Source organism: Sabethes cyaneus, chromosome 1 (assembly GCF_943734655.1).
Source record: "Sabethes cyaneus chromosome 1, idSabCyanKW18_F2, whole genome shotgun sequence".
Classification (NCBI taxonomy): Eukaryota; Metazoa; Arthropoda; class Insecta; order Diptera; family Culicidae; genus Sabethes; species Sabethes cyaneus.
The window spans coordinates 51,435,368-51,507,456 of NC_071353.1; the positions used below are offsets into that span (position 1 = coordinate 51,435,368).

Sequence of the window (72,089 nt, forward strand, 5' to 3'; positions counted from 1 at the left end):
CCATCTATGAGCACTGAAGCAAAAGAGGAACATTTTCAATATACTAAGTACTTGAGTCTATGGTGGATTATTCGTGACTGCCTACCGATATCAAGATTCGGCGAGTTGGGCCTAGTAGCTGAGACCCAAAGCAACTCAGAAAATACTTAGTTGCTCGGCCTAAACGCCATCTACGAGCACTGAAGCAAAAGAGGAACATTTTCCATGCACTAAGTACTTGAGTCACTCTATGGTGGATTACTCGTGACTGCCTACCGATATCAAGATTCGGCGAATTGGGTGTAGTAGCTGAGATCTCAAGCGACTCAGAAAATACTTAGTTGCTCGGCCTAAACGCCATCTATGAGCACTGAAGCAAAAGAGGAACATTTTCCATGCACTAAGTACTTGAGTCACTCTATGGTGGATTACTCGTGACTGCCTACCGATATCAAGATTCGGCGAATTGGGTGTAGTAGCTGAGATCTCAAGCGACTCAGAAAATACTTAGTTGCTCGGCCTAAACGCCATCTATGAGCACTGAAGCAAAAGAGGAACATTTTCCATGCACTAAGTACTTGAGTCACTCTATGGTGGATTACTCGTGACTGCCTACCGATATCAAGATTCGGCGAATTGGGTGTAGTAGCTGAGATCTCAAGCGACTCAGAAAATACTTAGTTGCTCGGCCTAAACGCCATCTATGAGCACTGAAGCAAAAGAGGAACATTTTCCATGCACTAAGTACTTGAGTCACTCTATGGTGGATTACTCGTGACTGCCTACCGATATCAAGATTCGGCGAATTGGGTGTAGTAGCTGAGATCTCAAGCGACTCAGAAAATACTTAGTTGCTCGGCCTAAACGCCATCTATGAGCACTGAAGCAAAAGAGGAACATTTTCAATATACTAAGTACTTGAGTCTATGGTGGATTACTCGTGACTGCCTACCGATATCAAGATTCGGCGAATTGGGTGTAGTAGCTGAGATCTCAAGCGACTCAGAAAATACTTAGTTGCTCGGCCTAAACGCCATCTATGAGCACTGAAGCAAAAGAGGAACATTTTCAATATACTAAGTACTTGAGTCTATGGTGGATTACTCGTGACTGCCTACCGATATCAAGATTCGGCGAGTTGGGCCTAGTAGCTGAGACCCAAAGCAACTCAGAAAATACTTAGTTGCTCGGCCTAAACGCCATCTACGAGCACTGAAGCAAAAGAGGAACATTTTCCATGCACTAAGTACTTGAGTCACTCTATGGTGGATTACTCGTGACTGCCTACCGATATCAAGATTCGGCGAATTGGGTGTAGTAGCTGAGATCTCAAGCGACTCAGAAAATACTTAGTTGCTCGGCCTAAACGCCATCTATGAGCACTGAAGCAAAAGAGGAACATTTTCAATATACTAAGTACTTGAGTCTATGGTGGATTACTCGTGACTGCCTACCGATATCAAGATTCGGCGAGTTGGGCCTAGTAGCTGAGACCCAAAGCAACTCAGAAAATACTTAGTTGCTCGGCCTAAACGCCATCTACGAGCACTGAAGCAAAAGAGGAACATTTTCCATGCACTAAGTACTTGAGTCACTCTATGGTGGATTACTCGTGACTGCCTACCGATATCAAGATTCGGCGAATTGGGTGTAGTAGCTGAGATCTCAAGCGACTCAGAAAATACTTAGTTGCTCGGCCTAAACGCCATCTATGAGCACTGAAGCAAAAGAGGAACATTTTCAATATACTAAGTACTTGAGTCTATGGTGGATTACTCGTGACTGCCTACCGATATCAAGATTCGGCGAGTTGGGCCTAGTAGCTGAGACCCAAAGCAACTCAGAAAATACTTAGTTGCTCGGCCTAAACGCCATCTATGAGCACTGAAGCAAAAGAGGAACATTTTCAATGCACTAAGTCCTTAAGTCACACTATGGTGGATTACTCGTGACTGCCTACCGATATCAAGATTCGGTGAATTGGGCCTAGTAGCTGAGACCTCAAGCGACTCAGAAAATACTTAGTTGCTCGGCCTAAACGCCATCTATGAGCACTGAAGCAAAAGAGGAACATTTTCAATATACTAAGTACTTGAGTCTATGGTGGATTACTCGTGACTGCCTACCGATATCAAGATTCGGCGAGTTGGGCCTAGTAGCTGAGACCCAAAGCAACTCAGAAAATACTTAGTTGCTCGGCCTAAACGCCATCTACGAGCACTGAAGCAAAAGAGGAACATTTTCCATGCACTAAGTACTTGAGTCACTCTATGGTGGATTACTCGTGACTGCCTACCGATATCAAGATTCGGCGAGTTGGGCCTAGTAGCTGAGACCCAAAGCAACTCAGAAAATACTTAGTTGCTCGGCCTAAACGCCATCTACGAGCACTGAAGCAAAAGAGGAACATTTTCCATGCACTAAGTACTTGAGTCACTCTATGGTGGATTACTCGTGACTGCCTACCGATATCAAGATTCGGCGAGTTGGGCCTAGTAGCTGAGACCCAAAGCAACTCAGAAAATACTTAGTTGCTCGGCCTAAACGCCATCTACGAGCACTGAAGCAAAAGAGGAACATTTTCCATGCACTAAGTACTTGAGTCACTCTATGGTGGATTACTCGTGACTGCCTACCGATATCAAGATTCGGCGAATTGGGTGTAGTAGCTGAGATCTCAAGCGACTCAGAAAATACTTAGTTGCTCGGCCTAAACGCCATCTATGAGCACTGAAGCAAAAGAGGAACATTTTCAATATACTAAGTACTTGAGTCTATGGTGGATTACTCGTGACTGCCTACCGATATCAAGATTCGGCGAGTTGGGCCTAGTAGCTGAGACCCAAAGCAACTCAGAAAATACTTAGTTGCTCGGCCTAAACGCCATCTACGAGCACTGAAGCAAAAGAGGAACATTTTCCATGCACTAAGTACTTGAGTCACTCTATGGTGGATTACTCGTGACTGCCTACCGATATCAAGATTCGGCGAGTTGGGCCTAGTAGCTGAGACCCAAAGCAACTCAGAAAATACTTAGTTGCTCGGCCTAAACGCCATCTATAAGCACTGAAGCAAAAGAGGAACATTTTCAATGCACTAAGTCCTTAAGTCACACTATGGTGGATTACTCGTGACTGCCTACCGATATCAAGATTCGGTGAATTGGGCCTAGTAGCTGAGACCTCAAGCGACTCAGAAAATACTTAGTTGCTCGGCCTAAACGCCATCTACGAGCACTGAAGCAAAAGAGGAACATTTTCCATGCACTAAGTACTTGAGTCACTCTATGGTGGATTACTCGTGACTGCCTACCGATATCAAGATTCGGCGAATTGGGTGTAGTAGCTGAGATCTCAAGCGACTCAGAAAATAATTAGTTGCTCGGCCTAAACGCCATCTATGAGCACTGAAGCAAAAGAGAAACATTTTCAATATACTAAATATTTGAGTCACACTATGGTAGATTGCTCGTGACTGCCTACCGATATCAAGAATCGGCAAATTGAGTATAGTAGCTGAGACCCAAAGCGACTCAGAAAATACTTAGTTGCTCGGCCTAAACGCCATCTATGAGCACTGAAGCAAAAGAGGAACATTTTCAATGCACTAAGTACTTGAGTCACTCTATGGTGGATTACTCGTGACTGCCTACCGATATCAAGATTCGGCGAATTGGGTGTAGTAGCTGAGATCTCAAGCGACTCAGAAAATAATTAGTTGCTCGGCCTAAACGCCATCTATGAGCACTGAAGCAAAAGAGGAAAATTTTCAATATACTAAGTGTTTGAGTCACACTATGGTGGATTGCTCCTGACTGCCTACCGATATCAAGATTCGGTGAATTGGGCCTAGTAGCTGAGACCTCAAGCGACTCAGAAAATACTTAGTTGCTCGGCCTAAACGCCATCTATGAGCACTGAAGCAAAAGAGGAACATTTTCCATGCACTAAGTACTTGAGTCACTCTATGGTGGATTACTCGTGACTGCCTACCGATATCAAGATTCGGCGAATTGGGCCTAGTAGCTGAGACCTCAAACGACTCAGAAAATACTTAGTTGCTCGGCCTAAACGCCATCTATGAGCACTGAAGCAAAAGAGGAACATTTTCCATGCACTAAGTACTTGAGTCACTCTATGGTGGATTACTCGTGACTGCCTACCGATATCAAGATTCGGTGAATTGGGCCTAGTAGCTGAGACCTCAAGCGACTCAGAAAATAATTAGTTGCTCGGCCTAAACGCCATCTATGAGCACTGAAGCAAAAGAGGAACATTTTCAATATACTAAGTACTTGAGTCACTCTATGGTGGATTACTCGTGACTGCCTACCGATATCAAGATTCGGCGAATTGGGTGTAGTAGCTGAGATCTCAAGCGACTCAGAAAATAATTAGTTGCTCGGCCTAAACGCCATCTATGAGCACTGAAGCAAAAGAGGAACATTTTCCATGCACTAAGTACTTGAGTCACTCTATGGTGGATTACTCGTGACTGCCTACCGATATCAAGATTCGGCGAATTGGGTGTAGTAGCTGAGATCTCAAGCGACTCAGAAAATAATTAGTTGCTCGGCCTAAACGCCATCTATGAGCACTGAAGCAAAAGAGGAACATTTTCAATATACTAAGTGTTTGAGTCACACTATGGTGGATTGCTCCTGACTGCCTACCGATATCAAGATTCGGTGAATTGGGCCTAGTAGCTGAGACCTCAAGCGACTCATAAAATACTTAGTTGCTCGGCCTAAACGCCATCTATGAGCACTGAAGCAAAAGAGGAACATTTTTCATGCACTAAGTACTTGAGTCACTCTATAGTGGATTACTCGTGACTGCCTACCGATATCAAGATTCGGTGAATTGGGTATAGTAGCTGAAACCTCAAGCGACTCAGAAAATACTTAGTTGCTCGGCCTAAACGCCATCTATGAGCACTGAAGCAAAAGAGGAACATTTTCAATGTACTAAGTGTTTGAGTCACTCTATGGTGGATTACTCGTGACTGCCTACCGATATCAAGATTCGGTGAATTGGGCCTAGTAGCTGAGACCTCAAGCGACTCAGAAAATACTTAGTTGCTCGGCCTAAACGCCATCTACGAGCACTGAAGCAAAAGAGGAACATTTTTCATGCACTAAGTACTTGAGTCACTCTATAGTGGATTACTCGTGACTGCCTACCGATATCAAGATTCGGTGAATTGGGTATAGTAGCTGAAACCTCAAGCGACTCAGAAAATACTTAGTTGCTCGGCCTAAACGCCATCTATGAGCACTGAAGCAAAAGAGGAACATTTTCAATATACTAAGTGTTTGAGTCACACTATGGTGGATTGCTCCTGACTGCCTACCGATATCAAGATTCGGTGAATTGGGCCTAGTAGCTGAGACCTCAAGCGACTCAGAAAATACTTAGTTGCTCGGCCTAAACGCCATCTACGAGCACTGAAGCAAAAGAGGAACATTTTCCATGCACTAAGTACTTGAGTCACTCTATGGTGGATTACTCGTGACTGCCTACCGATATCAAGATTCGGCGAATTGGGTGTAGTAGCTGAGATCTCAAGCGACTCAGAAAATAATTAGTTGCTCGGCCTAAACGCCATCTATGAGCACTGAAGCAAAAGAGGAACATTTTTCATGCACTAAGTACTTGAGTCACTCTATAGTGGATTACTCGTGACTGCGTACCGATATCAAGATTCGGTGAATTGGGTATAGTAGCTGAAACCTCAAGCGACTCAGAAAATACTTAGTTGCTCGGCCTAAACGCCATCTATGAGCACTGAAGCAAAAGAGGAACATTTTCAATATACTAAGTACTAGAGTCACTCTATGGTGGATTACTCGTGACTGCCTACCGATATCAAGATTCGGCGAATTGGGCCTAGTAGCTGAGATCTCAGGCAACTCAGAAAATACTTAGTTGCTCGGCCTAAACGCCATCTATGAGCACTGAAGCAAAAGAGGAACATTTTCAATACACTAAGTACTAGAGTCACTCTATGGTGGATTACTCGTGACTGCCTACCGATATCAAGATTCGGTGAATTGGGCCTAGTAGCTGAGACCTCAAGCGACTCAGAAAATACTTAGTTGCTCGGCCTAAACGCCATCTATGAGCACTGAAGCAAAAGAGGAACATTTTCAATATACTAAGTACTAGAGTCACTCTATGGTGGATTACTCGTGACTGCCTACCGATATCAAGATTCGGCGAATTGGGCCTAGTAGCTGAGATCTCAGGCAACTCAGAAAATACTTAGTTGCTCGGCCTAAACGCCATCTATGAGCACTGAAGCAAAAGAGGAACATTTTCAATACACTAAGTACTAGAGTCACTCTATGGTGGATTACTCGTGACTGCCTACCGATATCAAGATTCGGTGAATTGGGCCTAGTAGCTGAGACCTCAAGCGACTCAGAAAATACTTAGTTGCTCGGCCTAAACGCCATCTACGAGCACTGAAGCAAAAGAGGAACATTTTCAATATACTAAGTGTTTGAGTCACACTATGGTGGATTGCTCCTGACTGCCTACCGATATCAAGATTCGGTGAATTGGGCCTAGTAGCTGAGACCTCAAGCGACTCAGAAAATACTTAGTTGCTCGGCCTAAACGCCATCTACGAGCACTGAAGCAAAAGAGGAACATTTTCCATGCACTAAGTACTTGAGTCACTCTATAGTGGATTACTCGTGACTGCCTACCGATATCAAGATTCGGTGAATTGGGTATAGTAGCTGAAACCTCAAGCGACTCAGAAAATACTTAGTTGCTCGGCCTAAACGCCATCTATGAGCACTGAAGCAAAAGAGGAACATTTTCAATATACTAAGTGTTTGAGTCACACTATGGTGGATTGCTCCTGACTGCCTACCGATATCAAGATTCGGTGAATTGGGCCTAGTAGCTGAGACCTCAAGCGACTCAGAAAATACTTAGTTGCTCGGCCTAAACGCCATCTACGAGCACTGAAGCAAAAGAGGAACATTTTCCATGCACTAAGTACTTGAGTCACTCTATGGTGGATTACTCGTGACTGCCTACCGATATCAAGATTCGGCGAATTGGGTGTAGTAGCTGAGATCTCAAGCGACTCAGAAAATAATTAGTTGCTCGGCCTAAACGCCATCTATGAGCACTGAAGCAAAAGAGGAACATTTTTCATGCACTAAGTACTTGAGTCACTCTATAGTGGATTACTCGTGACTGCCTACCGATATCAAGATTCGGTGAATTGGGTATAGTAGCTGAAACCTCAAGCGACTCAGAAAATACTTAGTTGCTCGGCCTAAACGCCATCTATGAGCACTGAAGCAAAAGAGGAACATTTTCAATATACTAAGTGTTTGAGTCACACTATGGTGGATTACTCGTGACTGCCTACCGATATCAAGATTCGGTGAATTGGGCCTAGTAGCTGAGACCTCAAGCGACTCAGAAAATACTTAGTTGCTCGGCCTAAACGCCATCTATGAGCACTGAAGCAAAAGAGGAACATTTTCAATGCACTAAGTCCTTAAGTCACACTATGGTGGATTACTCGTGACTGCCTACCGATATCAAGATTCGGTGAATTGGGCCTAGTAGCTGAGACCTCAAGCGACTCAGAAAATACTTAGTTGCTCGGCCTAAACGCCATCTACGAGCACTGAAGCAAAAGAGGAACATTTTTCATGCACTAAGTACTTGAGTCACTCTATAGTGGATTACTCGTGACTGCCTACCGATATCAAGATTCGGTGAATTGGGTATAGTAGCTGAAACCTCAAGCGACTCAGAAAATACTTAGTTGCTCGGCCTAAACGCCATCTATGAGCACTGAAGCAAAAGAGGAACATTTTTCATGCACTAAGTACTTGAGTCACTCTATAGTGGATTACTCGTGACTGCCTACCGATATCAAGATTCGGTGAATTGGGTATAGTAGCTGAGACCTCAAGCGACTCAGAAAATACTTAGTTGCTCGGTCTAAACGCCATCTATGAGCACTGAAGCAAAAGAGAAACATTTTCAATATACTAAATATTTGAGTCACACTATGGTAGATTGCTCGTGACTGCCTACCGATATCAAGAATCGGCAAATTGAGTATAGTAGCTGAGACCCAAAGCGACTCAGAAAATACTTAGTTGCTCGGCCTAAACGCCATCTATGAGTACTGAAGCAAAAGAGGAACATTTTCAATATACTAAGTGTTTGAGTCACACTATGGTGGATTGCTCCTGACTGCCTACCGATATCAAGTTTCGGTGAATTGGGCCTAGTAGCTGAGACCTCAAGCGACTCATAAAATACTTAGTTGCTCGGCCTAAACGCCATCTATGAGCACTGAAGCAAAAGAGGAACATTTTTCATGCACTAAGTCCTTAAGTCACACTATGGTGGATTACTCGTGACTGCCTACCGATATCAAGAATCGGCAAATTGAGTATAGTAGCTGAGACCCAAAGCGACTCAGAAAATACTTAGTTGCTCGGCCTAAACGCCATCTATGGGCACTGACCAAGGTGGGTCAGCATCTCGACTGAAATGCAGTCTATCGCTGGCGCTTAATTGTATTTCATACTTTTTACTGCTACTTCAATTAAGTCGATTAATACAACAAACTATGGGCGCTGCTGGTCTCCTGATTTTTGAAACTTGAAAATGTGCTGTCAACGAAAAAAGGCAGCCGGCAGCGAAAAAATACGAGAGGCGTCCTGAATGATACACGTATTAGCTTAGCTTAGGTAGATTGCCCGTAGTTGCACTCCGTGATTGGGCGCGTCCAGAATGATACACGGCCTTAGGAATTAGGAAGCAAAAAGCTAAATTTCTCACAGAAAAAATTCGCAATGCTCGATAAAAATCGACTTAAAAAAATTGAACATTGTTTTCTTTGCACAAATTCTTAAAAACAGGGAAAAATAAATAAAAGTAAAATATTTTTCTTATCTTTCGCGATTAAAAAACCGGGAAAATCAAACAAATTATATCGAAAAAACCGAGAAAAAAGCGGAAAATTAAAAAGTTATTTTGAGTTGCCAGCTAACATTTTCGTACGTATATCAAAGTGAAAAATGGGAAATATGTACCGATATTTATATTGAATCACATTTGTGTGTGTGTGTGTGTTTTTTTTTTTACGGGAGGAAACTCACGTAAAATGCCAGGCACACTAATGATATATTGCTACACCACGTGGCACAGTGTGGGACTCTAACCTACTAAAAACCTCACGGGCGTCCGACCTTAACCCCCCCCGGAACTACCGTTAAGTATTACTTCGGGGGGAGGCTGTGTCTATACACCCCGATCCGAAGATGACCGTTATAACGTCCACTCCTTCACATTCACCCTCGCAGGATTTTGCCATTCTTGTTGCTACTACATTCTCCTTCACCGTCCACTTTCCTTGCACCTGTCGAGACGTGTACCGATTCAAAGATGGCGACCGTCATGACTTCCATGTCCTCACGGCCACCCTCGCAGGGTTTCTTGTTAGGCTAAGCACTGCTCCGTCGAGTTCGCCACCACACTACCACTTCATCTATCAAGATGCGAACCGATCCAGGGATAGCGACCAAAATAACATTTATCCTCTCACGGCCGCCCTCGTAGTGTTTCTGTCCAAGCTTGGTTTGCTCCGTCACGCTCGTCACTCCACCGATGCGTCTGTCAAGATTGTCTGCTAATCGAGATTTCGCTAGTTCGCTGGTCGTTTCTCCACTGTCGTTGCAGTTGCAACATAATCTGTGCTACAACGCCGGTGACGGCATTCCACACGCTCTCCTCCCGACACATTTCGCCTACTATGTTCTCCACCGTCAGGGGCGGCATCTCCCTTCGTATCGCGGCAAATCGAGGACATTCAAAAACCACATGCTGTGGTGTTTCTACCGTCTCTCTGCATTCCGGGCAGAATGGGGTCGCAGCGTGCCCGAACCGGTGCAGGTATTGCCTGAAGCAACCGTGACCCGAGAGAAACTGCGTCAAGTGGAACCCGACATCTCCATGTTTCCTGTTCAACCAGGTTGACAGAACCGGTATGAGTCGGTACGTCCATCTACCATTCTCGGCCCTATCCCACTCTTGCTGCTATTTGCTCAGCGACTCTTCTCTCGCCAGCTTCCGGCCTCCTCTGATGTTTCTTCGTCCGTAGCAGCCGTTATCTTCCACGAGCATGATGCTGATGGGGATCATTCCAGCGATAACACATACTGTCACCGACGATATTGTTCTATATGCACTGACAACTCTTACAGCCATGAGTCGGAAGGTACTATTCAGCTTCTCGCGATTCCGCTTCGATTGTAGTGCTGCGATCCAGGCTGGACGTCCATACCGCAATATCGGTGATATCAAGATACTAGCCAGCAGTCTCCGCTTACTACTACTCGGCCCGTATCAATTGGGCATGATTCTGGCTATCGCATTGATAGCCTTCGCCGCCTTCTCGCAAGCGTAGTCGACGTGGCAGTTGAAGTTCAACCGGTCGTCTATCATTACTCCCAGATGCTTGACCGCGCGCGTTGAAGTAATAATTTGCTCTCCGACAGTGACGACTGCATGTTGCACAGCCTTACAGTTGCTAACCAGCAGAACCTCCGTTTGTGGTGAATGGCTATAACAGTGTAACCTGACCACTTTCAGTTATAGCAACTCTTATCCCTACTTCCTCGTGGTGTCAGCTGGTAATACAACCAAGTCCCGGGAAAAACCAGAAACTCCCCTCTGGTTGGACCCGTGGTTGTAAACAGACAGGGAGAGAGGGACACCTAGACCTTAAACTTCTGGTCTACCAGGTGTCTGAACGGTCCGTTGGGACCCATTGGGGCCGATGCCAGTAAAGTTTCAACTTCGGTAAACTGGCGGCTATGTTATTGGACATGATTCGGACACGATATACAACACGACTTAGGGCAGGCATTTGCGACGAGCTCCCCTGGTAAAGTCACGTGATAGCGACCTGAAACGGCGAGGTGGCAAACGGTGCATGTGTCTCCGTCCCGTAAAACCTGGCAGGCTTTCAAGTACGTTCCAAATCTATCGACCGGCGACCACCGGGCGGGAGTAGGTTCAGATGCTTTTTCCTGATTTACGCCGATCTGGCTCTGAGGTGCAGTTGCCCATAAGGCGCTGCCCCAACCCTCGCATGGTTCTCCCTGTTCCATAGATCGCCATGGGATCATTAAAGCGACTACTTCAAATGGGTTTGGATAGCGGCTTGAAGGGGGACCCTTTAGAATCAGAATGAGTCTTTTAAACAAATTTACAGCAAGTGCAGATACGGTGGAAAACCCGTTCGCGATGGGAGGCATCCAGCGTTCTCCACCAAGGGTGGAGAAGGATGCAGCCCGAAGTGCTAGTGTGGGTGGCAAGGGCAGCGGTACGCCTGCCACGCCAGACACAGCGATGAACGGGCCATCGCTAATCAAGGCGATGGGAAAGAATAGAGAGGAACTACCCAAAGTGGTAGCCGCGTCACAGCAGCTCGATTTAATTATCGAGTTCACGTCAGGTCGCGGCAATTTCTCCAAGGACTTGAAGCAGAGCTTGCTCATGCTTCGGAGAACCTTGTGTGCTGCGATCAAAGTGCACAACGACCTCGTGGCGCATGTAGGAGAGGTGAAGACCGTGAAGGCGTCGAAGTCGGTACAAACAGATGCCTGCTCGTTGACGGCGTGTCGCAACGTGGCCCTGGAAGCCACGGAGAGCGCTACCAACAGCGGTAAGGCATCTGCTAGGCGTCTGAGACAGTCCCCGGGGGATGGCACCCCTGGTGGACCAAAAAAACGCCTGATCGGTAAAAGCCCTCAGGCTAGCGAGTTGGTGGAGCCAACCGACCAAGCAGCGGGAAACACCAAGACGGGTGGCCCGTGGATCGAGGTCACGGCCAAGCGGAAGAAAAGAGGAAGCTCCACCAAAAAGAAAGCTTCACCTAAACCGACAAGGAAGCGAGCGAAGAAGGGCGACGCTCTTATCCTGAAAACCGACGGGTCGAAATACTCGGAGGTTCTGAAGGCCATGAGAGGAGATGCCCTACTCAAGGACCTGGGCGCGGACGTGCGGAGCATCCGCCGCTCACGCACGGGCGAAATGATCCTTGAGTTGAAGAAGGACGCCACCAAGAAGAGTTCCGCATACAAGTCGATAGCGGAAGGAGTGCTCGGGGAGGGAGTGCAGGTACGTGCTCTCACACCAGAAATGACTTTCCAGCTTAAAAACCTGGATGAGATCACCGATGTGTGTGAGGTCGTACAGGCCCTCAAAGAGCAAAGTGGAGTGGTGGTGGCAACCGAGGCTGTTCGCCTGCGTAAGGGTCCTGTCGGGACCCAGGTAGCCACCATACGACTTCCGCTGGCGGACGGAAACGAAGCCCTGAAAGCTGCTAGGCTAAAAGTGGGGTGGTCGGTATGCCCACTAAGCGTGCTGAAGCAATCGGAGGCTTGCTTCCGATGCTTCGAGCACGGACATAAGGCCTGGAACTGCAAAGGGCCAGATAGGAGCCAATTGAGCAGATGTGGCAGTGCTGGCCATAAAGCAAGGGACTGCGCGGAGCCTCCCCAGTGCTTGATCCGTACCGGTAAAAGGGACGCAAAGCACGTAACGGGAGGTCCAAGGTGCCCGGCTGGTGTGCCGGCGACCAACCCACGATCATAGTGCAAGTGACACAACTCAACCTGAACCACTGCAGCACGGCTCAGCAGCTGTTACACCAAGCAGTTTTCGAGTCGGCAACGGACGTTGCCATCATCTCGGACCCATATCGCGTCCCTGCCGGAAACGGCAACTGGGTGTCGGATTGGTCCGGGACGGCGGCTATATGGACGACAAGCAGGTTTTCGGTTCAAGAGGTTGTGTCAACCGCAGACGAGGGATTTGCGGTTGCCAAAGTGGGTGGAGTGTTCTACTGCAGCTGTTATGCTCCGCCGAGATGGTCTATCGAGCAGTTTACGCGGATGGTAGACCGAGTATCAGTTGTGCTGACTGGTATAAGGCCGGTGGTTGTGGCGGGAGGACGCACGAACCATAGGGGCCGGATTCTGCTTGAGGCTCTGGCAAAGCTCAACGTAGATTTGGCCAACGTCGGCACCACAAGTACCTTCAGTAGGAACGGTGCGGAGTCTTTCATCGATGTGACTTTCGGCACACAGTGGGACCAGTCTGGAAAAAGGCGGTCAAAAGTTTTTTCTCGCTTTTCCTGACGTTTTCGAGCTTAGGTGTCTTAGGAGAAGTTTCATAAAAAAGTATTCTGCATCTAATGACATTTTCATATAATTATATATTAAGGGGATAACAAATTTGAAAAAATTAATTTTTTATAGAAACTAGATAGCATGGTCATGTGTTCGGCAAAGTTGTAGAACTTTGAATTTCATTAAACTTTGCCGAAGATACTATGTATCTGCATCATATGGTTTGCGAGATATAATTGACTTTCTGTCGTGACCCCCTTAAAATCAGTTTTTTAAACTTCTTGTACACAAAACCTCATCTAACAGGTTCGACATGTTCTACAAACTTTTAGATACTATCAAAATAAGTAACTTTTTAGAAGGTATATATATCATATATTGCTTTATTTGCTTTAAAAATGGATTTGAAGCATAAATTTTACCGTTTTTACAACTAATTTTTTCCGTAAATAGGCAGCTACTGGCAGCTAAAGTTAGCATCGCTTGAACCGCCATAGAATGTAGTATAAGTGTGCCAAAAAATTTTGGCCGGGTCTGGCCGGGCATTTTGGTTATTTCAATGATGAATTACATACATATATGCTGGTTTTAGTAAGTTATCAGGGTTTTTGACGTGGGACTACGTCTTACGGCTAGTTTCGAGATAGGGTGTCATTCCAAAAAATCGAAAAATGCGAGCGTCACGAAAAATGAAAGATTTTGAGCGCTAATAGATCAGCAGTTTTCCGATCGATTTTCAATATTCTTACACCAATCGATCGGAAAATCTTCTAAGAATTGACCCAAAGGAAGAAAAGTATGGATTCTTGATGTTGAACTATTGAAAAATTGAAAATAATGAACCTATGTTTTACCAGAATTCTCGCTTCGTGATTGGTTGGAAGATTCTTTACGATGATCTAAACCTATACCAATTTGATATCTGTGCTTGGGAAGTAAGCCAAAACAAGTGACAAAATTTCCTCATTTCAACAAGATTTCTCAACACCGCGGTTAAACCAAGACCATTTTGATGTCCTTGCTTGGGAAGTACGCCAGAGAGAGTAACAAAACCCCCTCGTGCCAACAGATTTCTTACGAACGCGATTAAACCTAGTACAATTTGATGTCTGTGTTAGGGAAGTGTGCCAGAAAAAATGACACTAGCTCGTTGACCCAAAAGATCGCAAAATTCTTTGAAGCGAGACGATTAAACCTAGGCGAACTTGATATCTGTGTTGGAAAAATGTGCTACAGCTGTAGTGTTCGATTATAATACGACTCTGTATGAATACGCATGCTTGCCGTTTCATTGGAAGTGTAGTGGAAAGATGTGCTGTTGATGAAATAGGATTGAATTGGGAAAATCCCTTCAACGTGAGGAACCATGGGTAATAAAAACAATCTTTAATTTCAGTAAGGTAGCAGGAAAGCAATAGTTTGCGTTCTTGATTTTGTTAAATTGTTTTCAAATGCACAATCTTTTGAGAATTTAACGTATGCAATGTTACTACTTTGATAAATGTTACAAACAACGCATGTAGCATGTATATATGTTGCATATAGCATGTATGCATGATGATGAATCGAATGATTACAAGCATGAATACATGTCACTATCACTACAAAGAGACTGACGTAGTTCTGCGTCACCTATATATGCGGTCGTGTCTTGTACACAACCCCTCTGATTTTTTTATTCGTATATGTTCATAATAATTTCACAGGACCTCGTCCACGTCTGTTTCGTTATCTGTTGCAGAATTATTTTCGTTCTGGGATTTTTGTAAAAGTTTGTATGCTGCTGGTAACAACCGCATTGATTTTTTTACTGTTGGTCTTCTTAAAGTTGAAATTAATGGATCCGACGTCATTAACAATCTTCTGAAAACATCTTCGTTTGTCGATATTGTCGTTAATTCACGGTAATAGAAAAAATAATAGATGCAGCTGTTCTACCAGTCGGTCGTCTTTCGGAAGAACCGCAAGAGTACCGTATCAAAGACATAAAGCGTGCAAGTAAATGTTCAAGGTATGTTAACAGTAATGAATCATGATTTTATGTAATTATTGAAATAATCTGATTTCTGAACAGAATATTGTCAAACGAAAATGTTTTCAAAAAATTGTTAATGACGTCGGATCCATTGATTTCAACTTTAAGAAGACCAACAGTAAAAAAAATCATGGCGGTTGTTACCAGCAACATACAAACTTTAACAAAAATCCCAGAACGAAAATAATTCTGCAACAGATAGCGAAACAGACGTGGGCGAGGTCCTGTGAAATTATTATGAACATGTACGAATAAAAAAACCCTGATAACTTACTAAAACCAGCATATATGTATGTAATTCATCATTGAAATAACCAAAATGCCCGGCCAGACCCGGCCAAAATTTTTTGGCACACTTATACTACATTCTATGGCGGTTCAAGCGATGCTAACTTTAGCTGCCAGTAGCTGCCTATTTACGGAAAAAATTAGTTGTAAAAACGGTAAAATTTATGCTTTAAATCCATTTTTAAAGCAAATAAAGCAATATATGATATATATACCTTCTAGAAAGTTACGGATTTTGATAGTATCCAAAAGTTTGTAGAACATGTCGAACCTGTTAGATGAGGTTTTGTGTACAAGAAGTTTAAAAAACTGATTTTAAGGGAGTCACGACAGAAAGTCAATTATATCTCGCAAACCATATGATGCAGATACATAGTATCTTCGGCAAAGTTTAATGAAATTCAAAGTTCTACAACTTTGCCGAACACATGACCATGCTATCTAGTTTCTATAAAAAATTAATTTTTTCAAATTTGTTATCCCCTTAATATATAATTATATGAAAATGTCATTAGATGCAGAATACTTTTTTATGAAACTTCTCCTAAGACACCTAAGCTCGAAAACGTCAGGAAAAGCGAAAAAAGACTTTTGACCGCCTTTTTCCAGAATGGTCCCACTGTGCGGCAGTCCTGGTCTGATAGGAGACTGGAGGGTAGACAATGGCTACACTCACAGTGACCATCAGGCGGTCCGCTATGGTGTCGGTCAGATAACGAGGCGGCAGGTGGCGAGTAGAGCCAACACTCCAACCACCCGTGGATGGAAGACATCATACTGCGATCCCGAAGTATTTGTGGAAGCGATCCGGAGAGAGTGCGGTGATCGCGGTATGCCCGATCCGAACGCTGATCATTTGGTTGAGGTACTGTCGCGATCGTGTGACGCTACCATGCCTAGGAAAGGTCGACCTAGGTATGGCAGGTCACCGGCTTACTGGTGGACAGATGAAATTGCGGAACTCCGCGGATCCTGCTTTCGTGCGAGGAGAATTATGCAAAGAGCTCGTTCGGGCGAAGGCAGGGTTGAATGTCGAGTAGCACTTGTTGCTGCACGCGCAGCGCTTAAGAGTGGGATAAAAGCTAGTAAACGAGACTGCTTTGAAAGGTTATGTGCTAGTGCCAATGCGAACACGTGGGGTGATGCCAACAGGGCCGTAATGACAAAGACCAAGGGCGTGATGGCGCCCGCTGAGCAATCACCAGAGATGCTGGAGCGGATCATCGAGGGCGTCTTTCCGCGCCACGAGCCAAGGCCCTGGCCGCAGGCCGCTGAGTCGTCCCACGGCCGACGTTCCAGTATCTCAGACCATAGCGTAGGATGGTCGGCCTCCCAGCCGAACATCCAAAGTAACGTGGGCGACGGCGGTTTGGAGGTCGGGGAGGAAGTGACGGTTACGAACGAGGAACTCATCGATATCGCTAAATCCCTAAAGGTGAGCAAAGCACCAGGGCCACACGGTATCCCGAATATGGCCATTAAAGCGGCTATTCTAGAGGCTCCCGGATTATTCGGGGCAGTAATGAATAGATGCCTGGAAGCTGGCCACTTCCCGGACAGATGGAAGCGACAGAACCTGGTCCTATTGCCGAAGCCGGGAAAACCTCCGGGTGTCCCCTCGTCATATAGGCCGATCTGTCTACTCGATACTGCCGGCAAGGTGCTGGAGAGGGTTATCCTTAATAGACTCGTACAGTACACGGAGGGTACAAACGGTCTGTCAAGGAACCAATTCAGCTTCCGAAAAGGCAAATCTACGGTGGATGCCATCTTGTCTGTCATTAAGAGCGCTGAGGTGGCAATCATGCCAAGAAGACAGGTATTCGTTATTGCGCAGTTGTCTCGCTCGACGTGAGAAATGCGTTTAATAGCGCTAGCTGGGACTCCATAGCCAGCTCGCTTCGGAGCGTTCAAGTGCCGGTGTCGCTGTACAGAATTCTAAAAATTATTTCCAGAATCTTGTGCTATGCTAGAACACGGAGGAGGGTCAGAAATGCGTTCCAATCACCTCAGGGGTTCCGCAAGGTTCCATACTGGGCCCGGTGTTGTGGAACGTCATGTATGACGAGGTGTTGAAGCTAAAGTTCCCGGTAGGGGTGGTGATTGTCGGCTTTGCGGACGATATCACCTTGGAAGTCTACGGCGAATCTATCAGAGAGGTTGAGTTAACGGCTGCCCACTCTATAAGCATTGTTGAAGATTGGATGCGATCCAGGAAACTGGACCTAGCGCATCATAAAACGGAGGTTATCGTGGTGAACAACCGCAAGTCGGTGCAGCAAGCAAATATCAGCGTCGGGGACTGCACTATTTCGTCAACGCGGTCCTTAAAACTCCTTGGAGTCATGGTCGACGACAAGCTCAAGTTCGACGGCTTCCACAGCTATTTCGGCATTGTCTCGTATGATGTCTAATAGCTCTGCGGTATATGGCAGCAAGCGAAGGCTTTTAGCCGACGTAGTCCAGTCCATACTCAGGTATGGCGGGCCGGTGTGGTCATCGGCGTTAGGTACCAAAAGCTATCTAGCCAAGCTGGAAAGCACCTATCGTCTCATGTGCTTAAGAGTGGCGAGTGCGTACCGCACAGTTTCACATGACGCATTCTGCGTCTTAGCGGGTATGATGCCTATTGGTATCATCATCAGCGAGGACGTAGAGTGCTTCAACTAACGTGGAACTAGAGGCATACGGAGTACCACAAGATCGGCCTCGATGATCACATGGCAGCGGGCATGGTCTGATTCCACAAAAGGCCGGTGGACACATCGACTTATCCCGGAACTATCCGGATGGGTCAACAGGCGCCATGGCGAAGTCAACTTCCACCTGACACAGATTCTGTCAGGGCATGGTTGTTTTAGACAGTATCTGTACAAGTTTGGGCATGCGGAGTCCCCCGAGTGTCCGGAATGCGCGGACGTTGAGGAAACTGCAGAACATGCTTTCTTCAAATGCCCTCGTTTCGCGGGCGTGAGAAGCAACATGATGGCAGTTAGCGGACAGGACACTACTCCGGATAACTTAGTCCAAAGGATGTGTTCTAGCTCGGACGTCTGGGGTGCGGTCAATGCGGCTGCTACCCAGATCGTACTTGAGCTACAAAACCGCTGGAAAGCCGATCAACGGCGAATAAACAGCCTAACTACCATAGTCCAGTAGTTACCTAAGAGTATGCGTTAAGCACAATAGCCCCTCCCTGAAGTAATACCGATAAGGTGGTTCCAGGGGGGATTGAGGCTGGATCCTCACGCCCCAGTAGGGGGGTCGGGATACCAAACCCCACTCCCTGAGTTGTCTTCTCAGGTGTCTGATAGCAGATTTCCCTACTCGTTAAAAAAAAATCAGAGGGGTTGTGTACAAGACACGACCGCGTTAGGTGACGCAGGACTACGTAAGTCTCTTTGTAGTGAGAGTAGCATATATTCATGCTTCTAATCATTCGATTCTTCATTTATACATGCTATATGCAACATATATACTTGCTACATGCGTTTTATGTAACATTTATCAAAGTAGTAACATTTCATACGTTCAATTATCAAAAGATTGTGCATTTGAAAACAATTTAACAAAATCAAGAACACAATCTATTGCTTTCCTGCTACCTTGCTGAAATTAAAGATTGTTTTTATTATCCATGGTTTCCCACGTTGAAGGGATTTTACCAATTCAATCCTATTTTATCAACAGCACATCTTTCCACTACACTTCTAATACAGACAAACAGACATAACTCTTGGAAGAAAACTCAACAAAAATTATCGTACCTCACATTTAGCCTGAACACTAGCACCATCTATGATCGACATTCCCAAATATTAAATAGCAACATGGGTATCCCTCGAAGTAGCAAGTATTTTTTATGGGGAATTCCCCTTCTTTCGTCAAAAAGCGCGACTTTGACCAAATCGGAGACAATCCCAGCTAAGAACAAATTTGAAATGACGGTTTAATCGGTACGCTGAATGAAAAACGAGTGTTATGTCTGTGCTTCTAATGAAACGGCAAGCATGCGTATTCATACAGAGTCGTATTATAACCGAACACTACAGCTGTAACACATTTTTCCAACACGGATATCAAGTTCGCCGAGGTTTAATCGTCTCGCAGTAAAGAATTAGCGATCTTTTGGGACAATGAACTTGTGTCATTTTTTCTGGCACACTTCCCTAACACAGACATGAAATTGGACTAGGTTTAGGTCGCGTTCGAAAGAAATCTGTTGGCACAAGGGGGCTTTGTTACTCTCTCTGGCGTATTTCCCAAGCAAGGACATCAAAATGGTCTTGGTTGAACCGCGGTGTTAGGAGTCTTGTTGAAATGCGGAAACTGTCACTTGTTTTGACTTACTTCCCAAGCACAGATATCAAATTGGTATAGGTTTAGATCATCGTAAAGAATCTTCCAACCAATCACGAAGCGAGAATTCTGGTAAAACATAGGTTCATTATTTTCAATTTTTCAATAGTTCAACATCAAGAATCCATACTTTTCTTCATTTGGGTCAATTCTTAGAAGATTTTCCGATCGATTGGTGTAAGAATATTAAAAATCGATCGGAAAACCGCTTAGCTATTAGCGCTCAAAACCTTTCATTTTTCGTGACGCTCGCATTTTTCGATTTTTTGGAATGACACCCTATCTCAAAACTTGCCGTAAGACGTAGTCCTACGTCAAAAGAACCTCCGTTTTATGGTTGGCGATTTGTAGCTTTGCACCATGCATCCAGTTCTCGATAGTTCTAATCGCCTCTGTCACCAGCATTTCTACCTCCTCCAGTGACTCGCCTGTCACCGATAGCACGATGTCATCTGCAAAGCCGACGATCACCGCGCCTCTAGGCAGCTTCAGAGACAGTACACCGTTGTACATCCCGTTCCAGAGCGTTGGGCCAAGGATGGAGCCTTGTGGGACTCCAGACGTAATTTTCATCGTCTTGCGCCCCTCGGCGGTCTCGTAAACAAGCGTCCGATTCCTGAAGTAACTCCTCAGTATTCTGCATAGATATCCCGGGACATGCATTCTATGCAGCGATTCGGCAATGGCCTCCCAACTGGCACTGTTAAAGGCGTTTTTTACGTCGATCGTTACAACGGCACAAAAACGATCTTCTCTTCGCCTCTGTTTGGACGACTTCTCGGCTCGCTCGATTACTGTCCGAATTGCATCCACCGTGGAATTCCCTTTCCGGAACCCAAACTGCATGTTTGACAGACCGTGTTCACCTTCTGTATACCTCGTAAGCCTATTCAGGATTATCCTCTCCAGGAGTTTCCCGCATGTATCCAGTAGACATATCGGCCTGCATGACGCTGTATCCCCCGCAGGCTTCCCTGGCTTCGGCAACAGCACTAGCTTCTGGATCTTCCATCGGTCCGGGAAGCTACCATCTTCTAAGCATTTCTGCAGCACGGTCCTGAACAAATCCGGGAACGCTTGTATTGCTGCCTTAAGAGCCACGTTAGGAATCCCTTCAGGACCAGGGGCCTTCTTCATTTTTAGTTGTCTTGCCACCGCTACTATTTCATCGATTGAGACTTGCAGACCATCAGCGCTAGCCCTCTCTTCTGGACCGTACGGTATTGTTGGCCACATCGTAATGGCGTGTGTCGGAAAAAGTCCCTCCACGATAACCTTCAGCTCATTCGGACACAACTCCCTAATTGTCACAGGACCTTTTACTTTTGCCATAACGATTCGGAACGCGTCACCCCAGGGGTTGGCGTCTATTTCTCGGCACAGCTCCTTGAAGCAGTTGCGTTTACTTTGTTTTATCTCCCGTTCCAATGCAGCCCTGGCCACTCTAAACGCAGAGCTACGTTCTTCCCGAACTGCTTCAGTTCTGGCTCTTTGGACGCGTCTTCTGGCTCTGAGACAACTAGCATGATGGTTGTAATTGCTGCATTCCACCATTAAGCCGGTCGTCGCTTGAGGTCTCAGCTACTAGGCCCAATTCACCGAATCTTGATATCGGTAGGCAGTCACGAGTAACCCACCATAGTGTGACTTAAGGACTTAGTGCATTGAAAATGTTCCTCTTTTGCTTCAGTGCTCATAGATGGCGTTTAGGCCGAGCAACTAAGTATTTTCTGAGTTGCCTGAGGTCTCAGCTACTAGGCCCAACTCGCCGAATCTTGATATCGGTAGGCAGTCACGAGTAATCCACCATAGACTCAAGTACTTAGTATATTGAAAATGTTCCTCTTTTGCTTCAGTGCTCATAGATGGCGTTTAGGCCGAGCAACTAAGTATTTTTTGAGTTGCCTGAGGTCTCAGCTACTAGGCCCAACTCGCCGAATCTTGATATCGGTAGGCAGTCACGAGTAATCCACCATAGACTCAAGTACTTAGTATATTGAAAATGTTCCTCTTTTGCTTCAGTGCTCATAGATGGCGTTTAGGCCGAGCAACTAAGTATTTTCTGAGTCGCTTGAGGTCTCAGCTACTATACCCAATTTGCCGATTCTTGATATCGGTAGGCAGTCACGAGTAATCCACCATAGACTCAAGTACTTAGTATATTGAAAATGTTCCTCTTTTGCTTCAGTGCTCATAGATGGCGTTTAGGCCGAGCAACTAAGTATTTTCTGAGTTGCTTGAGGTCTCAGCTACTAGGCCCAACTCGCCGAATCTTGATATCGGTAGGCAGTCACGAGTAATCCACCATAGACTCAAGTACTTAGTATATTGAAAATGTTCCTCTTTTGCTTCAGTGCTCATAGATGGCGTTTAGGCCGAGCAACTAAGTATTTTTTGAGTTGCCTGAGGTCTCAGCTACTAGGCCCAACTCGCCGAATCTTGATATCGGTAGGCAGTCACGAGTAATCCACCATAGACTCAAGTACTTAGTATATTGAAAATGTTCCTCTTTTGCTTCAGTGCTCATAGATGGCGTTTAGGCCGAGCAACTAAGTATTTTCTGAGTCGCTTGAGGTCTCAGCTACTATACCCAATTTGCCGATTCTTGATATCGGTAGGCAGTCACGAGTAATCCACCATAGAGTGACTCTAGCACTTAGTATATTGAAAATGTTCCTCTTTTGCTTCAGTGCTTATAGATGGCGTTTAGGCCGAGCAACTAAGTATTTTCTGAGTCGCTTGAGGTCTCAGCTACTAGGCCCAATTCACCGAATCTTGATATCGGTAGGCAGTCACGAGTAATCCACCATAGTGTGACTTAAGGACTTAGTGCATTGAAAATGTTCCTCTTTTGCTTCAGTGCTCATAGATGGCGTTTAGGCCGAGCAACTAAGTATTTTCTGAGTCGCTTTGGGTCTCAGCTACTATACCCAATTTGCCGATTCTTGATATCGGTAGGCAGTCACGAGTAATCCACCATAGAGTGACTCTAGCACTTAGTATATTGAAAATGTTCCTCTTTTGCTTCAGTGCTTATAGATGGCGTTTAGGCCGAGCAACTAAGTATTTTCTGAGTCGCTTGAGGTCTCAGCTACTAGGCCCAATTCACCGAATCTTGATATCGGTAGGCAGTCACGAGTAATCCACCATAGTGTGACTTAAGGACTTAGTGCATTGAAAATGTTCCTCTTTTGCTTCAGTGCTCATAGATGGCGTTTAGGCCGAGAAACTAAGTATTTTCTGAGTCGCTTTGGGTCTCAGCTACTATACCCAATTTGCCGATTCTTGATATCGGTAGGCAGTCACGAGTAATCCACCATAGAGTGACTCTAGCACTTAGTATATTGAAAATGTTCCTCTTTTGCTTCAGTGCTTATAGATGGCGTTTAGGCCGAGCAACTAAGTATTTTCTGAGTCGCTTGAGGTCTCAGCTACTAGGCCCAATTCGCCGAATCTTGATATCGGTAGGCAGTCACGAGTAATCCACCATAGAGTGACTCAAGTACTTAGTATATTGAAAATGTTCCTCTTTTGCTTCAGTGCTCATAGATGGCGTTTAGGCCGAGCAACTAAGTATTTTCTGAGTCGCTTGAGATCTCAGCTACTAGGCCCAATTCACCGAATCTTGATATCGGTAGGCAGTCACGAGTAATCCACCATAGAGTGACTCAAGTACTTAGTGCATGGAAAATGTTCCTCTTTTGCCTCAGTGCTCATAGATGGCGTTTAGGCCGAGCAACTAAGTATTTTCTGAGTTGCCTGAGATCTCAGCTACTAGGCCCAATTCGCCGAATCTTGATATCGGTAGGCAGTCACGAGTAATCCACCATAGACTCAAGTACTTAGTATATTGAAAATGTTCCTCTTTTGCTTCAGTGCTCCTAGATGGCGTTTAGGCCGAGCAACTAAGTATTTTCTGAGTTGCCTGAGATCTCAGCTACTAGGCCCAATTCGCCGAATCTTGATATCGGTAGGCAGTCACGAGTAATCCACCATAGAGTGACTCTAGTACTTAGTATATTGAAAATGTTCCTCTTTTGCTTCAGTGCTCATAGATGGCGTTTAGGCCGAGCAACTAAGTATTTTCTGAGTCGCTTGAGGTCTCAGCTACTAGGCCCAATTCACCGAATCTTGATATCGGTAGGCAGTCACGAGTAATCCACCATAGAGTGACTCTAGTACTTAGTGTATTGAAAATGTTCCTCTTTTGCTTCAGTGCTCATAGATGGCGTTTAGGCCGAGCAACTAAGTATTTTCTGAGTTGCCTGAGATCTCAGCTACTAGGCCCAATTCGCCGAATCTTGATATCGGTAGGCAGTCACGAGTAATCCACCATAGAGTGACTCTAGTACTTAGTATATTGAAAATGTTCCTCTTTTGCTTCAGTGCTCATAGATGGCGTTTAGGCCGAGCAACTAAGTATTTTCTGAGTCGCTTGAGGTCTCAGCTACTAGGCCCAATTCACCGAATCTTGATATCGGTAGGCAGTCACGAGTAATCCACCATAGAGTGACTCTAGTACTTAGTGTATTGAAAATGTTCCTCTTTTGCTTCAGTGCTCATAGATGGCGTTTAGGCCGAGCAACTAAGTATTTTCTGAGTTGCCTGAGATCTCAGCTACTAGGCCCAATTCGCCGAATCTTGATATCGGTAGGCAGTCACGAGTAATCCACCATAGTGTGACTTAAGGACTTAGTGCATTGAAAATGTTCCTCTTTTGCTTCAGTGCTCATAGATGGCGTTTAGGCCGAGCAACTAAGTATTTTCTGAGTCGCTTTGGGTCTCAGCTACTATACCCAATTTGCCGATTCTTGATATCGGTAGGCAGTCACGAGTAATCCACCATAGAGTGACTCTAGCACTTAGTATATTGAAAATGTTCCTCTTTTGCTTCAGTGCTTATAGATGGCGTTTAGGCCGAGCAACTAAGTATTTTCTGAGTCGCTTGAGGTCTCAGCTACTAGGCCCAATTCGCCGAATCTTGATATCGGTAGGCAGTCACGAGTAATCCACCATAGAGTGACTCTAGTACTTAGTATATTGAAAATGTTCCTCTTTTGCTTCAGTGCTCATAGATGGCGTTTAGGCCGAGCAACTAAGTATTTTCTGAGTTGCCTGAGATCTCAGCTACTAGGCCCAATTCGCCGAATCTTGATATCGGTAGGCAGTCACGAGTAATCCACCATAGAGTGACTCTAGTACTTAGTATATTGAAAATGTTCCTCTTTTGCTTCAGTGCTCATAGATGGCGTTTAGGCCGAGCAACTAAGTATTTTCTGAGTCGCTTGAGGTCTCAGCTACTAGGCCCAATTCACCGAATCTTGATATCGGTAGGCAGTCACGAGTAATCCACCATAGAGTGACTCTAGTACTTAGTGTATTGAAAATGTTCCTCTTTTGCTTCAGTGCTCATAGATGGCGTTTAGGCCGAGCAACTAAGTATTTTCTGAGTTGCCTGAGATCTCAGCTACTAGGCCCAATTCGCCGAATCTTGATATCGGTAGGCAGTCACGAGTAATCCACCATAGACTCAAGTACTTAGTATATTGAAAATGTTCCTCTTTTGCTTCAGTGCTCATAGATGGCGTTTAGGCCGAGCAACTAAGTATTTTCTGAGTCGCTTGAGGTCTCAGCTACTAGGCCCAATTCACCGAATCTTGATATCGGTAGGCAGTCACGAGTAATCCACCATAGTGTGACTTAAGGACTTAGTGCATTGAAAATGTTCCTCTTTTGCTTCAGTGCTCATAGATGGCGTTTAGGCCGAGCAACTAAGTATTTTCTGAGTCGCTTTGGGTCTCAGCTACTATACCCAATTTGCCGATTCTTGATATCGGTAGGCAGTCACGAGTAATCCACCATAGAGTGACTCTAGCACTTAGTATATTGAAAATGTTCCTCTTTTGCTTCAGTGCTTATAGATGGCGTTTAGGCCGAGCAACTAAGTATTTTCTGAGTCGCTTGAGGTCTCAGCTACTAGGCCCAATTCGCCGAATCTTGATATCGGTAGGCAGTCACGAGTAATCCACCATAGAGTGACTCTAGTACTTAGTATATTGAAAATGTTCCTCTTTTGCTTCAGTGCTCATAGATGGCGTTTAGGCCGAGCAACTAAGTATTTTCTGAGTCGCTTGAGGTCTCAGCTACTAGGCCCAATTCACCGAATCTTGATATCGGTAGGCAGTCACGAGTAATCCACCATAGAGTGACTCTAGTACTTAGTGTATTGAAAATGTTCCTCTTTTGCTTCAGTGCTCATAGATGGCGTTTAGGCCGAGCAACTAAGTATTTTCTGAGTTGCCTGAGATCTCAGCTACTAGGCCCAATTCGCCGAATCTTGATATCGGTAGGCAGTCACGAGTAATCCACCATAGAGTGACTCTAGTACTTAGTATATTGAAAATGTTCCTCTTTTGCTTCAGTGCTCATAGATGGCGTTTAGGCCGAGCAACTAAGTATTTTCTGAGTCGCTTGAGGTCTCAGCTACTAGGCCCAATTCACCGAATCTTGATATCGGTAGGCAGTCACGAGTAATCCACCATAGTGTGACTTAAGGACTTAGTGCATTGAAAATGTTCCTCTTTTGCTTCAGTGCTCATAGATGGCGTTTAGGCCGAGCAACTAAGTATTTTCTGAGTCGCTTTGGGTCTCAGCTACTATACCCAATTTGCCGATTCTTGATATCGGTAGGCAGTCACGAGTAATCCACCATAGAGTGACTCTAGTACTTAGTATATTGAAAATGTTCCTCTTTTGCTTCAGTGCTCATAGATGGCGTTTAGGCCGAGCAACTAAGTATTTTCTGAGTTGCCTGAGATCTCAGCTACTAGGCCCAATTCGCCGAATCTTGATATCGGTAGGCAGTCACGAGTAATCCACCATAGAGTGACTCTAGTACTTAGTATATTGAAAATGTTCCTCTTTTGCTTCAGTGCTCATAGATGGCGTTTAGGCCGAGCAACTAAGTATTTTCTGAGTCGCTTGAGGTCTCAGCTACTAGGCCCAATTCACCGAATCTTGATATCGGTAGGCAGTCACGAGTAATCCACCATAGAGTGACTCTAGTACTTAGTGTATTGAAAATGTTCCTCTTTTGCTTCAGTGCTCATAGATGGCGTTTAGGCCGAGCAACTAAGTATTTTCTGAGTTGCCTGAGATCTCAGCTACTAGGCCCAATTCGCCGAATCTTGATATCGGTAGGCAGTCACGAGTAATCCACCATAGAGTGACTCTAGCACTTAGTATATTGAAAATGTTCCTCTTTTGCTTCAGTGCTCATAGATGGCGTTTAGGCCGAGCAACTAAGTATTTTCTGAGTCGCTTGAGATCTCAGCTACTAGGCCCAATTCACCGAATCTTGATATCGGTAGGCAGTCACGAGTAATCCACCATAGAGTGACTCAAGTACTTAGTGCATGGAAAATGTTCCTCTTTTGCCTCAGTGCTCATAGATGGCGTTTAGGCCGAGCAACTAAGTATTTTCTGAGTTGCCTGAGATCTCAGCTACTAGGCCCAATTCGCCGAATCTTGATATCGGTAGGCAGTCACGAGTAATCCACCATAGACTCAAGTACTTAGTATATTGAAAATGTTCCTCTTTTGCTTCAGTGCTCATAGATGGCGTTTAGGCCAAGCAACTAAGTATTTTCTGAGTTGCCTGAGGTCTCAGCTACTAGGCCCAACTCGCCGAATCTTGATATCGGTAGGCAGTCACGAGTAATCCACCATAGACTCAAGTACTTAGTATATTGAAAATGTTCCTCTTTTGCTTCAGTGCTCATAGATGGCGTTTAGGCCGAGCAACTAAGTATTTTCTGAGTTGCCTGAGGTCTCAGCTATTAGGCCCAACTCGCCGAATCTTGATATCGGTAGGCAGTCACGAGTAATCCACCATAGACTCAAGTACTTAGTATATTGAAAATGTTCCTCTTTTGCTTCAGTGCTCCTAGATGGCGTTTAGGCCGAGCAACTAAGTATTTTCTGAGTTGCCTGAGATCTCAGCTACTAGGCCCAATTCGCCGAATCTTGATATCGGTAGGCAGTCACGAGTAATCCACCATAGAGTGACTCTAGTACTTAGTATATTGAAAATGTTCCTCTTTTGCTTCAGTGCTCATAGATGGCGTTTAGGCCGAGCAACTAAGTATTTTCTGAGTTGCCTGAGGTCTCAGCTATTAGGCCCAACTCGCCGAATCTTGATATCGGTAGGCAGTCACGAGTAATCCACCATAGACTCAAGTACTTAGTATATTGAAAATGTTCCTCTTTTGCTTCAGTGCTCATAGATGGCGTTTAGGCCGAGCAACTAAGTATTTTCTGAGTTGCCTGAGGTCTCAGCTACTAGGCCCAACTCGCCGAATCTTGATATCGGTAGGCAGTCACGAGTAATCCACCATAGACTCAAGTACTTAGTATATTGAAAATGTTCCTCTTTTGCTTCAGTGCTCCTAGATGGCGTTTAGGCCGAGCAACTAAGTATTTTCTGAGTCGCTTGAGGTCTCAGCTACTAGGCCCAATTCACCGAATCTTGATATCGGTAGGCAGTCACGAGTAATCCACCATAGAGTGACTCAAGTACTTAGTATATTGAAAATGTTCCTCTTTTGCTTCAGTGCTCATAGATGGCGTTTAGGCCGAGCAACTAAGTATTTTCTGAGTCGCTTGAGGTCTCAGCTACTAGGCCCAATTCACCGAATCTTGATATCGGTAGGCAGTCACGAGTAATCCACCATAGAGTGACTCTAGTACTTAGTATATTGAAAATGTTCCTCTTTTGCTTCAGTGCTCATAGATGGCGTTTAGGCCGAGCAACTAAGTATTTTCTGAGTTGCCTGAGGTCTCAGCTACTAGGCCCAACTCGCCGAATCTTGATATCGGTAGGCAGTCACGAGTAATCCACCATAGAGTGACTCTAGTACTTAGTGTATTGAAAATGTTCCTCTTTTGCTTCAGTGCTCATAGATGGCGTTTAGGCCGAGCAACTAAGTATTTTATGAGTTGCGTAAGGTCTCAGCTACTAGGCCCAACTCGCCGAATCTTGATATCGGTAGGCAGTCACGAGTAATCCACCATAGACTCAAGTACTTAGTATATTGAAAATGTTCCTCTTTTGCTTCAGTGCTCATAGATGGCGTTTAGGCCGAGCAACTAAGTATTTTCTGAGTCGCTTGAGGTCTCAGCTACTAGGCCCAATTCACCGAATCTTGATATCGGTAGGCAGTCACGAGTAATCCACCATAGAGTGACTCAAGTACTTAGTGCATGGAAAATGTTCCTCTTTTGCCTCAGTGCTCATAGATGGCGTTTAGGCCGAGCAACTAAGTATTTTCTGAGTTGCCTGAGATCTCAGCTACTAGGCCCAATTCGCCGAATCTTGATATCGGTAGGCAGTCACGAGTAATCCACCATAGACTCAAGTACTTAGTATATTGAAAATGTTCCTCTTTTGCTTCAGTGCTCATAGATGGCGTTTAGGCCGAGCAACTAAGTATTTTCTGAGTCGCTTGAGGTCTCAGCTACTAGGCCCAATTCACCGAATCTTGATATCGGTAGGCAGTCACGAGTAATCCACCATAGAGTGACTCTAGTACTTAGTGTATTGAAAATGTTCCTCTTTTGCTTCAGTGCTCATAGATGGCGTTTAGGCCGAGCAACTAAGTATTTTATGAGTTGCGTAAGGTCTCAGCTACTAGGCCCAACTCGCCGAATCTTGATATCGGTAGGCAGTCACGAGTAATCCACCATAGACTCAAGTACTTAGTATATTGAAAATGTTCCTCTTTTGCTTCAGTGCTCATAGATGGCGTTTAGGCCGAGCAACTAAGTATTTTCTGAGTCGCTTGAGGTCTCAGCTACTAGGCCCAATTCACCGAATCTTGATATCGGTAGGCAGTCACGAGTAATCCACCATAGAGTGACTCTAGTACTTAGTGTATTGAAAATGTTCCTCTTTTGCTTCAGTGCTCATAGATGGCGTTTAGGCCGAGCAACTAAGTATTTTATGAGTTGCGTAAGGTCTCAGCTACTAGGCCCAACTCGCCGAATCTTGATATCGGTAGGCAGTCACGAGTAATCCACCATAGACTCAAGTACTTAGTATATTGAAAATGTTCCTCTTTTGCTTCAGTGCTCATAGATGGCGTTTAGGCCGAGCAACTAAGTATTTTCTGAGTCGCTTGAGGTCTCAGCTACTAGGCCCAATTCACCGAATCTTGATATCGGTAGGCAGTCACGAGTAATCCACCATAGAGTGACTCTAGTACTTAGTATATTGAAAATGTTCCTCTTTTGCTTCAGTGCTCATAGATGGCGTTTAGGCCAAGCAACTAAGTATTTTCTGAGTTGCCTGAGGTCTCAGCTACTAGGCCCAACTCGCCGAATCTTGATATCGGTAGGCAGTCACGAGTAATCCACCATAGACTCAAGTACTTAGTATATTGAAAATGTTCCTCTTTTGCTTCAGTGCTCATAGATGGCGTTTAGGCCGAGCAACTAAGTATTTTCTGAGTTGCCTGAGGTCTCAGCTATTAGGCCCAACTCGCCGAATCTTGATATCGGTAGGCAGTCACGAGTAATCCACCATAGACTCAAGTACTTAGTATATTGAAAATGTTCCTCTTTTGCTTCAGTGCTCCTAGATGGCGTTTAGGCCGAGCAACTAAGTATTTTCTGAGTCGCTTGAGGTCTCAGCTACTAGGCCCAATTCACCGAATCTTGATATCGGTAGGCAGTCACGAGTAATCCACCATAGAGTGACTCAAGTACTTAGTATATTGAAAATGTTCCTCTTTTGCTTCAGTGCTCATAGATGGCGTTTAGGCCGAGCAACTAAGTATTTTCTGAGTCGCTTGAGGTCTCAGCTACTAGGCCCAATTCACCGAATCTTGATATCGGTAGGCAGTCACGAGTAATCCACCATAGAGTGACTCTAGTACTTAGTATATTGAAAATGTTCCTCTTTTGCTTCAGTGCTCATAGATGGCGTTTAGGCCGAGCAACTAAGTATTTTCTGAGTTGCCTGAGGTCTCAGCTACTAGGCCCAATTCGCCGAATCTTGATATCGGTAGGCAGTCACGAGTAATCCACCATAGAGTGACTCTAGTACTTAGTGTATTGAAAATGTTCCTCTTTTGCTTCAGTGCTCATAGATGGCGTTTAGGCCGAGCAACTAAGTATTTTATGAGTTGCGTAAGGTCTCAGCTACTAGGCCCAACTCGCCGAATCTTGATATCGGTAGGCAGTCACGAGTAATCCACCATAGACTCAAGTACTTAGTATATTGAAAATGTTCCTCTTTTGCTTCAGTGCTCATAGATGGCGTTTAGGCCGAGCAACTAAGTATTTTCTGAGTCGCTTGAGGTCTCAGCTACTAGGCCCAATTCACCGAATCTTGATATCGGTAGGCAGTCACGAGTAATCCACCATAGAGTGACTCAAGTACTTAGTGCATGGAAAATGTTCCTCTTTTGCCTCAGTGCTCATAGATGGCGTTTAGGCCGAGCAACTAAGTATTTTCTGAGTTGCCTGAGATCTCAGCTACTAGGCCCAATTCGCCGAATCTTGATATCGGTAGGCAGTCACGAGTAATCCACCATAGAGTGACTCTAGTACTTAGTGTATTGAAAATGTTCCTCTTTTGCTTCAGTGCTCATAGATGGCGTTTAGGCCGAGCAACTAAGTATTTTATGAGTTGCGTAAGGTCTCAGCTACTAGGCCCAACTCGCCGAATCTTGATATCGGTAGGCAGTCACGAGTAATCCACCATAGACTCAAGTACTTAGTATATTGAAAATGTTCCTCTTTTGCTTCAGTGCTCATAGATGGCGTTTAGGCCGAGCAACTAAGTATTTTCTGAGTCGCTTGAGGTCTCAGCTACTAGGCCCAATTCACCGAATCTTGATATCGGTAGGCAGTCACGAGTAATCCACCATAGTGTGACTTAAGGACTTAGTGCATTGAAAATGTTCCTTTTTTGCTTCAGTGCTCATAGATGGCGTTTAGGCCGAGCAACTAAGTATTTTCTGAGTCGCTTTGGGTCTCAGCTACTATACCCAATTTGCCGATTCTTGATATCGGTAGGCAGTCACGAGTAATCCACCATAGAGTGACTCTAGCACTTAGTATATTGAAAATGTTCCTCTTTTGCTTCAGTGCTCATATATGGCGTTTAGGCCGAGCAACTAAGTATTTTCTGAGTCGCTTGAGGTCTCAGCTACTAGGCCCAATTCGCCGAATCTTGATATCGGTAGGCAGTCACGAGTAATCCACCATAGAGTGACTCAAGTACTTAGTGCATGGAAAATGTTCCTCTTTTGCCTCAGTGCTCATAGATGGCGTTTAGGCCGAGCAACTAAGTATTTTCTGAGTTGCCTGAGATCTCAGCTACTAGGCCCAATTCGCCGAATCTTGATATCGGTAGGCAGTCACGAGTAATCCACCATAGAGTGACTCTAGTACTTAGTGTATTGAAAATGTTCCTCTTTTGCTTCAGTGCTCATAGATGGCGTTTAGGCCGAGCAACTAAGTATTTTATGAGTTGCGTAAGGTCTCAGCTACTAGGCCCAACTCGCCGAATCTTGATATCGGTAGGCAGTCACGAGTAATCCACCATAGACTCAAGTACTTAGTATATTGAAAATGTTCCTCTTTTGCTTCAGTGCTCATAGATGGCGTTTAGGCCGAGCAACTAAGTACTTTCTGAGTCGCTTGAGATCTCAGCTACTACACCCAATTCGCCGAATCTTGATATCGGTAGGCAGTCACGAGTAATCCACCATAGACTCAAGTACTTAGTATATTGAAAATGTTCCTCTTTTGCTTCAGTGCTCATAGATGGCGTTTAGGCCAAGCAACTAAGTATTTTCTGAGTTGCCTGAGGTCTCAGCTACTAGGCCCAACTCGCCGAATCTTGATATCGGTAGGCAGTCACGAGTAATCCACCATAGACTCAAGTACTTAGTATATTGAAAATGTTCCTCTTTTGCTTCAGTGCTCATAGATGGCGTTTAGGCCGAGCAACTAAGTATTTTCTGAGTCGCTTGAGGTCTCAGCTACTAGGCCCAATTCACCGAATCTTGATATCGGTAGGCAGTCACGAGTAATCCACCATAGTGTGACTTAAGGACTTAGTGCATTGAAAATGTTCCTCTTTTGCTTCAGTGCTCATAGATGGCGTTTAGGCCGAGCAACTAAGTATTTTCTGAGTCGCTTGAGGTCTCAGCTACTAGGCCCAATTCACCGAATCTTGATATCGGTAGGCAGTCACGAGTAATCCACCATAGACTCAAGTACTTAGTATATTGAAAATGTTCCTCTTTTGCTTCAGTGCTCATAGATGGCGTTTAGGCCGAGCAACTAAGTATTTTCTGAGTCGCTTGAGGTCTCAGCTACTAGGCCCAATTCACCGAATCTTGATATCGGTAGGCAGTCACGAGTAATCCACCATAGTGTGACTTAAGGACTTAGTGCATTGAAAATGTTCCTCTTTTGCTTCAGTGCTCATAGATGGCGTTTAGGCCGAGCAACTAAGTATTTTCTGAGTCGCTTGAGGTCTCAGCTACTAGGCCCAATTCACCGAATCTTGATATCGGTAGGCAGTCACGAGTAATCCACCATAGTGTGACTTAAGGACTTAGTGCATTGAAAATGTTCCTCTTTTGCTTCAGTGCTCATAGATGGCGTTTAGGCCGAGCAACTAAGTATTTTCTGAGTCGCTTGAGGTCTCAGCTACTAGGCCCAATTCACCGAATCTTGATATCGGTAGGCAGTCACGAGTAATCCACCATAGACTCAAGTACTTAGTATATTGAAAATGTTCCTCTTTTGCTTCAGTGCTCATAGATGGCGTTTAGGCCGAGCAACTAAGTATTTTCTGAGTCGCTTGAGGTCTCAGCTACTAGGCCCAATTCACCGAATCTTGATATCGGTAGGCAGTCACGAGTAATCCACCATAGTGTGACTTAAGGACTTAGTGCATTGAAAATGTTCCTCTTTTGCTTCAGTGCTCATAGATGGCGTTTAGGCCGAGCAACTAAGTATTTTCTGAGTCGCTTGAGGTCTCAGCTACTAGGCCCAATTCACCGAATCTTGATATCGGTAGGCAGTCACGAGTAATCCACCATAGACTCAAGTACTTAGTATATTGAAAATGTTCCTCTTTTGCTTCAGTGCTCATAGATGGCGTTTAGGCCGAGCAACTAAGTACTTTCTGAGTCGCTTGAGGTCTCAGCTACTAGGCCCAATTCACCGAATCTTGATATCGGTAGGCAGTCACGAGTAATCCACCATAGACTCAAGTACTTAGTATATTGAAAATGTTCCTCTTTTGCTTCAGTGCTCATAGATGGCGTTTAGGCCGAGCAACTAAGTATTTTCTGAGTCGCTTGAGGTCTCAGCTACTAGGCCCAATTCACCGAATCTTGATATCGGTAGGCAGTCACGAGTAATCCACCATAGTGTGACTTAAGGACTTAGTGCATTGAAAATGTTCCTCTTTTGCTTCAGTGCTCATAGATGGCGTTTAGGCCGAGCAACTAAGTATTTTCTGAGTCGCTTGAGGTCTCAGCTACTAGGCCCAATTCACCGAATCTTGATATCGGTAGGCAGTCACGAGTAATCCACCATAGACTCAAGTACTTAGTATATTGAAAATGTTCCTCTTTTGCTTCAGTGCTCATAGATGGCGTTTAGGCCGAGCAACTAAGTACTTTCTGAGTCGCTTGAGGTCTCAGCTACTAGGCCCAATTCACCGAATCTTGATATCGGTAGGCAGTCACGAGTAATCCACCATAGTGTGACTTAAGGACTTAGTGCATTGAAAATGTTCCTCTTTTGCTTCAGTGCTCATAGATGGCGTTTAGGCCGAGCAACTAAGTATTTTCTGAGTCGCTTGAGGTCTCAGCTACTAGGCCCAATTCACCGAATCTTGATATCGGTAGGCAGTCACGAGTAATCCACCATAGAGTGACTCAAGTACTTAGTGCATGGAAAATGTTCCTCTTTTGCTTCAGTGCTCGTAGATGGCGTTTAGGCCGAGCAACTAAGTATTTTCTGAGTCGCTTGAGGTCTCAGCTACTAGGCCCAATTCACCGAATCTTGATATCGGTAGGCAGTCACGAGTAATCCACCATAGACTCAAGTACTTAGTATATTGAAAATGTTCCTCTTTTGCTTCAGTGCTCATAGATGGCGTTTAGGCCGAGCAACTAAGTATTTTCTGAGTCGCTTGAGGTCTCAGCTACTAGGCCCAATTCACCGAATCTTGATATCGGTAGGCAGTCACGAGTAATCCACCATAGAGTGACTCAAGTACTTAGTGCATGGAAAATGTTCCTCTTTTGCTTCAGTGCTCGTAGATGGCGTTTAGGCCGAGCAACTAAGTATTTTCTGAGTCGCTTGAGGTCTCAGCTACTAGGCCCAATTCACCGAATCTTGATATCGGTAGGCAGTCACGAGTAATCCACCATAGTGTGACTTAAGGACTTAGTGCATTGAAAATGTTCCTCTTTTGCTTCAGTGCTCATAGATGGCGTTTAGGCCGAGCAACTAAGTATTTTCTGAGTCGCTTTGGGTCTCAGCTACTATACCCAATTTGCCGATTCTTGATATCGGTAGGCAGTCACGAGTAATCTACCATGTGCTACTTAACCTTCTGCGGCTGAGGTGCCCTAATCTTAACGATTGTGCTGACGTGGTGGTCTACTGGACACCGCAACTTAATCTAGTAATTCTTAATCTTGAATTATGGAAATTCAGATCTTAATTATTTCAGAATCCTGTACAATTCTGTCGGGAAGACGATGCAAACTTAAAAATCAAAATACAACACTTGACGCACATGTTGCATTTTTCTGATTTCTGGTGTCTGTCGGACTACCACCTCAACCGCAGAAGATTAAGTATTAAGAATATGGTGTCTTCAATATTTCCCCGTGTGCTGCTGTAGTTATTCAGAGCGTGTTGAGCCGAGAATCATAAAATTTTCTTATTTGCCTAGACTCCTAGGTGCTCCTATTTGTTTAACTTTCCTCATGGCTAGGTTTTCCGAAATGTACATATTTGCTTTCATATTAAGCGCACGTTGGTTGAGTATCCCTAAAATGATTAATATAAGTTATTTGTATCTTACCTCATTTTAATTAGTTTTTATTTTAATTTGATTTAGTTTATTGTCCTTTAGTCACACGTAATGTTTTGGGTCGACCAACTTAAACTCTCTGATTTGCCTGGCTGGAGTCAAATAGGTATCCCTAAAATTGTATCCATATTATTTGAGGATAATGCTTTTGCAGCAATTTGTTTCTTACCTTGGTTTTTTATTTAGTGAGTTTTTGATTTCAATTTGTTTGATTTAGTGATCCACTGTCTGTTCTGCAGTAAACATAAATATTTATTTTATTTTTAATTTTGGTGGGTGCCTTCACAGCTTTAGTTCTAGTGCTAGCCATTACGGGCGCTACCTTATATGTGTGCCGCTGTGCAAAAATTGTCAGTTTTGGTGGTTAATTCATGGTGGGTGAATTCACACTGCTATTATAAACGCGGATCTCGCCCACCATGTTTTACTGCCCTCCAAAATGAAAGATTTCAAGTTTGAAATTGAAATCTTTCATTTTTTTCGGGTGAAATTCTTGGTGGGCGAATTCACAGAAGTCAGTTCCATGAGAGTACAAGAGATCGATTTGTGCTTACATAGCGAATAGCGAATTGCTCAGGGTTTTGCGTGAGAAAAAAAGAAAGGGAAGTATTTTTGTTTTTGTCATCACGCACACGTTGACATTTCGGCATGAGTTTTTCTGTTAAGCATCATCTGAATTGTCTGAATTGCATAGGAGGTCAAAATAACCAAAATACGTTTTCTAGTTTTTGAATACCGGCGTATTATAAAAACGAATAATTACCTGAATTAAAACAAGAACTAAAAATGTTTCTTTGTAAGCTTTCGCGAATGACACGTTTTAATGTCGACAGAATGTTTTGCAGTGATCCAGGAAGAATCGAAAAAAGTAAGTTATATGTGCCTACTCAGATCAACGTGGTCTATATATAAGTACTTATTTTAGCGGTAAATACGGTTACGCTACTAGGTCGTGTGGGTGCAGATCCTCAGAAACGTGGTAATGAATCGCATCCTGTCGTTACATTTTCACTGGCTACACATTCCAACTACAGGTAACAATTTTTCTATCTTACGTTGATGCAATTCTACGTTTTTTTTTCAATTGCACTATACCTAAGTCAAGTGTTCGAGCTAGAGCTTTATCGAAGACCACGTAACAGTAATAACAATGGGGTATTCGGTTTTACGCGAAAATGCGACTATCGCACCAATTATTTTAACTATTACTTTACTTAGTACGACTTAATACAAATTATGAGCAAAACAACAAGCCCGCCTGCATAATCTATTCTAATCTTACTCTAACGCAGCCAATTCTTTAAAGCATCCTACAGAACGACGATTGCTTGAATCAATCTTTTTTCTTGTCAGAGGCCTGGCCAACTGCGCAGCATGTACCGGGTACCGCAGAGAGAAATCCAAGAAAGTGGAACCAGTTTTTAATATCTGGTTATAATAATAATACCCAATTCCATTAAAATTCTTGAAATCGAGGGGAAGGAAGGAAGCGTGACCTGCCGTACTGAATGCTTTCCATGGTTTATTTACAGTCGTTGGGAGTTTGTTGATTGTTAATAAAGGTTAAGAAATAAATAGTTTGCAATTAGATATTTAAACAAATAATTCTAAATGTTTAATGTTAACTCCCGTTTTGTTTACAGTCAACTATCTTCAATTTATCCCACTACGTTGCAACTGAAGTCAGACTTACAGATTTATAACTAATCAGTAAATGATCAGCGGTCACGTTTATTTATTATTATACTAGCTGACCCGCAAACTTCGTATTGCCACAAATTAAACTTTGTTGAACATATGAATATATGGTACTACCACCTGCCTTAGCAGAACATCCGTTCATAGCGATGAGCCTATCATGTCAAAAAGAGTTGAACATATTCAATGATTGGTCATGCTTCCCAACTCTTGTATGAAAGGCCAAAAGGGAATTGGTCGATAAGCAACCTCACTTACACGTACCAGGGATTTAGAGAATCTCCTTCCAAGGACTAAGTCGCCTGAGTCAATCGTTGAATAAACCGTCTTAATGCAGAATGACTCCAGCAGGTGGGGAGAAGAGCCCGCTCATTATCCACGATGTGTTGTTAATCGGGCCAAGATTAACCCTAGAAACCGTTGACTGTTTCACACTCCCTAGGCCCACCGCTTCAAACAAGTGCTCTGATGGTCCCTTCCTCTTCCCCATTCTAGTTTACTTATGAAATGTGGTATATATGGATAAAAAGAGAACAATCTCACCAGCAGTCCTTCAAATGGAGTTACGTCCTTTTAGTTTCCATAAGTGCTTCCAATAATTAGTTTAATTTTTTCTTCTGGTATCTAACATCCATTGTGTTGCTCCGCCGTCTGCCCAAAACCTCGATTTTTAGATCAGGCAGCCGGGAACCACCCAGCATCGCACCTCCTAGCTTGGCTACTTAAAAGAGCATTACCATGTATGGCCACGTGGAGGCGCTAGGTATGGGCTTGGGATGGCTAGAGCTATATTGGACGCTCCTCATTTGCCTTCCCCATTTCATACCCTGCAACAAATTAAACTTTGTTGTACATAAATCGTGAATCTTGGATGACTTGTCACAATCTCGAGTTTTGCAAGTTTCTGAGGAGTTCATGGGTGTTTTAATATACAAATTTTCCTCACAGCAAAGTAGAAAATAGCTCCCCCTATTGCTTAGCCTGATAAAATAAAGCGGATAACGTTTATATATTCGGCATCATCACAAACCATTTCGCCGAATACCGTTTTGCGGAACACCAATTCTCGGTTGACCATAACGCGGAATATAGAGTTTCGTAGAATACCATTTCGCGGAAAATCTTATCGTAGGAAGTACCATTTCGCAGGGGTGACCCAACTGAAGGAAAGTAATAGAGGTTAGTAGATCTAGGAAAATAAATAAACCTAGATAGAGGTGATCTCTACGGGGGGTTGTTCATTCCGACCTCACAACTAATTTCCTAAAGTTTTATGCCGATTGATCAATCCTACTAGCAGTGGCGCTACTTCCTTTTTTACAGATTTTCAAAAAGTCATTTTTCTGATTTAAATATCTCTGAAACAGTTTGATGTGAAGACATGCCAATATACATTTTCTATGAGTTTTTGGCCGCACAATCGAATGATGGTATCAGTTTTTATTTAATTTGTCACCATCATACATTTTTTTGCAATTTAAAAAGAAAAATGCGAATATCTCAAAACACCCCGAATTTTATTTTCAAATAAATATGCTCAAAATGTACGCCAGAAAATTCTGCATAAGAATCACTTAATTAGAAAAAACAATATTGGTAGTTTGGGAGATATGGGGTTTTGAATATCTTGGGCATGCGTAATTCTATCTGAATTGTTAGTGAAAGAACATTTAAACACGTCTACCTGAAGCTTCCGGACATTTGCATGACTAAATAATGTATTTTAATTAAAAAGATGCATTTTCAACATAGAATCGGCATAATAAATTTTGATGTTCTGGACTTTTGTATATGGGTCATTCCACGGGAAATTTAGTCAAAATTTTTTTTCTCTTCAGAATATTTTTTTTACGTTCTTTGTTAAAAAAATCGACACGTATTTTTGTATTTCGATGTTACTGTTGGAATTCGCAAGATATGATTTTTTAAAGTATTGTAATCCGAAAAATCACTATTTTTTAAATACTGATTGTGAACGACACATTCCGGCGTGACGTTACAACGTTTTGACATTTCTTTGCACAGTATTTGTGTTTGAGCTAAGAAAATCGTTGAGAAATTTGGAAAGTGCATAAAATTTCCTATTAAAAATGATCAAATTAATAGCATTTGCCTTACTTAGATTGTTTTGGAAAGCAAATATGTAGCGTGACGTTACAACGCGCCAGAAATTCGTCTTTTGATTCTTCTGTTAAAAAATATGAAAATTCTGCTCTCTTTCAAATTTTATCTAAAGACTTTCTTCTATGATTTGATAAGAGAGGAATACTTAACAACTTGCTATGTTCAGAATTCCGATAATTAGTGAAGTTAATTTTTAAACAGATTTTACTTTTCGTGACGTTACAACGCTCTGCTTTACACAGAGAGGGTCGTAGCTCCGTTGTAACGTTACGAAAAATCTGTTCAGTTAATATTTGTTAATTATCGCTGTTGTTGCCTTCTGTACATAAGGGATAATCCAAAACCGTGTTGTTAATTTGTCCTTTCACTAATTTGCCTATACGTAATTGTGGGGTTCTTCACAAATTACGTCGCGCAGTGGGAGGGATTCTAAGAAAGTGAGACGTCAGTAATAGCATCGAAACCTTAAAACATAGCATAATAGTTGCTTCAGAAAAGTTTCTTCATTTAAAAAGCACTTTCTAGTGGTGAAAAAATATTCGGACATTAGGGTGTCCTCAAGCAGATACAAAAAGTATTTTCTCTATTTTAAGTCAGAAATGATTGCTGTCTACAGAAAATTTATAGAAAAACTAATTTCAAGAAACTTTGTTGAATGCTAGAGATTTCCATTTCTTACATGAAAAAAGTTATAGAGCCAAGCTGTTAGGGACACCCTTAAAAATATTTTTTTCGATCTACCTCTTTAATAACGCTTCGTATGACTTGCGAATGATCTAAAAAATTGGTGTTCTAATTAAATTGCACATTTTTGTCGAAAATAGTAGAGCACTATCTTTTTCTTTTTATTTTTTTTATTTTTACATGTACTCTTTAAGGGGGTGTATCCCGAGGGAGAGCAGCTATGAGCAGCTAATCTCACTTGTTTTTTGTGAATTAATTTATGCTGTATTCTACCATGAACAGCTTAGAGTATAATGTGAAAAATCTAAAAAAGTTATTATGAAGACAACCGTAGGTGAACATGTATAAATAAAAGAAACAAGCGATAACTCCTAAAGGAAAAAAGATAGATCTCTACTATCTTCGACGAAAATGTGCAGGTTAATTCTATTACCAATTTCTTAGAACATCTAAAAGGCGTACGAAGCGTTATTAAAGAGCTAGATAAAAAACTACAAGGTATACAGCCCTAAGGGTTGTACGAAAGGGTGACGTAGGACTGTGTCATATAATACTCATTATATTGATAACATGTTTTAATCGATGAAGTATAACTTTATGTCTGATCATTAAATCAAAGACTAATGTAAACTGCATTTCTGGCATATGCATATTTGAGTATTTGTGAGTATCATTGTTTGAGTGTTTATTTGTAAAAGAAGAGCGAAATATTCTGATTTAATTCTTCATTGAATCAATGGTGGTTTGGAAAAAAACCGTTTGAAATTGTTTGGTGGCCCTGAAAAGAACTATGTTTGAGCTGATAGCACTTCTTAAAAATCAGTACTATAATTATTGTTGCCAATATATAGATGGATGTCGCTATTCGGTCCTTTAGACTCTAGGATGATGGTTGCCCGCTAATACAGGAGTGATAGGAAATACCAAATCACTGTAAAGTAGAAATGGATTAGTTTTATCAAAATACTAACCGTCCGTCAGTGCGATCGTGCGGTAAATGAACAGACGGCGAACCTAGTGTGCGATTTTATAGTCACTGGCACTGCCGTTGCTACTTGTAAGCTAGTGTAGGTATGGGAGAAACCAGATCGGCTGCTGCTGCTGCTCAAATAATTATCCGAATGGAACGTTAATCATTTAGAAAGTGTAGAAAAATCTTTCCATTCTTCAATTACTATAGTTCTTATAAGAACTGTTTAAGACCACAACGACCTACTGCTGAATTTGCTGCCCGTCAGTCGATCCGTTTCCATTTGCCTTCAGTGTTGGTTTGCGAAAATCACCGCCAAAATGCCATTGGGTTTGCCTCGAGTTGTCATCGAAGATGACATTAATTGCCACAAAAGTCCTTGGATTTGCCTCCAATTGCCGCCAAAATGCTATCGTTTTTACCTCCCAATTGCTATCGGTGTTGCCTCCGATCGCTGGTGTTGCCGCCAAATGCCGTTGCTTTCGCCACCAATAGCCGTCGATGGTAAATACTGACCGTCCGTCAGTGCGATTGTGCGATGAATGAGCAGACGGCGAACCAAGTGTACCATTTTATAGTCACTGGCACTGCCGCTGCTACTTGTAAGCTAGTGTAGGTGGTGGGGGAAACCAGATCGACTGCTGCTGCTGCTGCTCAAATGATTATCCGACGCTGAATGAGCAAGCATTTCCCATGTTACCATGGTATAACGCAAAATGGAACGTTAACCATTTTAGAAAGTGTAGAAAAATCTTTCCATTCTTCAATTACTATAGTTCTTATAAGAACTGTTTATGACCACAACGGCTTGCTGCTGAATTTGCTGCCCGTCAGTCAATCCGTTTCCATTTGCCTTCAGTGGCCGATAGCCGTCGATGGTAAATAAAATACTGACCGTCCGTCAGTGCGATTGTGCGATGAATGAGCAGACGGCGAACCAAGTGTACCATTTTATAGTCACTGGCACTGCCGCTGCTACTTGTAAGCTAGTGTAGGTGGTGGGGGAAACCAGATCGACTGCTGCTGCTGCTGCTCAAATGATTATCCGACGCTGAATGAGCAAGCATTTCCCATGTTACCATGGTATAACGCAAAATGGAACGTTAACCATTTTAGAAAATGTAGAAAAATCTTTCCATTCTTCAATTACTATAGTTCTTATAAGAACTGTTTAAGACCACAGCGGCCTGCTGCTGAATTTGCTGCCCGTCAGTCGATCCGTTTCCATTTGCCTTCAGTGTCCGATAGCCGTCGATGATAAATAAAATACTGACCGTCCGTCAGTGCGATAGTGCGATAAATGAGCAGGCGGCGAACCAAGTGTACCATTTTATAGTCACTGGCACTGCCGCTGCTACTTGTAAGCTAGTGTAGGTGGTGGAGGAAACCATATCGGCTGCTGCTGCTTAAATGATTGTCCGACACTGATTGAGCAAGCTATCGAACAATTTCGCATGTCTGCGATGGGGATAATGCAAAATGTAACTTAAAGTGCATCGTGTGGGATTCACGTTGGCCATTGCCCGCTGATTCCGCTTGTCTTCGGGGTCGGTGTTGCCGTCAATAGCCATCGATGTTGCCAATTGGATTGGAAAAGGGGTGTGGCTTACAAAGTGGTCTCAAAGGTTATCATTTGGATCCAAATCCTTTGGTGTATCTAATTGTCGTCCGTGCCTGTGAAGCTAGGCGATTACAAGGGAAATGTATGGGAAAATTCGGCCTTAAAACTTTACACACATTTTCATTATTTAGCGTATAAAAAATTATTATTAATATGTTACTATAAAATTGCTGGATATTTTATCTATCCAACGACATATTAACTGTTATGTTTCGTTCAGTAGTATAGTAGCTATTAGCGTTTGAAATATTTCATTCAAACGTTACACTTCTATTTTTCGTTTTTACAAAGTGCTACCCAGTCCCAGTATAGTAAACAAAGACGTAGTCCTACGTCAAAAACTATTTTTAAGGGTGTCCCTAAGAGTTTGGCTCTATAACTTTTTTCATGTAAGAAATATAAATCTTCAGTATTCAACGAAGTTTCTTGAAATTAGTTTTTCTACAAATTTTCTGTAGACAGCATTCATTTCTGACTTAAAATAGAGAAAATATTTTTTGTATCTGCTTAGGGACACCCTAATGTCCGAATGATTTTTAATCACTAGAAAGTGCTTTTTAAATGAAGAAACTTTTCTGAAGCTACTATTATGCTATGTCATAAGGTGTCGATGCTATTACTTATGTCTCACATGTTTTGAATCCGTCCTGCTGCCCGCCGTGACGTTACAACGCGAGCTTCAATCAGTTGTAACTTATGTTCTACTTACCTTATCTTCATTCTTTAGGTACCATTTTAAAGGTATTTTTGAGTACAAAGATAATACGGATTATTAGATTGTTCGAATTTGTACTTTTCTGCGAAAGCGAAAAAGTACACCTTTTTCGTGACGTTACAACGCAAAAAATGGCCCTATTTCATCCACTTGAAATACAAAATAACTGCAAAATTGCATCCAAACTATTTTTGGAATGAATTCAGCATATATTCCTTTGTAAGTTGGTCGAAAACAAGCGCTATTATGAAATGTTTTAGCGCACTGTAGTAGCATTTTTAAAAATATCGCAAAAAATCATTTATTTCTTGTAAATTTCATTTATTTTGAACACACGTTTTAAATAACTTCCGAAAATGCTAGAATACCAGTTAGGGCAGTTTTGAAAGGTTCAAACATTACCCAATCATGAAAAAATATTCAACAATGCTAAAAGCAACTTTTATAAAATGTCTGGTTGGTATACCGGCCCGCGGAATGTGTCATATACAGATCAGTTGCACCGATCATCTCTAACAGCCAGCATGGATTTATGAAGCATCGTTCGACAACATCAAATCTTATGTGCTACGTCACAGCGATATCCCTTGAGCTAGAAGCTAAGCGGCAAGTGGATACGATCTATTTTGATTTTGCGAAAGCTTTTCGTACTGTACCACACAATCTCATTTTTGAAAAACTGAACTACATCGGATTTCCCTCATGGTTTACCGAATGGCTTTACTCATACTTATCCGATCGCAAAGCATTCGTTACAGTAAATTCCGTGCGCTCCAGAACATTTGACATATCGTCTGGTATCCCTCAAGGCAGTGTGCTTGGCCCACTCATCTTTATAATTTATATTAATGACCTGGTCGAGCTGCTGTCATCATCGAAATTACCGTTTGCCGACGATTTAAAAATCTTTCGGGTGATTGGTGCCCCTGCCGATTGTGTCGCATTACAGGAGGATATTAATCGTCTGCTAGTCTGGTGCAGTGACAACGGCATGCGTGTTAACAGCAATAAGTGTAAAGTAATATCATACAGCCGCCGTAACACCGTTTTTCTTCATCAATACAGCATGGGACCGGATTGTCTGGAACGTGTTAACTCTATTCTCGACCTAGGCGTTACTATTGACTCTAAATTGAGGTTCGACGAGCATATAAGTAGAGTCACTGTTAAAGCATACACCGTGCTTGGTTTTATGCGACGCCATGCGTCTGGATTCACTGACGTTTATTGCCTCAAGACGCTATATTACTCTCTCGTACGCAGCATTTTGGAGTATGCTTCCCCGATTTGGGCTCCTGCACACGTAACACGTAACAGATCCTTGCGATTGAGCGAATTCAGAAAAAAATTGCGATTCGCCTTGCGTCAGCTACCGTGAAATGATCCAGTCAATCTTCCCAGTTACATAGACCGTTGTCAACTGATTAGCCTGGATACACTCACAGTCTGGCGCGTCAAACAGCAGCGTCTATTTATATTCGACCTTATAACAGGCATTGTGGATTGCCCGGAACTCCTGTACCAGATACCGTGGAATGTTCCTCCTCGTCGACTTCGGAATCCGCCGTTATTGGCCATCCAATTCCACAGAACAAATTATGGTGTGAATAAGTGTTTTAATTTTAATGTCTGTTTGCGTTCCTTCAACGATGTTTGTAATGTGTTCGATTTTACTCTGTCTAGAAATGTGTTTAGTAATAGAATCCGAGGCTTAAATTAGTTATTAAGTAAACAATCTGTACGACGTAGTCGAAGATGGTGAAATAAAATTAAAATTAAAAAATACTTATTGGCTTGTATTTGAATAGCTTTGGTGATGCTTATTGGTTACCTGGGATGCTTTCATAGTTACGTAACTGACAAAATGAATCATCTAAGGTCGAACTCTTCAGAAACTTGCAAAACTCGAGATTGTGACAAAGATCATCTGAGATTCATGATTTATGTAAAACACAGTTTAATTTGCGGCAATGCGAAGTTTGTCGGGTTTAAAAATTTGCATGAATACAGAAGCAAAAGGAAGTATTCTCTTTATCTGGCACAAAAACCAAACAAATATGTTTAAATGACAAAAGGGTGCCGCAGTGTACAACAAACTCGGAAAGGATATACATCAAAGTGCTTATCACAATGTTCTAAGTGACTTACCTTTGGTTATAATTTGATTTTCTATGATTTGTTTTCAATGGTAGCAAATGTTAGGTTCAATTGAAGTTCAATAATAAAATAAATTTGTTTTAATATATTTTCCTATATAGTTGAATCATAATTCCATATTCAAAATTTTTAGGTACGAGTCTGGCGACTGGATCCAAAAAACCGATTGGCATCGGGTTGTGGTATTCAAACCCGCATTGCGGGAGTCTGTAATTAATTATCTACGTAAAGGTCAAAGAACAATGGTAACCGGAAAAATAAATTATGGCGAAATCACTGACCAAGAGGGTAAACAACGATCAACTACAAGCATAATCGCCGATGATGTTATTTTTTTGCAAAATTTAAATCAGTCATAGAATTAACATCTATTTAGTAAGAATAAAATATATTTCAGTAATTATTAAGCATGTTTTTATTGGTATGTTATCACGGGAAATCATTCATCAATTCTTTCGGTCCACATTGAGCCTGGTGATAAATTTCTCAATAGTCACAGTCAAATAATATTGTCACAAAAATATGCTCACACCAGTTTATAGTATAATCACAGACAAAAAGACATAACACTTGCAAAAAAAATCAACAAAAATTATCGTACCACACATTTTGCCATCTATATGAACGACATTCCCAAATATAGAACAACAGGAGTATCTCTCGAACTAGCAGTATTTTTTATATGGGACATTCCCTTCTTTCGTTCAAAAGCGCCACTTTGACCGGAACGGAGACATTCCCAACTAAGCTCAAATTTGAAATGACGGTTTAATCGTTGCGAAGAATGGAAAACGAGTGTTATGTCTGTAGTATAATGCTCCGCTAGTGAGAACTCTAAATTAGTAGTGCACTTTAACTTTGTCGTCGGCCAAATGTCAATATAAGTTTTTCTTCTGTATTGTTTTTACCCTAGATGCGTAAATTAAAAATATGAAAAAATGACGGAAAAAGTACAATAAACGAAAGGTTACAAAACTATTGGGCATATCGGTTCCATGCAGAGGGTGTTTGCCATTAATCGATTTCCCATTTGTAGCGAGAGGCCTTCTATTTAGCATCTATCTAGCATTGGAATTAATATTTATTCGTCATAATTAGTACTGTACGGTTTTTGATTCATATTTATCCATACACCTGAGCAGTATCCTCAGTTATCGGTTATCCCACTAATCTATTATTTCGCAAAAGAAAATGGAAAAGGGTAAAGCTTGGTTATGCGTATTTCTATAGTCCAACCTATTTACAGGTAAACTCATTTAGTGTGTGTTTTGCTGACAAAAATGTTTTTGAGCAGTAAAAAATCTGGCATCTCTGTTTGAGTAGACCAGCGAGTAGCGAGAAAGTAAAGCAAAGGGTCTCGTCAGTTTCGTCACACCCTGCAACTTTAAGTGTAATTATCTAGTTTTTGAGTATCAGAAGTAAACAAAAATATCCTAAAAGTGTAGCTACTAGGTAATACTGTTAAACATGAGATTTCACTGGTGAAAAATCGCTCATGTCATTCAAAAACTAACATTTGAAAATTGCTCCTAGTCTACGGTTTTTGCTGAAGAATTTTTTCCTCAGTTTGCTCTTTAAAAGCCCAGGTGGTGGATTTCAATCAATTGAAAGTCATTGAAGTTGACCAAAGTTGACAGAGGCATTCAAGGGGTTTCGACTATCCAGTAAGACATAAGTGCGTAGTAATCAGAGATTAGTTTTGTAAATAACAAATGTCAATTACGAATTAATTAGGTAATCAATGGTAATTAGCAATAGTAGTCAATGATAGTCTGAAATAATCATTGGTAATAATCAGAAGAGTTTGATCACCAAAAATTAATGGTATAATCAGAATCAGAGGTAATCAGAAAAGCAATCAAAAGTAATTTTTTTCAAAGGTGCGTAGTAATCATTGCTGTTGGAAACCCCTTGGAGACATTGCAACGAAAACATCAAAAGCACAAAGTGCATTGCGTTGACAGATAATTTTATTTGCTAAGGTGCATTGTTAGTGGCTTTTAAAATCGGTGACTCATCGCCGTCCAATTCTTATAGCAAGGAAAATAAGAAGCGCGATGGGTACATTATCGGATTTTGGACAAGTTGCCCTGAAGTGGGATCCGAAAAATTTGGAGATCCGAACAATGTCGGTGGAAAAAACATTAGAACCTTTGGTGCTGCAGGTAACAACCTTGGTCAACACAAAGGGACCAAGCAAAAAGAAAAAAGGTTTGTTTAATTTTTTTCATTAGAAGCTTAGTAATAACTGTTGCTTCATTATAGGTAAATCTAAGCGAGCAAGTGCTTTGGTAGCAGCAGTTGAAAAAGCTACCGATATATTTATTGAACGAGGCGAACAGATCGCCTATGAAAATCCAGATATTACCCAGGAAATGCTCTCCGCTGTAGATGAAGTTCGCAAAACGGGTTCATCAATGAGTATTGCTGCTCGAGAGTTTTCCGAAGACCCTTGTAGTTCTTTGAAACGTGGGAATATGGTACGTGCAGCAAGAAACTTGCTTTCGGCGGTTACTCGATTATTAATTTTGGCCGACATGGTTGATGTGCATTTGCTATTAAAATCATTGCATGTTGTCGAAGATGATTTAGATAAGCTACGTAACGCATCTTCGCAGGATGAACTCATGAACAACATGCGTCAATTTGGAAGAAATGCGAATGAGCTTATTAAGCAGGCTGCCAAACGACAACAAGAGCTGAAGGATCCTCAGCTGCGCGATGATCTTGCCGCCGCCAGGGCTGTATTGAAGAAACACTCTACAATGTTGTTGACAGCTTCTAAAGTCTATGTGCGCCATCCTGAATTGGATCTCGCCAAGGTTAATCGAGATCATATCTTAAAGCAAGTTTGTGAAGCTGTTAACACGATTAGTGACGTGGCGCAGGGTAAGGCAACGTCCCCACAGGATATTTATGTCGGTGCGGGTGAGTTGGCTGCTGCACTCGATGATTTTGATGAAGGTATCATAATGGATCCGTTGGCTTATAATGAGGTCCGTTCTAGACCGTCACTTGAAGAACGCTTGGAAAGTATCATTAGTGCCGCAGCATTAATGGCAGACGCTGATTGTACTAGGGACGAACGGCGGGAACGTATTGTAGCCGAATGCAATGCTGTGCGACAAGCACTACAAGATTTGCTTTCGGAGTACATGTCCAATGTATGCAAATACTACTGATTACGGTTTAGTGATCACTGTCATAATGATTTTTTTTTAGATGGGAACTAAGGAGCGAACTCCAGAGCTAGAACGAGCCATTGGTCAGATGTATCGCAAGACAAAAGATCTTCGTCGACAGCTACGGAAAGCTGTTGTTGATCACGTTTCTGATTCATTTCTCGAGACAAATATGCCGTTGCTAGATTTAATTGATGCAGCACGTTCTGGTAATGAAAAAAAGGTTCGCGAGCGGGCGGAGACATTTACAAAACACGCCGAAAAGTTAGTGGAGGTGGCAAATTTAGTTTGTAGTATGTCCAACAACGAGGATGGCGTCAAGATGGTTCGATATGCTGCAGCTCAGATCGAAACCCTCTGGCCACAGGTAATCAACGCAGCTTTAATATTATGCGCAAGACCAAATTCTAAGGTTGCCCAGGAAAACATGGAAGCTTATAGACAGGCGTGGGAAAATCAGGTGCGTATTTTGACCGAAGCAGTCGATGACATTACCACCATCGATGATTTCCTGGCCGTATCGGAAAATCACATTCTCGAGGATGTGAATAAATGCGTACTCGCGCTGCAGGAAGGTGATGCGTTGGATCTGCGAAACACAGCCGGTGCCATTCAAGGACGATCGGCTCGTGTTTGCAACGTTGTCGAAGCAGAAATGGATAATTATGAGCCGTGCATTTACACCAAGCGTGTATTAGAAGCGGTTAAGGTGCTACGCGATCAGGTAATGTCCAAATTCGCACAACGTGTTGATGTAGCGGTCGATGCATTGTCTTCAAACTCGGCCAAAGATGTTGATGAGAATGATTTCATCGATGCCAGCCGGCTGGTATACGATGGCGTTCGTGAAATACGTCGTGCTGTTCTGATGAATAGGGTAAGTTAAATACTAACAATATATTGATTCTATGATTTGAGAGAATGTTGCATATGGTGTTATTTTTGCAATCATTGCTAACATTACATGCAATGTTTTCATGATGTTAACAATGCATCACAGAACACGAATTTAATTAGACATCTATTCACTTAAAAGGACGAAGAAGACCTTGATCCGGAGGATATTGAAGACGAGCAGTACACATTGGAGACAAGAAGCAAATGTAAGAAGCGGTTCATTCTTTTGACAGCTATCCGCTATATGAATAGTTATTATTTGGGTCTTGTCCTCATTAGTAGTTTTAGATTGCGTCACCGGTAAATTCGTGTTATTTAGTGATGTGTTCTCTCATATTTATTATAACTTTGTAAAACTTTAATTTGATCTCTGTACAATTGCTTTTTTTGTCGTTTTGTATATTGTCTCATGGATATCGTGAATGCATTCGTCATGTGTTCTATTCTGTTCATCTATTTTGTGTGGCACTTATACACGTCCAACTCCGACCGACATTCTCATCATTTTGAATCAATCATGGCCATATTTGATAACCTACTCAAATAATTTAGAGCTCGGATGAATTGGATACAGACACAGAATTTGAGCCTGTCGAAGATATGACCGTAGAAACCAGAAGTAGATGTAAGAGACCCCTTTTTAGTTATTGTTTGTTTCAATGCGTGTTTTAATGAAACAAAATTGATTGCAAATTAACTTTTATACTTTTGTGAACAGCAAGCGCACATACTGGTGATCAAACTATTGATGAATATCCGGATATCAGTGGAATAACTACCGCCAGAGTAAGTTTTTTAATTGATCTCGTTTATGGCTCAGTGTTTAACAAGGTTTTCGAACGTTTTATTGATTTTAGGAGGCTATGCGCAAAATGAATGAGGAGGACAAACAGAAGATCATGCAACAAGTTGAGTTGTTCCGAAGAGAAAAGCTCACGTTCGACTCCGAGGTGGCCAAATGGGATGACACTGGTAATGACATAATTTACTTGGCCAAGCACATGTGTATGATTATGATGGAGATGACTGATTTTACGCGGTAACTTGCCGTGAATTCAATATTGAGAAACTATGCTGAATGCCTTTATTCTTTTCCAGTGGTCGTGGTCCTCTTAAGACAACTATGGATGTGATCAACGCAGCCAAAAAAATCTCTGAAGCTGGCACCAAACTAGACAAGCTAACTCGTGAAATTGCCGATCAGTGTCCGGAGAGCTCCACCAAAAAGGATCTTCTGGCTTACTTGCAGCGTATTGCTCTTTACTGTCATCAGATACAAATCACATCGAAGGTGAAAGCTGACGTGCAAAATATCAGTGGCGAACTGATCGTATCAGGGGTAATTGTAAAATTTGTTCCATCCATCTTCTGTTGAACGATATAATCTACCGTTGACCGTTTACCGCTTTCCTATTGCAGTTGGACAGTGCAACCTCACTCATTCAGGCCGCCAAGAATCTGATGAATGCAGTTGTCTACACGGTTAAATATTCTTACGTGGCTTCTACCAAATATACACGCCAGGGAACGGTTTCGGTAAGTTTTCGTTAATTGAATATTTTTCGTCAGGAGCTCATATAAAGCAATACTTTCAATATTAACCAAACATTTTCTATCCCTTCTTTTAATGTTAACTATAACATGTGGGAACTATCAAACACCCATCACAGAATTACGTAAGTTGTGCTCGGTGTTGTTCAGTATGGTTCTGTTCGCCTGTAAACTTTCTTCTTTTATGTAGCTTATTTATAAACCTACCACTCAAAAACAGGATTCACCTTTTATACAATACTTTATTACGGTTTTTAGTGAACTATACTGGCTGATACTCGTACACTTACCTTCGTTTACTTATGATTGCAATTAACTATAATTCTCTGATTACGGTATATTCATCCGAATCCACACATCCTTTTCTTTTATGACAGATTATTACGAAAAAACCTGATGACTTGTTCAAGCGAATATTTCCGTCACAAATTCTCGTTTTTAAGTCTTTTGTGGCACCTCTATCGTATTAACATATTTCTAGGTGTTATTATATAGTTATTCGAATCCGTTTCAAACATTACAACTGAATATTGCTCATTTGAACTTATTCTGTATTATTTGCCCTTTACAGTCACCGATTGTGGTTTGGAAAATGAAGGCTCCGGAGAAGAAACCTTTGGTGCGTCCGGAAAAGCCGGAAGAAGTTCGCGCCAAGGTTCGAAGAGCTTCTCAGAAGAAGGCTCAAAATCCCGTACATGCACTATCCGAGTTTCAAAGTCCGACAGATGCAGTCTAGAAGAAGCGCAGCATCAATGATTACATTAAATATTAAGCATCCCATATGAAGTGTAACTCTTTCCTCTCCATTAGTAATGGGCAAAGTAATAATAACAAGATATGAGAGGAATTATTCCAAGTAAATTATATTCATGTTTTTTTTATTTTTTTATATATGCATGATTTTAAAGACATTGAACTTAGGAAGCAAGAAAATGACACACAGCGAAATTGGATACTTTTAGTATTTGAAAACCCCATTTTAAGCTAAACTTTGTTCGCGTTGTGAATACATACATATGCAGGAATAATTTATTACTATTATGGCATTTTATAAACATAAAACATTATATTGATCAGTATTCTAACGAATATAAGCGTGGCATATTTGCCATAGATAAAATAAGGAGCATATCTCCTGAATATAATACATTTTAATGTTGAATGTTTATCGAATTTAACTTCCATCATACTGGATCACAATGAAATATGTAAATCGCAATGAAAAATGCATCAACACTGAAAGCTCAAAAACAAATTCAACCAAGCTGCTTTACGTCGGATAAAAATTTCTATTAAGAAAACGACACAATTGTAATTGTGTTAATTTTAACTATGAAATTTATGCACACAAAGAGCGTATTAAATAGTAAACCTAAGTAAATAACCCGAGTATAACATTACATAGAGCTAAAAGAATTACTACACCTCTTAACGGCTTATGATTTTACTCCATGACAAAACTATATAGGAATCTTTGAAATTTTAATTTACAGACCGTGCCCAATTATCATCTCCGGAAAGATCTGTATATTTCAGTTTCCGGAAAAATACGCAACTGTTATTTATTGTTTGTGTATGAATGAAGCGCCTCCACGTGGCCATACTCGAAAATGAGATGCCGAGATAAGTGAATCTGAAAGGTATAAAATTAAAATTTGATTCTAAATGCATCATATATATAGGGGTCATTCCACGGGAAATTTACAGTCAAAATTTTTTTTCTCTCCGGAATATTTTTTTTACGTTCTTTGTTCAAAAAAATCGACACGTATTTTTGTATTTCGATGTTACTGTTGGAATTCGCAAGATATGATTTTTTAAAGTATTGTAATCCGAAAAAATCACAAATTTTTAAATACTGATGTAAACATAGTTTGTAATATCAAAAAATGACTTTCTACCAGATGTGTTCTACCAGCTTTCAAAATTAGAATACCATACTTCCTCTCGATTGTTTTTCAACAGTTAAATAGTGCATTTTTATAAACAATTGCAATTTTTTCAAAGTTGGAACTTTTTTTCTCGATTTTTTTTACTTTAAAATATTTGTTCATCTTTCTCGAAGAAGCATGCAAAATTTGGAAATGGAGAAATGAAAACTCTGGAAGTTATGAGTTTTTATGTCTCAGCGCGTGTGTTAGTGTGAAGCGAGCGGTTATGCTCAATCGATGTTCTAACCCGCGGCCGCGGGCAGCTTCATAACGAGGCCGCCTTTGATGCTATTAAGTGTAACGTGTCGTTGAAGCACGCATGTTCGTCCGCTCGTTTGCATTAACGTGCGCGCTTCGATATAAAAATTCATAACTTTTAGAGTTTTCATTTCTCCATTTCCAAATTTTGCATGCTTCTTCGAGAAAGATGAACAACTATTTTAAAGTAAAAAAAATCGAGAAAAAAAAGTTCCAACTTTGAAAAAATTACAATTGTTTATAAAAATGCACTATTTAACTATTGAAAAACAATCGAGAGGAGGTATGGTATACCAATTTTGAAAGCTTGTGGAATAGTGAACACATCTGGTAGAAAGTCATTTTTTGATATTACAAACTATGTTTACAATCAGTATTTAAAAAATAGTGATTTTTTCGGATTACAATACTTTAAAAAACCATATCTTGCGAATTTCAACAGTAACATCGAAATACAAAAATACGTGTCGATTTTTTTTTAACAAAGAACGTAAAAAAAATATTCCGAAGAGAAAAAAAATTTGACTGTAAATTTCCCGTGGAATGACCCATAGGTATCTATTATATATTTTATCTCATTCCTAATTATCACGGGTCGACTCCCTTGGTAAGAACATACCAAATAGGTTGAAAGTCCTAAAGTAATAGTAAAATTCATATGGTTCTAGTATTACTTTCTCTCGGGGTTTGCAAACAGGAAAATGATGCCGGGATGTCTTCAAGTACTCAGTCATTCTTCATGGGTTTTTAAACTGTTAGTAGAGCTACAGCTAATACCTTCTACAGTGGACCCCCGTTCGTTTGAACGATTCCTCATGCAAACTAACGGGGTTATTTTTTAATTTGAACGACTGGTAACCCGAAATATGCTGAAACCGCTGTGAACTGGCCGCCGTGCTCTTTGTTATTGTTTTGGTGATTTGTTTTAGTCGGCAGTTGCAAGTGCGAATATCGCATTTTCCGATCGAATTTCTATCTTAATCGTTAGGAAAACGAAATGTGAAACCGATTAAACACGCTAGGTCAGTACAAACAAATCGTGTTTATGTGCATTGTCTGCATAAACAAATGATGTTATGTTGAGAATGACATTTGAACCATTTTTAATTTGCACGTCGTGCAAACCAGCGGGGTTCAGATTAAAAATGGTCAAACGAACGGGGGTCCACGGTATAGCTAGAAACGAAGATGATTTAGGGGTGGGCGAATGGCTTTCGTTATTGCCTCCTCACTGTACCCTTCCTTGCTAGACAAGCATATTTTCAATGTATTTAGTAAGTACAGGATAATTATTATTAAAAAACGAATTTGTGTATGACTCGTGAAATTGCTGTAAGGTACAATAGCGACCCTACCCGCTACTTATCCCGATTATGCTAATCTTGCCTTTTGCCTCCGCCTGCAAGGACGAACTACGAACTACCTGAGCGTAATTGTAAATATTTAACAGTAAAGTGCTATATGTGTCAGTTTTTTCGTAACTGCGATGTGTGGAAGGTTATTTTAGGAAAACTTAAATTTATCTGTAATTTTTTTTTCAAGAGATATTCTGTTTTCCCCGCCGGTAGTGCCGGATTTACCGGGAATCTCTTATCAAGTACCCAACACGCTTTCAGTCGTTCGAACATTGACTTGTCGTATTTTGTGATCGTTTCCCTCAAACACTTGAATAACGATTCCTCGAATCTATTGCTTTCGATAATTATCATCCACGATGAAAACTAATCTCCCATCTATGTAGATATACTTCTGATTTTCGATCCATTTTGATGTCCTATGTTCAGGGTAGGTAAATATTCTTTGACCTAACATGTCCACATTTGGTTAGCCTGCAGACCGTTTGTAAGCGTCCGGCAAAGCATCTGCATAGTAAACAGAAACGTTCACCGTCATGTCCACATCGTTTACAGTTCCACGCAAGACAACCGTTATGTGTTCGGCTGGGTACCCGGGTACCTTTTCAGCCTTTATTGCCCAGAAAAACAAGGTTTAGCTCAACTCAACTATTTTGTGAATTTTGGTACCAATATTGTGTGGTTTTATTGACAATAGAGGTTTTCCGTCAGATCATACCCCTCCTTTTCTTATTTTTTCTCAAAAGTACTCCCAATACGAGTGACAATGGTGCAAAAATATATTTTTTTCGTTGACTCTAGAATTTACTACGATTTTTTAAACAATGCAAATTGCAAGAATGTTGAGTTTCTTTTCACCAAATCACGAATGTTGAGTTTTAAAAAATTCGTTTCGGCTGCACTGTTTATCAAAATTTTCAGATTTTCTGGCAGCATTGCACAACAGTTTTTGACATATGTGTATCAGCGGTAGAGTGAAAAGGATAAAACGAATGAAAAGCTAATGATTACCTTCTTTTTCATTTCGTTTGTTGCTTGCCACAAGAGTAAAGAGTGGCACAAATGGTTTCGAAGTGGTGAAAATAGAGGACACTGGTACAAAAAGGCATGTAAGACATCCGAGAAGTGACCGGTTGAAATATACGTATTTTAGTTTTTCATTTTTACAGTAGTTAGAGGCTTTAATAAAGAAAGTTTTATATGGGTATCATTTCTAAGAGTCAAAACCGAACATTTAGTGAAAAAAAAATTTTTGACGGAAAACCTCTATTGTACAAATTTGTCTTGGATCTGAAACATGGTCCCGGAGATCCGGATTTACGGAAACCAGACGTGGTCCCAGGCCTGGTATGTCTTGCACCCTAAAAATAGACAAATTTTCCAATCTTTTGACGGTTCAAGATCCAAAATCGGTCAAGAATTGTCGACCAACATTTGAAAGGGGCAGATAAGCCAACTGTCAAACAGACCGAGCGAGAGTTATTTTTTGCTGGAGCAGCATAGGAAAATGAACTCTCACTTGTTCTGTTTGACAGTTGGCTTATCCGCCCCTTTCAAATGTTGGTCGACAATTGATAAGTTAGAAGCATTTCATTTCCGTGGGTACCCGGGTGCGGGTACGCCGTCGCCGACAACAGCCGGGTGCGGGTACGCCGACGCCGACAACAGTTTGTAAATCTAATTTGCATAACTTCTACGATTAGAATGCGATTCCAGAGGCTCGCTTACTTTGCTTGATTTGCCTGTATCGCTAACGATACCGAGGAATTTGACCTGCCGAAAAAGGCTAATAACCCGTGTACAGTCGGGAGAGGTTTTTTTTCCTGTATGAACTCATCACTGCGACCAGTAACGTTTGATCTATTGTGATATCGCCCGGGTGTTTGCTGTAGCGATATGCTTATTGAACTTTTTATGCGTGCTTGTGTCTAATTGGGTATATAGTTACTATATATATAGTTCGGCGGATAGAAAATCGGGAGCCAAATAAACGTCAAAAGCGGAGCCAAAAGCTTTTCAAAATCCAAAATGCAGGAGTAATGTTAAAAAAAACACACTTTATTTTCATAGAACAAGTCATTTTCAACACCCGTCAGTGATTATTTTTCGTAAAAACCTGCACATTTCACCATAATTTCAAATTTAATTTCATAAATCAGGGATGCCAATTCGCCTGGTTTTCTATCCGCCGAACTATATATATAGTAACTATAATTGGATACCCTTCCTTCAAAAGCATTGAATCTCGCATCTACTTTACCCACCTCGTTCCACATGACAGCGCGCAGTCCCCAATTATAGCCATCCCTGGCGTGGCAAAACCAGTACATTTTAGGCCATATCGGGATAATATAGAATTCAGCATGAAGGAAGAAGAGTGATGAGGGGCCTGAGAATAAACCCATGCTAAAGTCACTTTGACATCGAATGGCCTGATTCTACTAAGATTCAAACCCATGACCATTCGCTTGTCAAAGCAGACTTGGTAACCTTGCGGCTACAGAGCCCCACGTCGGGTGAGGTTGGCTATAGATATATAAACTGTTCGCTAGAAGACAACTTTAACTGAAAGTACAATAGAGGTTTTCCGTCAGATCATACCCCTCCTTTTCTTATTTTTTCTCAAAAGTACTCCCAATACGAGTGACAATGGTGCAAAAATATATTTTTTTCGTTGACTCTAGAATTTACTACGATTTTTTAAACAATGCAAATTGCAAGAATGTTGAGTTTCTTTTCACCAAATCACGAATGTTGAGTTTTAAAAAATTCGTTTCGGCTGCACTGTTTATCAAAATTTTCAGATTTTCTGGCAGCATTGCACAACAGTTTTTGACATATGTGTATCAGCGGTAGAGTGAAAAGGATAAAACGAATGAAAAGCTAATGATTACCTTCTTTTTCATTTCGTTTGTTGCTTGCCACAAGAGTAAAGAGTGGCACAAATGGTTTCGAAGTGGTGAAAATAGAGGACACTGGTACAAAAAGGCATGTAAGACATCCGAGAAGTGACCGGTTGAAATATACGTATTTTAGTTTTTCATTTTTACAGTAGTTAGAGGCTTTAATAAAGAAAGTTTTATATGGGTATCATTTCTAAGAGTCAAAACCGAACATTTAGTGAAAAAAAAATTTTTGACGGAAAACCTCTATTTCAAACACTGCACAAAAGAACGTCGCGAGCAAGGGGTCGGTCACTCGGCACAGCCGTTTTTATGTTAGGCGACTTGAAACGAGCCGAACTGTGCTCGATGCTGTACCGAAAGTGCCGAACTGCAAGATTTGTTCTGACGCCGTTTTTTCTGACGTTTCGGTCCGAGTGACGGCTTACACTTTATTCAATGGAAATTCTAATTGGCCTTGCCAGCGTTGAAAGAGATTTCGAAGGCTGCTCGCACTTACAGGAAATCTCGTGCCGAACTGTCAACGCGTGAGTGTTGACAAAAGCAAAAATACTTCCCTTTCTTTTTTTCTCACGCAAAACCCTGAACAATATCAGCAACGCTGGCAAGGCCAATTGCCGGCGAACTATAGTTGAAGGATGCTCTCTTCACTCCTACATGAGAAAGAGATAGCATGATTACATACACGCTTAAAAAATTTAACCCGCGAATGAAAAAGATTAACTCAGAAATGAGTGACTTTCAACTCAAAAATGAGTAAAAACCGACTCACTATGACAAAAAGTGGAACAGCCCAAAAATTTGAGTAAAGCAAATTCTAAATTCTGAGTAGTTTAGGTCGACCTCATAACTGAGTTAAATTTACTCGTAATTTGTGTAAGTACTACTCAGTTTTGGGTGAAATGGCACTCATTTTTGAGTAAATATTGCTCATTAATGAGCTTCTACGGTGGAACTCATAAAAGGAGTAAGAGTTACTCAAAATAGTGTGTAAAATATACGCATGTTTTGAGCTGTTCCACTTTTCGTGAAAGTGGGTCAAATTTTTTAAGCGTGTACCCTTGGATTTTGACAACTGGCAGTGCTCCCATTTCATATGCAAAATTGAACCGGAGGTGTGTAAAGCGCTATAAATGTTATTTTTATAAGGCTTTAGAGGTGTGCCGCTTGATATCTCTCGAGTGCCGCGGTATAATGTGCTGAGTGTCCGACCCCTTGACTATGCGTTACTTTCGGCGTTACCCCGATACCTAACAAAGATAACAGAATCGTAGTCAAAATTACTAGACATGACCATGAAAGGTGGTAAAATTATCTGAGAACATATTACTTGTACAAGAATCATGGTAAATTTGAATCCAGCTTTTTACGCGCTATAATGGCGGACGCTATAAATTGTGTTCGTAATATGTGAACAATCTTTTTGACAACTCTGCATACATCAAAACTGGGCACTCTTCTCCTGTACGGCACCCGCATAATCAAAAACTATTAATGAAACGGTGGCTATTATAAATGTATTATATGACCAATAGTTACTGTTCTTGATAAAGTTTTATATCATTTACTACCATTAATGTTCATATAGGTTTAACCATTGGGGTACGATAGTGTATACAGTTAGTACTAAATAAATAGTAGGAACGAAATTCTGACCATTGAGTGATAAGTTGGGTTAAATTATTTTTCTGTGTACGTGAAAATGGGTTACATTATTTTACTGTGTACCTGCAAAACGAACGAACTGTCATAATTACTTCGCGGTTTTTTACGAGGATGGTGGAGGACTAAAGCGTGTACACTGTAAGGAGGTAAGTATTTTCGCAGTTTTTGGATTTCCTCTTCCATTTTTGCAGCTTGGAATTCAGCAGAAGCTTAAACCTATTCATACATAATAAAATTTCTTCACGTTTCGTTTGTTTCCTTTTCTCTTTAGCATGTGTTAAATAAGCTGTTGCATGTGTTATAAGCTGTATACACTATGTCCCGGTATGTCTTGTGCGTACGAAAACTATCGAAATGGGACGTTGTATCCTTGCTCTCATTAAAACTCTGCAACGAAACGGATGATCCCTATGAGAACAAGTAGCAGACAATGTGATGCTATCGGAAGGATCGGTGCAAATTAGTACCTGAATCTTTCAGGAGCACGAACTCTTCAATGTGCAGTTGGAATTAACCGGCAATTGCTTTAATAGGTGTAGAACAAATCAAAAATATACATACTATTTATGGAATCATTAATAAATAAACAAAATTGTATTTCTAAACAATATTTTATATCATAAAATAAGATAAGACGACGATTCCCGGTACAATCAATTAACCATACTAGAACCATTAATGCTATGTTACAGGCACCATTAGAGACCATATAATCATCATTGTCCCTATCATTCAATGTGAATCGTTTGTTTTCAAAATACCATAATAATACTATATATGTAACAGTTTTAGTACAATTTCTTTGACTGTATGTCCACCATACCAAGTATGGTATCGCGAAAAATTTGTTCGCGAAAATCAGCATTTTTGTATGGTAACCAAACCTAACGACTAATTCATACAATGGTTATTTCTAAGTTTACCATTTACCACATAGTCAAAACCATTGCTGGGTATAGTCTGCATATGGTTATCTAATTATTCACCAAATGGTTAGAAAACTATACGGAAAATCGTTGGCGTATGGTATTTGAGTATGCGGGCAGTGTTGCTCTTTCTTTCGTTTACGCAAAAGAAGGAAGGCAATACAGCAAAGTTTCTTTAATTGGTGGTTCGTTAATTGGGCGGTTCGTTAATTGGGCGTTCGCTAAGTTGAATCAATATATATAGAATGCCAGTGTCGCTGCAGTGCTCGTGGTAAACATCACACATTTGAAAATTGCGTATTTACACTGTATGCGCATATGTGTGAGTGATCGATTCAAAACGGGAATCTGATTGTCAAACTAAAAAGGCAACCCAATAAAAAATCCTTCTGCTTTTCCGTAAATCACGTAGGATAAATCACCCGATTTGGCCGTTTTGGGGTATTTCGTCGGCAGGAAAATTTTCTATTGGGCAATTTGACAATGTAGTTCCCGTATCCAAGACACAAACCAGTAACATGTTTGCCACCAAAATATCCATGAAACACCAGCGACACTGGCATTCTATATATATTGATTATACTGTTCGCTAATTGGGCTATGTGACAACTTGAATGTCAAAATTGTATGAAATTTTCGAGTTTAGAATTTTCTAACAACTGTCAGTCGGCCCAATTAGCGAATCAGCTGGAGTGCAGTCGTGGCCCAATTAACGAATTCAGGCTGTAGTTTTGTTTACATTTCGCACAGTTTTGCTTTCCTTCTTTGACGTAAACGAAAGAAAGAGCACGGCAGTGTTGCAAGAGAAGAGTGCCAGATTTGATGTTAGAGTGACTATATACAGAGTGGCGCCAAGTCATCCCAAATGTATGCAATGCGGTTTTTCCAAAGTTTTTCTTTCTCTTTCCTGCATACGCGTTGGATACACGCTTAAAAAATTTAACTCTCGAATGAATAAAATTAACACAGAAATGAGCGAGTTTCAACTCGAAAATGAGTAAAAACCGACTCACTTTGACAAAAAGTGGAACAGCCCATAAATATGAGTAATGGCAATTTCTCAATTCTGAGTAGTTTAGGCCGACCTCATAACTAAGTTAAATTTACTCGTAATTTGTGTAAGTACTACTCAGTTTTGAGTGAAATGGCACTCATTTTTGAGTAAATATTGCTCATTAATGAACTTCTACGTTGAAGTCATAAAAGGAGTAAGAGTTACTCAAAATAGTGTGTAAAAATACGCATGTTTTGAGCTGTTCCACTTTTCGTGAAAGTGGGTCAAATTTTTTAAGCGTGTAGGCCGTCTGCTCGATTGGAATGACACCACCCCGCTGTCACAAATGTCATTCCCATACATTTTTCGTGTAGCCAACATCTCATCTAGCCCACAACAAACTTTGCCTCGGACAAAATGTATTTGTGAGTAGCCCGCTCTAACTTCAGCCTCGGATGAATCTGTATTGGTAAGCTCCCGAACAAAGTTACTTTTTTGCTTTTTTTCTTTTTGTGTCGGACGTGTAGGAAGCGTAAAAAGATGTTAGCTACTTCTTTACCCTTCAGTTTCATACGCCTGAATGACACTGACAGATAATTATCATTCCAATTTTGACATTGTCGCCACTCTGTATATAGTCACTCTAGAGTTAACGAGAAAATGGAGAAAATCAGGTAGTTGTTGTTTTTTCCAATAACAATCAGCTAAAAATCACGTAATTCCCTGATAGTAGAGAAATTTACTCGGAAACGACGTGTGAATTATTTAGAGCGTAACTTTCACTCGGTTTGTTTACATTGGTCCTTTTCAAATGTTTATCGAGATATTCCGCATTTTGCACCTTACTGGACACCGCAGTCTAAAAGTGCGACTGGCACAAAAAGTGCGACAATACGAATGCTGTGAGTGAGAAAGAGAAAAAGTGACAACTGCAATGTTGCTGTTTTCTTTTGTCATATACATTGGCATTAGAGAAAATAATCTGGATTAATCCAGGTACAGCTGCAAAGCACAATATTTGCTATAAAGAAAAGATTCCAAAATATGTTTTATGAAGGTTATAAAACTCCTGGCATCCCTGGCCCACTGGCACTGACTGAGTGCTTATGTGCGCCTTTGATGTGCGCGTTCGTTTACAATAGTCCTCGTAGCCGCAATGGCTAGTAGACGCTTTTTCTTTTGAAGATTTAAATTATAGTTCGTGTTTCTGATTAGATATTGTATCTCTATTGTGTTGTTTCCAGTATAGTACAAATCAATTGTATTTAATTTTGTGTTTTACCCAGTTATTGTTTGCGCTAAAAAATTTTAGTTCTTTGTTAAGATGGAAGAAATGGATTATAAATCTGGAAAAAACTCACCCAAAATAGAAGAAAAATTTAGTAGCTGCTACTGGTAAGTTGTAATGGACCTTTATTCCGTGAATTGAGCTAGTCTTCAATTCTGCTGTAAGAATATTGTAAAAAAAAACCTAACCTACAATGAAGATTGTTTACAATCTTCCTTTGGTGTTTGGAACTCATTCTCACTGGCATTGCAATCTCTTTGTTTACAATAGCGGTAAGGAGAGAAATTTCAACATAGTTGAGCTACTATGTGTGACATGTAATCGCTGGTTCCACGAATCCTGTATCGGATTTCAGTTGGGTCGTTTAGTACCCTTTGTGATGAACTATGTTTTCGTTTGCAAAAACTGTTCCGTGACGGGGTTGGAAAGTTTCCGGAAAACTCAAGCTACGATCCCGCAAATGTGCATTACAGCTATCGCCAATCTGCAGCAAGCCGCTTTGAAAGAGGGTAAAACGCGGTTGATGTTTAGCAAGGATAAAGACATTATTCCCTATATGGACCATTATTGGGAATCGATGACAACGATGAGTCGTCGCTCTACACAATCGTGGTATGCTACAGTTCAGCGAACTTTGATCAAGGATATAAACTCGTTGTTTACTTACGAGGAGACTAACGAAAACGGACAAATGTACGGTTTAGTGATGCAGGATTTGAGCATGATACGACCCAACTATGACGAAAGTAGTGGGCAGGGTAAGTAAGAGCATATTTTTTATTTATAGGTTGCGATGCATACAAGTTGTCGTAAACAATGTAGTATGTCGTGCAATCGGGATAAATGCAAATAACTATTTGAATTCAATCGTAGCGTTCCAATCTTACAGTTAGGTACCATTTCCGTGACATACAGGTATACGCTGAGGTGCCCTTACTATCTACTCTACAAAAAATCAAGCCATTGTGCGTGTCTTATTTGCTTACCATCTTATTTGCGTTAACGAAAAAATAATACTATTTCGCAGAGACGGGCACAATTCCCTTAGTCCGCTAACAACTAATTAGTTGAGCTAACATTTTGGTTAGCGGTTAATGTTTTCGCTAATTTTTAAAACCGTTGGCGTTTTTGTTAGCTTCCGCAAAATTTCTTTGTCGCTAAATAAATCATTTTTTCCGGGAGTGCTGAAAAACTACAAACAAAAAAATTCATTCATCTCTTATTAATTATGCGGGATAGTATTTAGACAATTTGATTGCTTAGTTTTTAATTGAACTATATGATATTAGTGTTACAATATTGGTTTTAAACACACACCAAATACCATTCTGTTGGCTAATATATTTAAGTTATTGTTTTTCCTAACATTAGTCTTGCTCCTTTAGTAGGGGTGATGTTCCTCTAATAGTGGAAAGTGTTCCTACAATAGTGATATTTTGTTTACCGCCCTTTAACAGGCAGGCAATAATAGCGTAGGCTTGTTAAAACCCTATGGTTTGTTACGAATTTCTTAAACATTTGCGCTATATTGGTCTGCTCAAAAGGAATGTGTGATTTCTGCATCAATATCCTAAATTTTATTTGTGATACCTTAGATAACACTGTTACCGAATATATATTATACAATAGAAAATTAAATATTCTCTCTCTATTCTAAGATCCGCCAGAATTATAAAACGTTTCGAGTCTTCACTATTACTGGTACATCTACCCGAATATTCATGGCATGAATCCTTTAAATTTAAGAAAAAATTGAAAATTCTGTATAAAAAACATTTTTGTCAAAATAAACAAATGTTTTCGGGTCGTCAGTGTATTGCTAATAACGTAGCGAACTCAGAGTGAACCCGACGTCTAAAAAGTTCAACCTAGAGCGAAACTAAGTTCAATCTGAGTGAAAAAACAAACGTTTTGACAGCCGTTCGAGGAACTAGGGCGAATCTAAGCAAAAACAAAACCGCTATTAGAAAATGCTAGAAATGCGCATAAGTTCTAAATTTTCCTGGTGACTATCGAGTTTGTTGCTCACTGGTAATGATTTACTTATTTTTTGTTCTTATTTGCAATGAAATGTTAGAAATATGGAATTTAGTGCATCATACTTGATAATTAGTTGGTAATTTGGGGCCTCCTTTACTTATACCGTTTTTGCTTTTGCTTAGGTCCAATCTAGGTTCGCTCTAGTTCCAATCGAACGGCTGTCAAAACGTTTGTTTTTTCACTCAGGTTGAACTTAGTTTCGCTCTGGTTTGCATTTTTTAGATAACGGGTTCGCACTGAGTTTTTTCACAGTTTGAACCTCGCAATAAGCAATACACTGACAACCCCAAAACGTTTGTTTATGCTCGCGAAAATGTTTGTTTATTCAGTGGTCGGTTGGAATAAACCCAGGTTAGAAAACAAAAACGCTGTTAATTAATTGGCCTAGCGTCTTACGACAAGGCCTGCGCAGTATAGTTTGTCCATCTATTTCGGTTCACGGCAGCTACTCTCCAGTTCCGCACCCGTCGTGGCGGGCACTCAGTGCTCGCCAGATATTGCTCCACCTGGTCTTGCCACCTCGCTCGCTGTGCCCCTCTTCGTCTTGCCGTTCTGCCGGACCATTTTTGCAAGGATAGTTGTCCGGTATTCTAGTAACATGCCCTGCCCAAAGTATCCGTCCAGCTTTAACCCTTTTCTGAATACAATGTCGCGCTCGGTTCCGCCCACCAGTATATACTACGCTTTAGACGTATCTATCTTCAATCCAATCTTCTCTGCTTCACGTTCTAGTCTGGTGTACGGATCTTCAACTGCCTCAAATATTCTGCCGACAGCATCCACGTTGTCAGTGTAGCTGAAAATTTACTGGATTTATTGTAAATCGTGCCCCACATTTCGATCGCCGCTCGTCTTATAACACCTTCAGGAGCAATATTGAATAGCAGGCAGGAAAGACCATCTTCTTGTCGAAGGCCCATGCGAGATTCGAATGGGTCCGACAATCCACCCGAGGTAATCACACAGCACTGGATCCCATCCATCGTACCCAGGATAAGTCTGGTAAGCTTACCCGGAAAGCCGTTTTCGTCCAAAATTTTCCATAGCTCTTGTCGGTTTACACTATCATATTTTACTTTTTACTTATGTGTCCATGTCCGCCGGTCCGGCAGAACAAAGGGATGAAATCAGAGATCTCCACTGCTGACGGTTACCCGCCATGGCTTTTACCTGTCGCCAGGACAGGTTCTCGTCTACAGCCCGGATGTCGTTGGCTAAGCTCCGTCTCCATGAGCCTCTGGGTCTGCCTCTTCTACGCTGTCCTTGTGGATTCCAGTCGAGTGCTGCTCTGCAAACCTCGTTCGCTCCTTTCCTCAAGGTGTGTCCGATCCACTTCCACCTACGCTCACGAATTTCTGTGGCTATCGGCCGTTGATGACACCGACGATGGAGTTCCTCATTGGATATCCAATTATCAGGCCACCAGGCACGAATAATATATCGCAGGCACCGGTTAATGAATACCTGCAGTTTTTGCGTTGTCTCCGTTGAGACGCACCACGTTTCGCAGGCATACAGCAGTACGGATTTAACGTTTGAATTAAAGATTCGGGTTTTCGTACGTAGAGTGATCTGGTTTGAGCGCCAAATGTTTCGCAGACCTGCAAAGGCACCCCTGGCCTTCCTGATCCGTGTGGCTATATCAGTCTTGGTACCACCATCGGGCGTTGTTTGGCTACCAAGATATTGAAAGACGGCTACCTGCTCAACTTGTTGTCCCGCTACTGTAAAGTTGGTGGAATTGTCAGTGTTCACTACCATAGACTTAGTTTTCGCTACATTGACTGTGAGACCTGCTGCCTGGGAGCTCTCGGAGAGGTCGTCTAACTTGCTCTGCATATCGTTTCGGCGTTGTGCGAGCAAGACAATGTCGTCGGCTAGGTCGAGGTCATTTAGCTGCTCCATCGTTAGAGGATTCCAAGGCAATCCTCGATTTGGTCTACTGTCAATTGCTCCAACTAATATCTCATCCATAACGATGAGAAACAGAAGCGGTGATAAAATGCAGCCCTGTCTCACGCCAGCAGTAACCCTTATGGGGTCGGACAAGACGCCGTCGTGCAAAACCTTGCACGAGAACGCCTCGTACTGAGCCTCGATGAGATGGACTAGCTTATCTGGAACTCCTCTACGCCTAAGTGCGCCCCAGATGTTTTCGTGATTGAGTCGGTCGAACGCCTTTTCGAAGTCAACGAACACCAGCAGAAGAGAGTCCTGGAATTCGTTGATCTGCTCCAATATAATGCGGAGCGTTGTGATATGGTCTACACATGATCGGCCAGCACGGAATCCAGCTTGCTGCCGCCGGAGAGTAGCATCGATCTTCTCCTGGATCCGGTTGAGGATTACCTTACAGAGTACTTTGAGAGTAATACATAGCAACGTGATGCCACGCCAGTTACCGCATTCCGTTAGGTCTCCTTTCTTAGGGACTTTGACCAATATGCCCTGCATCCAGTCCACCGGAAAAGTTGCGGTTTCCCAAATATTGCTGAAAAGCTGATGCATCATCTGGGCTGACAAAGATGGGTCAGCTTTGAGCATTTCGGCTGAAATACGATCTATCCCTGGCGCTCTATTGGATTTCATATTCTTGATTACACTATCATATGCGACTTTGAAATCAATGAACAGGTGATGCGTGGGGACACAGAATTCGCGGCACTTTTAGAGTATCTGCCGCAAGGTGAAGATTTGGTCCGTTGTAGACCGACCCTCCATGAACCCGGCCCGATAACTTCCAACTATTGCCATTGGCATTGGCGATAGGCGATAGAAGATGACTTGGGTCAGCACTTTGTAGGCGGCATTCAGGATAGTGATTGTTTGGTAGTTCTCATAATCCAGCTTAGCGCCTTTCTTGTAGATAGGGCAGCAGAGGTTGGAAAATTCGCAAATTGAATATATACACCAAGCATCGGCAAGCAACTTTATCACGAGTATTGACCAAAATGAATGGTTCAATTCGCCACATCGAATGAGCCGCATACATTCACGCTTCATAGCATCGCTGAATATACGATTATCTATTCACGGTAATAACTACTTTAAACTATTCTCTATTCACGGTAATACTATTTAGGACACTTTCTGGTATTCTCGGGTATATCATATCCATTAAATCGGCCGCGTTCAAAGTTCAATATTCAATTTTTGAACGAACTTGCGATGTTCAGGATGAACTATACTCGTGATAAAATCAAATGCCAATAAATGCATCATCGGCAACAAAAGCGAATAGTGCATGTTCATGAGGGAAGTTCATCGATTCAAATGTTTATTTTTTAGTAAATTCTCCAACCACTGTAGGGCAGATAACCACGTCTTTCCACTCCTCCGGTAGCCGTTCTGTATCCCAAATCTTGACAAACAGTTGATGCAGACAGCCGGCCAACATGTCCGGGTCCATTTTAATAAGTTCCGCTCCAATGCCATCCTTTTCCGCTGCTTTGTTGTTCTTCAGCCGCTGGATGCCCAAGTAACCGCAAGCATTAACGCATAACCCCATATTGGCTGTAGCTCGGCATCGCTTATACCAGACAGCGGCATATCAGCATTTCGCATGGTTATAACACTTATGTAAACATCGCTAATGCGTTTAAGCATTATCGTAAATTAGCATTATTAAAAGCACTATTTGCGTATATAATGTTACAATATGTGGATTACAAGCTTTTGAACAAATCTTTAAAACGTACCGTAAGTGTTAATAAAATGCTTATACCTGACTTCGTTTTTGCTTATTTACGGCCACTACTCATGCTCGGTTTCACCTAACAGCCGCTATCTCTTTTCATCCAATTGAATTCTAAAACGAACTACGAACGATGGTTTAAGTACGACCAATTACAACCCCACTCATCTATAACAGCTGTGGTTGAGATATCAAAGGCGCCAGCAAATGAACGATGCAGGGATATACGCACCCAGGTTCAAGTCTCATGAAGGGTAACATTTGAAATGTAAAACAAAAACAATTCAATCGGGTAACGCATAGCTTGAGAAGCAGCTAGAATCTGCGGCTTTAAAAAATAAGTTTGAAAATATATTTATTTTTGTCTTTTGACGCGCCGGCCGAATTGATGTTTTTATATTTTTTTCGCAAACTAGCTAAAAATAACGATATGTCGATAATGCAGGCGAAGCAATGTTTAATATATGCTTTAATGGTGCTTTAGCAATTGCTATTATAATGCAGCTTTAATTTGACAATAGTGGGGCCCTTTTCCATTTTATTACTGCATTTATTGTACATGTAAGAAAATAATACATTATATGCTATGTTTTGTAGCGCACTATAAAGCATTACAATTGAATTGATATAAAGCTTCGTGGTTACTTGGGTGGTTTCTTTAACTTCCCTTATCGATAGGGGTGTCTTCGTTGCTTGCTACACCAATGTGGTCACTTCCTCCACTATCATGGTCTTCCGTCTGCCCGCCATTCAGGTGTTCATCGTAGTGTTGCTTCTACCTTTCGATCACCGCACGGTCGTCAGTCAAGATACCTCCATTTTTATCTCTGCACATTTCGATTCGCGGCACAAAGCCTATGCGAGATTCGTTGAGTCTCTGATACAACTTTCGTGTCACGTGAAAGCGGTACAGCTGCTCGAGTTCTTCGCACTCCTTCTTCTGGTGGCGCTTCTTCGCCTGGAAGAGACGGGTTTGTTGTCTCCGCTTTTGTTTGTATCGCCCCACATTCTGACGGGTGGCTCTACGCAGTATTTGTATCCTCGCTGCATTCTTTTCAGCCAATATTCGCTGGAGTTCCTCATCAAACCATTCGTTACGTCGATTCGGAGCCACACGGCCTAGGACGTTCTCGGCTACGCTGTTAATGGCTATTTTCACGGCATTCCAACAGTCCTTAAGAGGGGCTTCATCCAGCTCACTCTTCCAGCAGCGCGGTTTCGAGAGATAACGCGTAGTTTTCGGCGATATTCGGTTGCTTCAGTCGCGCTAGATTATACCGTGGTGGGCGCCGGTATCGTATGTTGTTCACAACAGATAGTTTTTGACGTATCCTTACTAGTTAGTGATCCGAATCAATGTTAGCGTCCGGATAGGTTCTGATTATCAGAACGTGGTCGATTTGTGATTCCGTCTGGTTGGGTGATCTCCAGATGTACCGATGGTAGAGGTTATTCTGGAAGAAGGTACTGCGTATGACCATGTACTACCTTTTCTGGTGTGCGCTGAACCTTCCAATAACCGGTTTGCATCCCTCCTCCTGACCAACCTGAGTATTACAGTCCCCGATGATGACTTTGACATCATGTCTTGGGCAACGGTCGTATTCACGCTCCAACTGCGCGTAAAATTCGTCTTTGTCATCATCGGTACTTCCGAGGTGAAGGCTGCGCACGTTTATTATGCTAATATTACAGAATCGGCCCTTGATTCATAATCTGCACATTCGGGGGTTGATCGGCCATCACTCGATCACCCGCTTATGCATCTCGCCCATCACTATAAAAGCTGCGCCCAGCTCGTATTTATTGCTGCAGCTCTGGTAGATGGTATGACAATCTCTATACGTAGGTACCATTGTTCCTTTCCAGCATACCTCCTTCGGCGCTACGATGTCGAACCTACGGCTCTTCAATTCTTTAGAAAGCTCGTGGGTACTTCCGAGGAAATTTAGAAACCGACAGTTCCATGTTCCTAATTTCCAATCGTTAGTTCGTTTTCGTTGGGAGCCGTCCTTCCCTGTCAGCATATGACTGGTTTCCACCGGGGTTGGTTACCCCATCTCCGACTCCCGGCTGATACCACAAGGAGGTAGGGGTAGAAGTTGCTGCGTAAGAGGCTGTGGACCACTGTGGGGTCTATTTTATGCTCAGTGCGCAAGGCACCGATGGTACGCGTTACCCAGTCATTTACCAGGGGTCTCCTACGAAAGGCTGAAATCTCGAAAGGCTGAATATCACATAAGGCTGAAAAATATAGAAAACTGAACAGAAGCGTTTTTTGCAGGTCATAGAAAACTTTCGCGGCCTTCTGCCTGCTCAAATGGTCTTTATATGCTGTCCTTACTCGTTCAGACTCAAGTAAGGGATAACATCTACTAGTCAGTGAACCTAAGTAGGAACATGCATGCACCTAAACAGAGGTGGTTTCTACGGGGGGCGTCTCGCCCTGAGTATACGGTAAATAGGTCTGGCGCCTGGTAATGAGCGTAACTCATTTGCACTTAAGGGAGGACCCTACTCTGGAAAGTCGGAAAAATCGAATTTTATTTTTTTACATTTTAGTTTTTAGTTGTCTACTCTGGGAAATAAAAAAATAAACTACCTCTTGTTACGTCACCAAAATAGAGTAAAACTGAAGGCACGGAAAGTACGTGCGTAAAATCTTTGTATGCAAATTTTCGTGGCAATCGGTACAGTAGCCATGTCGCAAGGTTACCGGACGATTGTGCAGCGAACCACCGGCACCAGCACTCAACGAATTGGCGACAAGTAGCCCGGGACAGAATACAGTGCAGTGAAATTCTGGATACAGCAACTGCCGCCCCGGCTCTATGTTGCTAGAAAGCGAGAGCGAATGCGGTCCAGTAGTTTTTGAGTCTATAGCGGACAGCACGACAGACACACATTACCATTTAATATTTATATAATAGATTCACCGTAAATGACAAATCGATCTTTTGTGCTCATACAAATTGCCCATATGGAGTGTTTGCGTAAAAATTGTACAAGGTAATTGTTTGTCTCTACTTTCTAGTCTGCTTCAAGCTTCACAAATAGAACAAACTTATCCAGGTAGCACGCATATCGCATACAGTGGATACTGTAATCAAATCTAACAGGTGTATAAAACTGGTGAAACTGTTACAATGTTTTTATCAGAACCCTGAGAGTATCAGATAGATTGGATAGATCAGATATGAAGAATCAAAATATAGGCTTAATTCATGACTAGCTTACTAGTACCGAGACTTGAAACCTGAGGTTTCTGTCTATTCGAGCAAGCCACAAGATTCAAAATAAAATTAAAAATCGCGTCAGGATGTATGAACAGAGTTGATGTAAACCATGTAAACACCGATGATTATTTGATGAGAGAGCATAAAAAGAGAGAAATGGACAGTTGTTTTCGTTCTCCCAAAATATTGCAATTTTTACTGCCCTTTAGCTCTTTCAT

The 72,089-nt window shown here is 41.8% G+C and overlaps 3 protein-coding genes across 13 annotated transcripts in view; all 3 read left to right on the forward strand.

Annotated features, from left to right (window-relative positions):
- Window positions 1–36,675: 36,675 nt before the first annotated feature.
- On the forward strand, window positions 36,676–46,342 carry LOC128745257 (single-stranded DNA-binding protein, mitochondrial). Its single transcript, XM_053842285.1, has 3 exons — window positions 36,676–36,850; window positions 36,908–37,016; window positions 46,085–46,342. The coding sequence occupies exons 1-3, from the start codon at window positions 36,769–36,771 to the stop codon at window positions 46,308–46,310; spliced, it is 417 nt and encodes a 138-aa protein (XP_053698260.1). The 5' UTR covers window positions 36,676–36,768; the 3' UTR covers window positions 46,311–46,342.
- Window positions 46,343–47,294: 952 nt separating this feature from the next.
- LOC128740838 (catenin alpha) lies at window positions 47,295–52,956 on the forward strand. 11 transcript variants are annotated; one of them, XM_053836425.1, is made up of 10 exons: window positions 47,295–47,933; window positions 47,989–48,162; window positions 48,217–49,115; window positions 49,174–50,010; window positions 50,583–50,655; window positions 50,749–50,816; window positions 50,888–51,069; window positions 51,129–51,375; window positions 51,450–51,566; window positions 52,153–52,956. In XM_053836425.1, exons 2-10 carry the CDS (start codon window positions 48,009–48,011, stop codon window positions 52,315–52,317), a joined length of 2,742 nt encoding a protein of 913 aa, XP_053692400.1. In that variant the 5' UTR covers window positions 47,295–47,933; window positions 47,989–48,008; the 3' UTR covers window positions 52,318–52,956. The 11 variants fall into 11 exon arrangements, with proteins under 11 accessions (XP_053692400.1, XP_053692459.1, XP_053692384.1 ...); XM_053836484.1 differs by having other exon boundaries at window positions 47,295–47,775; window positions 47,832–48,162; XM_053836409.1 differs by having other exon boundaries at window positions 47,295–47,615; window positions 47,686–48,162.
- A 9,881-nt stretch (window positions 52,957–62,837) lies between these two features.
- LOC128746008 (set1/Ash2 histone methyltransferase complex subunit ASH2) overlaps window positions 62,838–72,089 on the forward strand; it is an 11,209-nt gene continuing 1,957 nt past the window's right edge. Inside the window, exons 1-2 of the mRNA XM_053843066.1 lie at window positions 62,838–63,008; window positions 63,172–63,659. Coding sequence (XP_053699041.1) covers window positions 62,938–63,008; window positions 63,172–63,659 — 559 coding nt within the window. The 5' untranslated portion in view covers window positions 62,838–62,937. The remainder of the gene's footprint in view (window positions 63,009–63,171; window positions 63,660–72,089) is intronic.

What these genes read in the sequence shown, in the direction of transcription:
- LOC128740838 (XM_053836425.1), top strand. Translation starts at nt 48,009, where the DNA reads ATGGGTACATTATCGGATTTTGGACAAGTTGCCCTGAAGTGGGATCCG. An exon ending in GAGATGACTGATTTTACGCG is followed by an intron (nt 51,070 to 51,128) that starts GTAACTTGCCGT and finishes ATTCTTTTCCAG; the next exon opens with TGGTCGTGGTCCTCTTAAGA. An exon ending in CACGCCAGGGAACGGTTTCG is followed by an intron (nt 51,567 to 52,152) that starts GTAAGTTTTCGT and finishes TGCCCTTTACAG; the next exon opens with TCACCGATTGTGGTTTGGAA.
- LOC128745257 (XM_053842285.1), top strand. Translation starts at nt 36,769, where the DNA reads ATGTTTCTTTGTAAGCTTTCGCGAATGACACGTTTTAATGTCGACAGA. An exon ending in TCCAGGAAGAATCGAAAAAA is followed by an intron (nt 36,851 to 36,907) that starts GTAAGTTATATG and finishes TACTTATTTTAG; the next exon opens with CGGTAAATACGGTTACGCTA. An exon ending in GCTACACATTCCAACTACAG is followed by an intron (nt 37,017 to 46,084) that starts GTAACAATTTTT and finishes CAAAATTTTTAG; the next exon opens with GTACGAGTCTGGCGACTGGA.